A 72,089-nucleotide genomic window follows, 5' to 3' on the forward strand; every position below is an offset into this window, starting at 1 on the left:
TCACAAATGCTTAACCTATAACGCCTCTGAAAATAAGTCTTGTCTGCTTGCGCCAAGCTACCTAGAGGGGGAGCATGGGTTATTTCTAGAGGGTGATCCCCTTATCCTGACTAGGGAAGAGGGTCCCTGCTTGTCACAAGTCCTTACCTGTGCCAACCAGAGACCCCCAAATCTAACAATAGCGATAACAGAGCGTCGCTTATCCTTGGATCCACAACAAGCTAAAAGATCTTCCCTGGGCATAATTGCTTCAGCTTGTTCTCCTGTCCACTCTGCTGTTAATTGTAACACACCCACCATTATTAATGAGGCGAGCGGCTCTGTGACCTCCCTAACCGGGTCATTGGAGGACACTGTAAAATCACCAGTAGATGTGTATAAGGCTGCTTTTAGTGTGCCCCTGAAAATGTCGGCCAGATCTTTAGCCAAAAATAAAAATACAATTAACCAACCTACTCCTGACCCAGCAGTAAAAAGGAAAAGGGGAGTCGGTCCACAGAGGCCTTCTACTGCGAAGGCGCCAATGACTAATAAAAATGGAGGACGTGTTTCAACAGACGAGGGCAGCACACAAGACCGTACTGCTACTTCCTACTCGGATTTCAATTTTGCTTCCATGGGTGGCCTTAGCTCAAACTCCAATGAGGAAATGTGGAGAAGCCTCTAAAACCTATTAGCAATCTTATTATCTCCAATCACCTATAGGTTGAGTCGGATTGAGGAACGCCTAATAAACTCTGAAACCCAGTTATGACAGGTTTTTCTGTCTTAGAGGGCCTTCATGCACAACCTAAACCTACTGCTGAGAATATATCCAGCATCCTGGGAAATATGGTGCTAGCCTCGGTCACAGCCAAACCCAAGCTTCCGTGTCCACAAGCAACGAGACAAACTGCTCCCAGGGTGATTACAGATGTAGCCACAACAAAAACTAGCTTTTTCGTATAGGAATGAGGCTGACTTAGGGAATTTATCAGGTGAATTTGTCCAATCAATTATGAGCACTCCAGGTGATGGCAGAGGGGCAACAGTAACAGTACCAACTAAGAATATTAATTGTAAAAATTGTCTTTTGGCAAGTCAAGCCACTACATCTACCGGGCCACAAGGAACCAGGGGTTCGGAACATAATGTTGTGCAACTACACCCCACGGCCCTCCACCTTCCTCCAGCAGCCGCTCCACTAGTGGTAGTTTTGAGGAATGTTCCACCCCTGCGGGCAGCACACACCGAAACCACTGACCAACTATTATTTAAAGCTCTGCATTGGTTTCATACTCAACTTAAGGATGTTGGGATTTGGGAGGAGGGTGTTGAAAAGCATATGATCATGGCTAGACGAATATCGTGGACAGGTCCATCCAGGAAAGAAGGGATTGGTGATTGTGTAGTCGTCAATTTTAATAATGTACACATAGCAAGATATCTTTTGGATAATTTGGGAGGGATGCCAGGAAGACACCCTGATAGAGTGTCTATTCTACCATTAGGGTATTTCTACAAACCAGGGCCCTGTCTTTCCAATGCGTTGAAATGTCAAGGGATGGACAGGCAAATACGGGTACCTTTTAGATTAGTACAAAGACCAATAGAGGTCCCTTTGTTTAATAGATTTGCCCCACTATCCGACTTAGATCAATGTGATTGAGTACATTCACCTACCCAGACTTTGGCAAAGTATTCTGATAACTGTCCCATCTCTCTCCAAAGCCCTAAAAAGGGTTTGCACCAAATGGGGGATAAGAGCCAGGCTCCTATAGAGCTTTTATCACTTCCCGCAAACTCTGAGGGCATACACTCCTCCCCAATTTTCCTGTTATCTTGGAATATTGCCGGCTTACTCAGCAAACTTTGTCTTTTGATTGGTCAAATTTTATTGAGGGTTATGATTTAATCGGTATAGAGTCAAAATATCGAGTTTTTATTATTGACTAGACATAATATTGAGTAAAAAATATAGAATAGACGTAATATCGACTAGACAGAATATAGACTACCAAAATATTGACTAGAACATTTTAATATCGAATAGAATGGACATAATATCGAATCAAAAATATAGAATGGACATAATATCGACTAGACAGAATATAGACAACAAAAATATCGAATTTAAGGTAAGTTAATTTAAAAATTTTGTGTAATATAATTCTGTAGCGGGTTGTGGGTTTATAGGGGATTAGGGTGGGAAGTAATTTAATTATAATCAATTAAATATGGTATTTTATTTATTGGTATTTATTTAAAATTAATTGTTAATTAATTATTAATTGGTAATTAATTAAAATATAATTGGTAATTAATTTTAAATGATTAATTGATAAATATGTTAATTTGAGTAATTTATTTTATGTAGCGGGTTGTGGGTTTATAGGGGAATAGGGTGGGAAGTAATTTAATTATAATTAATTAAATATGTTATTTTATTTATTGGTATTTATTTAAAATTAATTGTCAATTAATAATTGGTAATTAATTAAAATATATTTGGTAATTAATTTTAATTGATTAATTGATAAATATGTTAATTTTAGTCATTTATTTTCTGTAGCGGGTTGTGGGTTTATAGGGGAATAGGCTGGGAAGTAATTTAATTATAATTAATTAAATATGTTATTTAATTTATTGGTATTTATTTGGAAATAATTGTGAATTAATTATGACTTTGTAAATAATTAAAATATAATTGGTAATTAATTTTAATTGATTAATTGATAAATATGTTAATTGTAGTAATTTATTTTCCTTAGCGGGTTGTGGGTTTATTGGGGAATAGGGTGGGAAGTAATTTAATTATAATTAATTAAATATGTTATTTATTTATTGTTATTTATTTAGAATTAATTGGTAATTAATTAAAATATAATTTGTAATTTATTGTAATTGATTATTTGATAACTATGTTACTTTTATTACATTATTTTCTGTAGTGGGTTGTGTGTTTATAGGGGAATAGCTTGGGAAGTAATTTAATTGTAAGTAATTACATTTTTTTTTTTTTTAAATTTTTTTTTGTAAAATTTTTATTTTGCAATACACAGAGAAAAAACAGTAAACAAAGGTACCGCATCGGGTGCGTAGATGATCCCACACAGTGGGAAGCAATAAAGCAAGACGAGGCAATAATGCAATGCAAGAGAAGCAAGTAGAGTCCAAGCTCCAGCATCTGCCGGAGGGACGTAGTCTCTTAAGTAACCCCAATGCGGGGAATACTTCTGGTCCAGCCGGTAGAAAGACCAAAGTCCCAAAGCCATGTAACTAAGCCTCGTCCCAGCGGCACAAATGTCCCAACAGCGGAACCTAAACTCAACTTCCCTCCCACCTCCCCCCCCCTTCCCACCCGTGACGGTGCCTCATTCACCCCTCACTCATGCAACACTCATACTTAGAACTGAAACAAATGTAGGGTCCTCAACGATGCCGGGCACACCGCCGAGGGTAAACCAGCAGAAAGGAAGGACACCAGGGGACCCCATATGTGCTTAAAGTTTTTGTAGTTGCCTAGGAAGATGTCCGCCATTCTCTCAAGACTCAGGAGCCTCCACAGCCTAGCGTGCCAAAGTGAGATCGCCGGTGCCTCCTTGCGTTTCCAGGCCGCCGCCAGTGTGAGCTTGGCAGCGCCAAGGCAAAGCCATAGAATCTTCTTGTCCGCGCGAGTCTGATGCTCGAGGCCAGGATCCCTCAGGCCCAGGAGTACGAAAGCCAAAGAATTATCGATGGGATACTGCAAAATATCTTTGATATGGGATAAAATCTCGTCCCAAAAGGGTTTGATGATCGGGCAATCCCACCAAATATGGCGGAAGTCCCCCAGTAGCCCACACCCCCTCCAACATCTATCCGAAACGGCCGGGTAGATACGCCGAAGTCGGGCGGGGACCATATACCATTGCGTGAGCGTCTTCAAATGAGCCTCCCGCAGGAGAATTGAGTGGTTAAATTGCGTCATGTCCTTCCACAACGCCGTCCATTCTCCGTCGGTAATGTCCCTCCCCACCATCTCCTCCCATTGTTCCATGTAGCGCGGTCTAGGGGAAAGGGCTGATCGAAGCAACAAACGGTATAGAAAGGAGATAGCCCCCTTCATGGTAGATGTTTTCAGCAGAAAGGCCTCAAATTCAGAAGGAGGCCTCGTGGCAGCCTCCCGAACTCCCGGCGATGTGGCCCAGTGGAGCAGCTGTAAATGCCTATATTTTTCGGTTGGCAGCACTTGGTAATCTCGCATGCAATTCTCAAATGTCAGGGGTTCAGAGCCGTGGAACAGATGGAGCAGTGCTCGGCACCCCCCCTCCCTCCACGCGTCAAAGGGGCCCTCGGCTAGTGCCGGCGGGAACGCCGGGTTAAGGTGTAACGGAGTGAATGGAGACGGAAAGGTCGTCCATCGCTCGTCCCCCGCCAGGGAGTCCCACACTTTCAGTGTGGTCCCTGTGGGCGTACTAATGTACGCGTTCACCGGGCGATCGCGCCTGGGTTTCCAGGCCAGATCCCAAATGGACCGGCCAGTCACGCTCCGGTCCATATGCAACCAATGTTTGTCGGAAAATTGCTGTGACCATTCTACCATGACTCTCAGTTGGGCAGCTTTATAGTAGAGATGTAGATCGGGGAGGCCGACCCCCCCGTCATCTCGCAGCCGTCGCAAGAGTGTAAACGACAGCCGAGCCCGACCTCCCTGCCAGATAAATTTCAAGATCAATGTCCGGAGCTGTCTAAAAAATGAAGTGCTCAATGGAATCGGTAGGCCCTGAAAAAGATACAAGTATTTGGGGAGAAGGACCATTTTAATGGCATGTACCCTACCGAGCCACGACAGGAATTTGGGCTTCCACTTCTCCAATTCAGCCCGCGTCTTGGCCAGCAGGGGTGGGAAGTTGGCTGCAAATAAGCCCCCCACCGTAGGAGTGAGGTGGATTCCTAAGTAAAGTATCGAGCCCGAGGCCCAGGCCAGTGGCGTCGATGGTTTAACCTGGGCAACGTCGGCTTGTGATAAGGTTAAATTCAGGACGTAAGATTTGCCGTAGTTCACCTTAAAGCCGGCCACTCCCTCGAAGGCCAGCAATATATCCCGTACGCATGGGAGAGAATTAGCGGGGTCAGCCACCGATAGTAGAACATCATCTGCAAAGAGAGAGATCTTGTGCTGCTCCCCAGTGAATGGAATGCCCTTCACCCCCTCATGCTCCCGGACCGCCATCGCCAAAGGTTCAATGCTGAGCGCAAACAATAAGGGAGAGAGGGGGCATCCCTGTCTGGTACCTCGTGAGTGCTGGAAGAACGCCGACAGGTGTCCGTTCACCGCCACCCTCGATCGGGGGCTACAGAAATTAGCCCTCACCATAGTGAGGAATCTGTCGGAGAACCCAAACGCCTGCATCGTGTGAAAGAGAAAGCTCCAGTCGACACGATCGAAGGCCTTCTCCGCATCCAGGCCCACCAATACCGCAGGAATGCGGAACCTGTTCGCCTTCTCGATGAGATGAATCACCCTGCGCGTATTGTCGTGCGTCTGGCGGCCTTTGATAAATCCGGACTGATCCGGATGAACAATCGCCGGTAACAAGTCCTGAAGACGACCTGCTAGGATCGCTGAATACAACTTCGCGTCGATATTAAGTAAGGCTATGGGGCGAAAGGATGAACAGAGCTCAGGATCCTTCCCTGGTTTCGGCAGGACCGTTATCACCGCCTCCGCCAAAGTCGCGGCACTCACTCCGGACGCAGCCATATCGTTGAAGAGGGCCACTAAAAAATCACACACCTCAGTCGCGAAGGTTTTATAGAAGACAGCAGTGTACCCATCCGGGCCGGGGGCTTTATGCAATTTCAGCTTTTGGATGGCTGAGAGGACTTCCTCCCTCGTGATCGGAGCCTCTAACAAATCATTCCACTCCCTGGAGACTTGCGGAAGCGGTAAGCGCTGCAAGAACTCCCGCTGTGCTGTCGCATCCAGCTCCTCGCCCTTATACAGTTCGGCATAAAAGCGGCCAAATATGTCCGCCTTCGCCCCGTCACTATGACAAAGAGCACCTGTGGAGTCTCTGATCCCCCCTATGTATTCTCGTTCCCTCTTGTCCCGCAATTGCCGGGCTAAGTGTCTGCCAACCTTGTTGCCACTAGAGTACGAATGCCGCCCTAGGCGCAAGAGAGTAAGTTCGGCCCTATTCGCATAATGTGCCTTGAGTTTGCCCCTAACCGCCGTAAGTGGACGTAGGGTCACCCTCGAGGGATTGAGCTTATGAGCCCTCTCGAGTTCAAGCACCTCGGCTTCCAGTGCGTCCCGTTCCTTTCTACGCAGGGTATTAAGTTGTGAATTGAGGCCCAAGCATGTTCCCCTGATCGTCGCCTTAAAGGCGTCCCACGTAGTTGTCAGAGAGGTATCCGACGGTGGATTGCAGTCGAAAAATTCGCGGATGGCCAGGCGCAAGGCCTGGTTAGAAACCTCGTCCCTAACCACCGACGCCGGGAAGTACCACTTTCGGTTCGCGGTGTCGGGTGGCGACCAACGAAGAGTGAGCACCAAGAGACCGTGGTCCGACACCGAGATCGGGAGAATGGCGGCATCCAGTATGTTCCCCCGTAGAGACTGGCTAAGAAAAATGTAATCCAAGCGGGAGTAAGAGTGGTGTACGTGTGAAAAGAATGTGTAGTCTTTCATGGAAGGGTGGAAAAAGCGCCATCCGTCAGCTAGACCCAACTCCCCCACCCCCTGCTGCGTGGCCTCCGAAAAGACCCCCGTGTCCGCCCTACGACCCCCTGAGCTATCGAGGTCCCTGTCCCACACCAGATTAAAGTCTCCCAGCACGAATAAGTGTCCCCCCGCAAAGTCCCCAATCTTCACCAGCAATTCTTGCAAATACTTGTTCTGACCCGCATTGGGCATATACACCACTACAAACGTACACAGCCTGCCCTGAATGTGCCCCTTAACCATCAGCCAACGGCCCTCCTTGTCGTGTCGGACCTCTACCGGTTGAAACTGCAACGAAGCTCTGAACAGAAGCGCCACCCCCCGGTGCTTCGTAGCTGCGGAGGACCTGTACACAATGGGGTATGCCCTATGGCGGAGCCTCAACTCATCCTTCCGAGCCAAGTGGGTTTCTTGCAGTCCAACCACATCAAGTTGATGATCCATCACATACTTCAGTACTCTCTGCCGTTTCTGTGGCGAATTCAAGCCCTTAACATTCCACGTCCCTATACTAAGCGGCATGACGGAAATACACCCCAGAAGTCGCTCTCAGTGTGCCAAGTGCCATCCATCCCTCGTTCAGCCCTGCCCTCAGGCAACAGACACCTAGCAGTTTCCCGATCATTCGCAGCACAATAGTTCCAACAGTAGAGTACGCACTTAGCCGCAGACACACCACAAACATCCCCTTCAGCCCCCCGTCACGGGTCCCCCCCCATCGGCCCCAACAACCCCCAGCCCAACCCCACCCCAACAGACAAGTAAACCAAGCATAGCGCAAGTCATGGAGCCTCCCCGCCCCCGAACCCCCATCCTCCCCAACACCAAACCTTACCCATAAGGAAGGGAACAACAAACAACAGGATTGGAAATCATAAAGGAGAAACAGAATACTCATCAAGTCCAGTAGTCCAAGGTTCCGGAGAGGTCTTCCCAACTGGAAGCGGAGCAGGGGTGCCAAAGGATCAACCCCTTCGGCCATGGTCCGGGGTGTCTCCCCAAAAAGTACATCCATACCCCAGACCGGACTCCGAAGTCCCTCCGGCGCCGAACCTGGTCAAGTCAAAACCGTGGTGGATCATGCCGCTCCAGAGCCGAGTTGCGGATCCGCCAGCGTGGCTGAGGCCACCGAAGCCACTGCGTCGACCCTTTCCTGCTGACTAGAAGCGCGGTCCGGCCGCCGCCGGTCTGGGGAGGCTCCCACCCTATGCCAGGAGGACGAGCGATGACGTCTCCGATTCGGCGAAGCAGTCGCTCCCTGTGAAGGAGGGTCATCCTGGAGACCCAAAAGGTCCTTTGCTACCTGCAGAGTGTTAATCTGTGCCAGCCGATTCTGCCATCGGAAGATGATCCTGAAGGGGTGGCCCCACGAATAGGAGATGTTGCGTTCTCTCAAGAAGGAAGTCACCGGGCGGAACTCCCTCCTCTTCCGCAGGGTGGAGGCTGCCAAGTCCTGGTACAGCTGAGGGGCATGGCCCCTGAATTGCAAAGACGAGATGGCCCTGGCCTTGCGGAGAATACGTTCTTTGAGTTGGAAGTCATGAACACAGACGAGGATGTCAGGAGGGGGACCCCCACCGCGCCTAGGCAGACCAACTCTGTGTACTCTGTCCATCTCGATCTCCGTCACCTCCTCCTCATCCAAAATCTGTAAAAACAAGTCCCGGACGTAGCCACGCAGGTCTCCCGCCTCGCCATCCCATGGCACCGCCCGGATGCGGATGTTGTTCCTCCTGGAACGATTTTCCAAGTCCTCCGTATGCAACTGCAGGTCCAGATTCTGTTCAGTGAGGCGGATGATATCTTGTTGCAGCAGGTGCACATCGTTAGCCATGCTCAGATCATGGTCTTCCAGGGTCGCCACTCTCTCGCCAATGCCGTCCACGTCCCTGCGCACTTCCCTCAGGTCAGAAGCCAATTGAGCCCGGAGCTCAGAAATATCCTCCTTTATGGATGTAAACAGTTCGGTCATGAAGGCCTTAGTAGCTGGCGCCTCGTCGTCCGATACCTTCTGCGAGCTACTGGCCCCCGGGGATGCCGGCTGCTGAGAGGACTTGGAGGCACCCTCCTTACCCTGACGACCCCCCTTTCGCGACACGTTGGCCATCTCGGCTGGTGGCACGCAGACCGAGAGGTCAGACCACCCCAATCCGACAGGTAGCAGACGCTATGGGAGCCTGTGGGGCCCGCGAGCCGCAACGCTTCCCTCCAGGCAGCACAAACGGTGCCCCCTCACTGTCCAGGGCTCAACGGAAGGCAGATCCAAGGCAGGCGGCCCACACGTGGGGGGGTTAGGGGTCCCCACAACTAACTGCGCGTGATTAGGAGGTAGGGCTAGGTAGGGCAATGCAGGCACACTCCACTCCGCAATCAGCGCCATCCACGTCGTGGCCTCCAGGAAGGGAACTATAATGGGACCGCGTCAGGCTCTGATGTACCCAGACGTTCCCAAGTGCAAAAGCGCAGCAGTCCGGCCCCAGCAATCCGTCCCCCTGGCGGGGTCCGCGGTCCAGACGGCCCTCCACCACCTACACTGGCCGTGGATCTCGATGCAGGTCGCCGTGGCACCACGCGGCAAATTCAAACGGCCAGCCAGCCCACGCCTATCCGCCAAGAGTAGCGCCGCAGCTGTTGTATGTAGCGCCAGGTCCCGTCGTCCCAGGCAGTATGGCCGCTCCCGCCCTCCCTGGGGAGGCACTCACCCCGCCTACACCGCTGCTGGGCCCCGTCCTCGTCCCTGCACCGCTCGTTCCACCAGCAGTACTGGGCCCCGTGTAGCTCCACTCCTCTCCGCCGGCCCCGCACTGCGCCACCCGCCGGTGGCCTGCCGTGTCCGGATGCTCCGCGGCGCTCTCACCGCTCCTCCTCCGTCCTGCCGCCGGAGTCACCGCTACTTCCCGGCTGTCCTCGCCGTCCTCAGCGACAAGGCTCCAAAGCCCAGGCACGTTTCCCTGCCGGCAGGAGCCCCGCTCCCACCGCTGGCAGGCGCTGGATGTGTTCCGGCGGCGCCTCGCCAAGCACCGCGAGTGCCGCAGTCACCAAGCCGGCTCCCCGATCACGGGAGGCCGGTGCTTCTTAGGCCCCAAAGGCTAGGGATCCCGGTAGGCGTTCCCAGCGTCACACCGCTCCTCTAGCGGCACCGCTGCACTCCGCTGTGCTGGGGGCACTTCCGCCTCCCTTCAGGACCCGGGCAGCTACACCAGGATCGTGCTGTGAGTAGCTTTGTTCGGTTCGGCGCCGGAGAGACCCGAGAAAGCGTCTTACTCGGACGCCATCTTGGCCACGCCCCCAAGTAATTACATTTTTAAAATATTTTTTGTGTCTAATTTTTATTTATTTTTATATTGTAAATTAATTTATTGGTAATTAGTAAATAATTAGTATTAGTAGGTAATTTGTATTACTAGTTACTTTTTATTTGTAATTTTAATTCATTAATTAATATATTTTATAAAATTGTAAAATATTTTAATTACTTTGTAATTGGTATTAATATTGATGTTATTTATATTTATATATGAAATATTTACTTTCCCTACTATTGCACTCACTGGAGTGGGAATAGTAATTTTTAACCCTACGCTATCCAACACTTTCCCTACTGTTGCACTCTCTGGAGTAGGAATAGTAATTTTTACCCCTACGCTATCCAACTCTTTCCCTACTGTTGCACTCACTGGAGTGGGAATAGTAATTTTTACCCCTACGCTATCCAACGCTTTCCCCACTGTTGCACTCTCTGGAGTTGGAATAGAAATTTTTACCCCTACGCTATCCAACGCTTTCCCTACTGTGTCACTCACTGGAGTGGGAATAGTAATTTTTATCCCTTTGCTATCCAACGCTTTCCCTACTGTTGCACTCTCTGGAGTAGGAATAGTAATGTTTATCCCTACGCTATTCAACGCTTTCCCTACTGTTGCACTCACTGGAGTGGGAATAGTCATTTTTACCCCTACGCTATCCAACACTTTCCCTACTGTTGCACTCACTGGAGTGGAAATTGTAATTTTTACCTCTACGCTATCCAACGCTTTCCCTACTGATGTACTCTATGGAGTTGGAATAATAATTTTTACCCCTACACTATCCAACCCTTTCCCTACTGTAGCACTCACTGGAGTGGGAATAGTAATTTTTATCCCTACGCTATCCAATGCTTTCCCTACTGTTGCACTCTCTGGAGTAGGAATAGTAATTTTTATCCCTACGCTATCCAACGCTTTCCCTACTGTTGCACTCACTGGAGTGGGAATAGTAATTTTTACCCCTACGCTATCCAACACTTTCCCTACTGTTGCACTCTCTAGAGTGGGAATACTTATTTTTACCCCTACGCTATCCAATGCTTTCCCTACTGTTGCGCTCTCTGGAGTGGGAATAGTAATTTTTACCACTACGCTATCCAACACTTTACCTACTGTTGCTCTCTCTGGAGTGGGAATAGTAATTTTTACCCTCTAACTATCCAACGCTTGCCCTACTGTTGCACTCTCTGGAGTTGGAATAGTAATTTTTACCCCTACGCTATCCAACGCTTTCCCTACTGTTGCACTCACTGAAGTGGGAATAGTAATTTGTACCCCTACGCTATCCAACGCTTTCCCTACTGTTGCGCTCTCTGGAGTGGGAATAGTAATTTTTACACCTACGCTATCCAACGCTTTCCCTACTGTTGCACTCTCTGGAGTGTGAATAGTAAATTTAACCCTCTCGCTATCCTACGGAAAAAATAATATATATATATATATATATATATATATATATATATATATATATTATATATATATATATATGTTTTAAAAATATAAATATATTTTTTTAAAGTTACATTAATTATTTATTAATTTTAAGTTTATTTAAGTATTTTAAGTATGTTTAAATTAATTCTATTTATTATTATATTAGTTTTAAATTACTTTTAAGATATTTAAAACATTCGATATTTTGACTGTCGATATATTTTCCTATCGATATTTTGGAGTCGATATTTTTGTACTTACCTGTTTGTAGATAGGAGGTCGATATTCTGGCATTCGATATTTTTACCTCGATATTTTGGCAAGTCGATATTTTGACTGTCGATATTCTGTCAGTGATCCGATTTTATTGCCTTCCAGGAGACCTGGTCGGTAGATATGATTTGCCCTCCAGGATACTTGGCTTTTGGCAAAGCGGCAATTGCAAACACCAAGGGGAGACCTAGCGTGGGATTGTTAATATGGGTCAAGCAACAGACATCGCTCCAAATAAAGGAATTATCAATAGATAGCCCTGACATTCTTGCCATCAAGGTCTACTATGAGGGAGAGCCAGATTTCATACTACTTAATGTGTATGCAAGAGGGATTGCGGGTGGGAAAGCCTCGCCGACTATTGCCCTCCTGGACACATTTATAAATGACCCAGATGGTTCAAATGTCCTGGTCATCGCAGGTGACCTAAACTGTACACTTATGGCCCAATGCCTAGATGACTACAGCCTTAGTATGAAGGAAGACCAGAATTGGGGGATACCGTCTCTATCGCTGTCACCAATTAATAAATGGTCCGAGGCGGCGTTGCAGCTAAAAAGATTATTCCTGGGGCGGGGGCTAAGGGCTGCCAACGGGAGATCTCCCTCAGATATGTATGGTATTAATACCATTTTCTAATGGGAATAGATGCAGTAGAATTGACTACATTCTCCTTAGCTTGGAGCTATGGCATAGATTTGTGGACATGTTGATCCACCACAGACTGGAGAGTGACCACGATCCTCTTCTATTAACTTTAGCTAGAAAGGGATTGGATCACCCCAACTCAACTCTGTTCCAGAAACCGCTATAGGAGAAGTAATTATGTCCCAAGATTGCCGTTGGCTGAAATGGGCAGTAGTCTCAGAAGATGAAGGCGCCGTAAAGCAGATTAAGTTAACCATTGAAGAAACTCTAACACTGCTTGGTTCTATAGATCTCCACAATAATTTTTTCTTAGATCTCATGAAGGTTCACAATGATTTATTTGCTAACCTAAAGTCATTTTTTACGAAAAATAGAAGACCACACAGCCATACTAAAAATAAATCGGCTAAATTGTACGATGAGGCATGTGGAGTCGCATTCAAGCATCTTTCAAATGCAATCAAGACAGGAGCACCCCATGAGATCAAAATGGCAAGGACAAACTATAAAAAAGCTCAAATGCAGGCAAAGAAGGTTTTTGATGAGGATAAATGGGTAAGCCTAACCAATGCCAGCACAGGGAAGAACTGGATTACATTTTTGCAACTAGTCAAATGGGGCAGTGGAGTGATTGACTCTCTACTCCAGTTAATAATGTACCTCCTGAACTTTGGGTGGAGCATTACCAAGCTCAATTTGCTTTCTCGGCCAGTAATGTAACAGCCTACCCTGAGGTTAATACTGAGGATGTCTTAACATTTGATAAGGGGGAGATAGAAAGGGTCCTGGATGGGGTTCCAGCAGGGAGGGTCCCCGGCCTGGATTGTATCCCGGCTGATATTTATAAGTTTTTAGGAAGAACTGGACAGAATACATTTTTATTATCATAAATGCTATTGCTAGAGGTGCGCCAATTCCAGACACTTGGCGTGGGGCTGAAATTATTCCCATATATAAAAAGGGTAACCGTGCCAATCCTAGCAGCTACAGGCCGATAAGCCTAATTGATACTTTACAGAAAATAGTGGCTAGACTTGTGCTAGGTATGGTTAAAGAACGGATAGTAGACCAGAATGTATTATCTACCTATCAAGGGGGCTTCAGACCCCACGTCAGCACCACTGATTACGTTTTTAGATTTATGATGATTTATTGGAGTACAGTGTTCCTTGCAGGGGGGACCCTCTGCAGCTTTTGTTGATTTAAAATCAGCATTTGATTTAGTGCCACTCCATAAGCTATGGGACTCATTAAAGGAGGCTGGGATGCCGCTAGAAATCTTAGGTTTCATTATTAAATTGCATGAGGCGAATTACACCCAGGTAAGGTGGGGACAGAACTAACTGATCGGTTCCCAGTTAATAAGGGAGTGTGAGAGGGTGTGTCCTTGCCCCTACCCTATTCTCCCTATTTATAAAGAAGGTAATCACTTATTATACTAATTTTCCAGCTCATAGGTTCCTACTTTAATGTTTGCATACAATACTTTCATTTTATCTAAAACTCAATCTGGTCTGCAACGTGCCCTTGACAGATTTACAGATTTCTGCAATTATCATGATCTTATAGTAAATGTTGACAAAACTAAGTTCATGGTGTTGCACAAACATAAACTCATTAAAGGCAGAGTCGAAATGAAAAAGCACCCTTGGAACAAACAGATACCTTTACATACTTAGGAGTGACTATGGGTAGGAGGATGAACTGGACACCCCAGTTAGATGTCCTAGTTCTTAGGCACAATCAACTAGCAGGAGCCCTACTAAAAGAACATCGACTACTAAACCAGTGGGGCCGGCTATAACGATTTATAATGGGAAAATCAGAGCTTCTTCAATATATGGTGCGGAACTCTGGGGGTTTGAAAATCTATCACCCCTAGTTCTGGCACAAAATAAGTTTCTGACATCATTGACCTCCCTTCCACAATCAACCCCTATTAAGCCCCTGCTATTAGACCTTGTCTGTACTTGCTTTGATGAGGTGGCGGGATTTAGACCCCAAGCTTATTGAAGGAGGCTATGGACCACTCCAGAATTGGCGTCTTACGCCAATGCTCTAATGTATATTAGAAATGCTGATCTGTCCTCAAAAATTAAATGGCTGCAGAAGCTTAAGTGTCATTTGTTTGACATGGGGCTTAGACACCTGTGGGAAGACCCGACAGGTAATCCATTTCCCAATAAAAATGAGTATAAAGCACTGTATTGGGAAATGATTACTAAGAAGACCCTGTCGGTGGTGGGCAGTAACTCGCTTAAAGGTATCTTCCTGGAACACAAGTTTGCAGTGAAAGTAGAAGCGTACTGGAATCTGATTACGAAGCCTGGTGACAGGAAATTATATTATCAATTTAGAGTGGGTACTCTCTCGTTAAGATCCTTCACTGCAAAATGGAACAAGGCTCAAGACACTAACTGCCCTTCGTGTCCATCCCAGGAAGAGTCGATAACCCATGTATTGCTTGTGTGCCCGGCCTACCAGAGTCCCCGACGCAAGTGGCTTAAGCTGCTGTGTTCCAACCTTGGTAACAAATTGGGCATGATAGCTCTGCGCATTTTGGTAACAAACACTCGAGCAGACATTGTCATTGCCTCGACGAAATTTCTTAGCTGGTTCTGCGAAGGAAAAATCTCCCTGCTCTAGGAATTACTACTTGAGTACACCATCAGTAAGCGGGTATCTCCCATGTAGATATTGTTTAATATTGGTTTATATGGAATTCTTTTTAGAGTTATCCAATTTTTATATAATTGCTAGGGTCTTTCGATAATGCTGATATTACATTTTTGTAGATTGTATGTTTTTATGGTGATATCCTTTTAACAACACTTTTATGACTGTATCGTGTCTTTTATGATTGAAACATTATCGAATAAAGACTAACTGAACTTAAACTTGAATACATACTAGAAGTGTGGCTCACCGGTTAGAGGAGGCAGATCCTGATGCAGAGGTCAGACCCGGGACCAGGGTTCAATTCCCGACGCGGCAGGGACTTGAGCTCATAATGTCCACGGACTCGATAATTCTCGCCTCAATGCCTACTCGAATCGTGGGTTCACACTCTGCAACTCTGGGCAATAGCTTGCTTAATTTCCACTACGGCCCCACCGCGATGGGATGCCTGGTCTTCACCTTGGGGATGCCCAGTAGGGGTATTCTCGCAGGGAAAGACCAGGACGGGTTCCCAAAGCAAGCGCCTTGAGACCTTGCAGTGATAAGGCGCTATACAAGAGCGTATGATTACGATTACGATTACATACTATTGCAAATAGGTATTTGGAAGGGATGCCCTAAACATGCCCCATCCAAATACTAATTGACGAACCCAAACTGTGATTCTGCAAAATTGCATTATTGTGTTTGTACATACCAAAAAGCTTTTGTGAGATTGCAAATGGTCCGGTTCTGCAAATAGGCCCGTTTGCGACCTCAAAAAGGCTTCCTACATTCTGGCCCCAAGTTGTTAAAACATTTACCGATCAGGCATAGGCACTTTCATCTGAGTATGTGTTCAGCATTAAAATCCAGTGGATACTGTATTCAGAATTGAAATCCTGACCATATTGCCCCTTGCAAGTTTGATACCAGGATTCTGGGCCACCACTATTTCTTTTTGGGGAGTTGGACTATTTGTAATAGTCCAACCTGACACGACCGAATGCCATTATTTAGTGACCATGGTTGCAACACAGGGATGCCCTCACCCTTGAGGAGCCCCCCGCTCAACATAATGTCAATGAAAATCTCACCTATGACTTTCCGTTATGCCGCTGGTCGCTTGCAGTGCGATTCATGGGCTCTTTTAACTAATAAACCTCTGCACCGCTTTACTGAAGGTATAAACGAGGAAATAAAGTGGCTTTTATATTGCGTGGACTGAAGGCATCTGAAGCCCATTATTCGACAAATGAAAGCTATGTTTGGCATGTGTAGGGTAGTAAACCATTTCAGCTGCAGATGGTATTAAGAGTAGTAAGGTGGGGTGATGTTCTGTATGAGATTGTGCAGCATGTGATTAATGAACTGCCTAGAAAACGTCAGCTGGAAAGAAGTGTGCAACCTATTTGTAAGGTTGCAAATGAGCTATTGGCGGAGGATGAATGCTTTATGCGAATACACAAATGTGTGCCATCTGCTTCTGAGAGACACTGATTTTTGGGTTTGGGCTATAAGGAGCATTTGGTAACGGGAGTGACTAAAAACATTTTACTTACATCATAGTTTGCAATATATACTGTGATGCATTGTGATAAGTTACGTGGAAGCATGTCAGAATTTAGACTTTGTGATAGACATTGTTAAACACACCACACCTTTGTACACCTTTAGGGTATTGGTGAGATCTCTGTGAGGTTTTGTAGACTTTCAAATGTGCAGGTTGATGACGATGAATTTAGGCCCAGATCTCTGTACTGGGGTGAATGTATGACATTGTTCTGCATTCTGTCCATCAATTGTTCTATTTGCATTTGTCACCCTGAGGGGACGGGTATGCTCAGACGTGAGTCCCATGCTCTCCATGCCCCTGGAGTCAAGCTATTCTGGCTGATGAGGGCTGAAAGCCCGAACCTGGTCCCAGGATGCTTGTTTCCAGTCCAGGGACGACCTATCCTGGCAGTTCGGGCTGGACTGTTCCCATTAGGCGCAGGGTCAGAACTGATTTGCATATAGCTGGGTACAAAACTGGAATGGCATGGTGAGCAAGAAAACGATGGATTTAGGCCCAGATCTCTGTACTGGGGTGAATGTATGACATTGTTCTGCATTCTGTCCATCAATTGTTCTATTTGCATTTGTCACCCTGAGGGGACGGGTATGCTCAGACGTGAGTCCCATGCTCTCCATGCCCCTGGAGTCAAGCTATTCTGGCTGATGAGGGCTGAAAGCCCGAACCCGGTCCCAGGATGCTTGTTTCCAGTCCAGGGACGACCTATCCTGGCAGTTCGGGCTGGACTGTTCCCATTAGGCGCAGGGTCAGAACTGATTTGCATATAGCTGGGTACAAAACTGGAATGTCATGGTGAGCAAAAAAACGATGGATTTAGGCCCAGATCTCTGTACTGGGGTGAATGTATGACATTGTTCTGCATTCTGCCCATCAATTGTTCTTTTTGCATTTGAAATACATGGCAGGTTTTGACTGATTACTTTCAAAGAGAAATTATTAGCATTTTTTCTGATGGTTTTTGTGCAAGAACGGCCTGGACATTGATTCACCAAAATCCATTTGGTAGCGGAAGTGACATCATATACCCTTTGAACTTAGTGATGTCACAGGAATTGTTATCATATACCTTTGACCCTGAAACGTCCCAAAAAGTGATGTCACGCAGCCCTAATTCTGATTACGTTACAATGATTAACATTGCTGAAGTTACTTATTTGCGCAATTAATATTCTATATTCTTCTAGGAGAGAACAGCCATAGTCTCTGAAAAAAACTCACTAAATATTCAAGTCCTTTCAAGGTGTGCCTAGCTAATGAAACCTGACAGCCCCCATGAGTTCACCCAATTATGTTTTTAAAATATCCTATGGGTGCCCCCTTATGTCCAAAATTACCTCTATTGCTAGGAACAGCATTTTGCTATGGTGGATCCTTTTGCCCAAACATTACATACAATAAACCAGTGCCAGAATGTTCCTAATACTGCTTCTCTTGCACTGTGGATGTCCCTTATATCAAAGGTTATGACTAATGTATTGTGGACCACATTTTGTCATGGATAGCTTTATGACATTGCCACAGTTGTCTTCCGATAAGTCAAGAATTACCTCCAGTGTGCCATCACCAGCCATTTGCCACAGGTGCCACCTATGCCAAAGAGTTCCCCTAGTAGGCCAGCGCTGGCAATTTTTTATGGGTGCCCCATGCCAAAATGTACATACAGAGTGCGAGCACTAGCATTTTCCAGTGGGTATCCCATATGCAGGTATTGTCTCCAGAATGCCAGTGCCAACATTTTGCCATGGTGCTTCTATACTCCAAGAAGCATGCCAAGTCCAACAATAGATTTGCAAGCATAACAATACAGGCTCACTTACATTAACTTACTCACACTCATTCTCTCATTAGCACTCAGTTGCACTCATTCGTTTTCACCTAGTGTCTTGCACTCACTCTCACCCTGAATCACTCATTTGCAGTCTCTCTGACTGACTTATACTTACACACTCATTTTGGCACATGCACATACACCCACGACCTTGCATGCAAACATACATGCTCACACATATACACGCTCTCTCACAAACTCACCCAAATGCATGCACACAACATACATAAAGCCATTTTATTTTTCTTACCTCAAATGCCACTGAAGGTGCAGATCTTGCTTTTCCACTTTTTATTACACTAATAGTGAATAAAAACTATTATTTATTAATGTAATAAAAATGAGCAGAAAACAAGGTTAGAGCCTGACTCTGATAGTGCGAGGCACCATTGTGTTCTTGGCACTGACTTTGCCACCTCTGAGGCCAAGGGTTGCAAAGGCAAAGGGGTAGCAAGGGGCAGGCTAGGGTCGCAACTGTGACCCCAAAATGACATCCATGTAGTGAATAATACACAATTATTCACTGTTAGCTTAATTAAAAATTAGCTGAAAACAAGTAGGGTGGAGCCATACCTGTCTTCGTTTCCCTGATTTTGCCACCTCTGAGGCCTGGGGTCGCAAAGACAGTTGCAAAAACCACAGGTGATGGACAGAATGCAGAACAATGTCATACATTCACCCCAGTACAGAGATCTGGGCCTAAATCCATCGTTTTTTTTTCACTACACACCACCCCAGTTCAGACATGGCCATATGCAAATCAGTCTGACCCTGTGCCTCATGGGAACAGTCCAGCCCGAACTGCCAAGCCATGCCTTCCCTGGACCGGAAACAAGCTTCCGAGGACCGGTTTCTGGCATTCCAGCCGTCTTCAGCTCGGCTTGCTTGAATCCAGTGGTGTGGAGTGCATGGGACTCACGTCTGAGCATACCCATCCCACTCGGGGTGACAATTGCAAATACCACAGGTGATGGACAGAATGCAGAACAATGTCATACATTCACCCCAGGACAGAGATCTGGGCCTAAATCCATCTTTTTTTGCACTACACACCACCCCAGTTCAGACATGGCCATATGCAAATCAGTCTGACCCTGTGCCTCATAGGAACAGTCCAGCCCGACCTGCCAAGCCATGCCTTCCCTGGACCGGAAACAAGCTTCCGAGTACCGGTTTCTGGCATTCCAGCCGTCTTCAGCCCGGCTTGCTTGAATCCAGTGGTGTGGAGTGCATGGGACTCACGTCTGAGCATACCCATCCCACTCGGGGTGACAATTGCAAAAACCACAGGTGATGGACAGAATGCAGAACAATGTCATACATTCACCCCAGTACAGAGATCTGGGCCCAAATCCATAATTTCTTTGCACTACACACCACCCCAGTTCAGACATGGCCATATGCAAATCAGTCTGACCCTGTGCCTCATGGGAACAGTCCAGCCCGAACTGCCAAGCCATGCCTTCCCTGGACCGGAAACAAGCTTCCGAGGACTGGTTTCTGGCATTGCAGCCGTCTTTAGCCCGGCTTGCTTGAATCCAGTGGTGTGGAGTGCATGGGACTCACGTCTGAGCATACCCATCCCACTCCACTGGATTCAAGCAAGCCGGGCTGAAGACGGCTGGAATGCCAGAAACTGGTCCTCGGAAGCTTGTTTCCGGTCCAGGGAAGGCATGGCTTGGCAGTTCGGGCTGGACTGTTCCCTTGAGGCACAGGGTCAGACTGATTTGCACATGGCCATGACTGAACTGGGGTGGTGTAGAGTGCAAAAAAATGATGGATTTAGGCCCAGATCTCTGTAATGGGGTGAATGTATGACATTGTTCTGCATTCTGTCCATCAACTGTGGTTTTTGCATTTGTTACCCCGAGTGGGATGGGTATGCTCAGACGTGAGTCCCATGCACTCCACACCACTGGATTCAAGCAAGCCGGGCTGAAGACGGCTAGAATGCCAGAAACCGGTCCTCTGAAGCTTGTTTCCGGTCCAGGGAAGGCATGGCTTGGCAGTTCGGGCTGGACTGTTTCCTTGAGGCACAGGGTCAGACTGATTTGCATATGGCCATGTCTGAACTGGGGTGGTGTGGAGTGCAAAAAAACGATGGATTTAGGCCCAGATCTCTGTACTGGGGTGAATGTATGACATTGTTCTGCATTCTGTCCATCAACTGTGGTTTTTGCATTTGTCACCCCGAGTGGGATGGGTATGCTCAGACGTGAGTCCCATGCACTCCACACCACTGGATTCAAGCAAGCCGGGCTGAAGATGGCTGAAATGCCAGAAACCGGTCCTCGGAAGCTTATTTCCGGTCCAGGGAAGGCATGGCTTGGCAGTTCGGGCTGGACTGTTCCCTTAAAGCACAGGGTCAGACTGATTTGCATATGGCCATGTCTGAACTGGGGTGGTGTGGAGTGCAAAGAAACGATGGATTTAGGCCCAGATCTCTGTACTGGGGTGAATGTATGACATTGTTCTGCATTCCGTCCATCAACTGTGGTTTTTGCATTTGTCACCCCGAGTGGTATGGGTATGCTCAGACGTGAGTCCCATGCACTCCACACCACTGGATTCAAGCAAGCCGGGCTGAAGACGGCTAGAATGTCAGAAACCGGTCCTCGGAAGCTTGTTTCCGGTCCAGGGAAGGCATGGCTTGGCAGTTCGGGCTGGACTGTTCCCTTGAGGCACACGGTCAGACTGATTTGCATATGGCCATGTCTGAACTGGGGTGGTGTGCAGTTCAAAAAAACGATGGATTTAGGCCCAGATCTCTGTACTTGGGTGAATGTATGACAATGTGCTGCCTTCTGTCCATCAACTGTGGTTTTTGCATTTGTTGCAAAGACAGTGCCAGGGGATGCAGGGAGCTAGCCAGGGGTCACAGTTGCAACCCCTCACAACCACTTATAAACGTCCATGCCTCCGAGCCTCCAAGCCCAAACAACTTGGGACCTGATTGCGATTTTGGATGGACTGGAGTCCGTCCGACATTGCTCTGAAAATGGAAACGAACGACTTCCTGTCATCAGTTTCAGCCCAGCTATTAGGATGCAACCGAAATGCTATACTTTGCTATGGGAGCATGAAGTTTTGCGCGCAGGGATCAACAGGCCCTAGGCCGCCATTCGGGTCTGCAAAGGGCTGCTGTCTTAACAATGAACCCCACCCTTTTGGTATATGCATTGAAACGTGTATAGTGCAAACCCTGCTGAAGCACCAAGCCTGCTTCACATTATGGAGGGGGAGTTAGTCTATGCAAGAGTGCATCCATCAAGCGAAAATTCACACTCTGAAATTATATAACTAATATATGTCACCTATTTACAAATTCATTAAATAAAAAATAAACTATTTTAGGATCAGGGAGGTAAATGTATCTGTTAACTCACACGATTTCCAGTCAAAGGTCCCCTGCTATTAGTCTCGTCAGCTTAACTGCTGGACCACCACATTCGCTCCAAGATGAAAGTGAAAATCCTCAAAACCAAAAGGCTTCCTTGCCTTGTCTTAACAATGCTGTTCGTACCAGCTTCCCACAGAGGTCACCATGAGGTAACTTTCATGGACAGCATGCAATACCACCAGCCTACACTAGGGGTCCGATGTAGGACACCAAATACCGACCGGTATTTGGTTTTTGATATGTAGGGGCCTTAAATTTTACAGAATCGGTAAATTTACAGATTCGGTAAATCTAGATGTAGGTGGCACTGAAAACAGTGCCACAGGCCCTTAAGAATTTGTTATTTACCACGAAATAATATTTTGTGGTAAATAACGAATTCCAGTGTACATGTGCATGTACACCTGTGCCATGTGGCACACATACATGCCACAAGCCAGAATCCGGGGTGCAACAGGGTGTCAAAGTGACACCCTGTCCCCCTTGACAATTCGGTAATTTTACCTAATCTGTATTTACCGATTCGGTAATTGACATTGATTCCTGAATCAATGGCAATTACCGAATCGGTAAATACCGATTCGGTAATTACCGAATCATACCGATTCGGTAAAAATTACCGAATTATTTCCTACATCTCATTTACCGAATCTAGAATACTGAATCGGTAAAATTCGATATTCTAGAGTCGGTAAATGAGATTTACCTACATCGGGCCCTGAGTCCTTCCCCTCGCGCCGCCCTTACCACATTTCACCCTGGAAATGACTGCCCCTGCCCCAATGGGAAGGCGGGTCTCGCCCCTCACGGCTGGCAGGAGTCACAACAGGTGACCTAGGGTTCGCAGTTGCGATCCCTGGCGACCCCTAATTGACATCCAGGGAGAACGGTTACACTTACAGTATCTTTGTATTATGCATTGTCATATTACATGCCTTGTACTATTTATTACTGTGTAATATTTATATAGTTCTCCAATGACCCTGTATGACAAGACAACTGTTGTACTTCAGTACTCAGGGTTCTACAGTTCTGCAATCTAGATGTCCAATTTACAGAATTTGGAGCGGGTGCGTCGGTCTGCCAGGGGAGAGATTTACTCTACTGCCCTTTCTAAAGACCTACCACCATATTTAAAGGTCTCTGCCAGACAGATAGAGATGTGCTAAGGCAGCTCCTCTGAAGGCACTACAGTGACTTTCATGTTTAATGCAGCTGCTCAGAATTTTTTTTTATTTTTTAAACACAAACTCCTAAAGGAGGTTTGATTTGAAAAACAAAAATAAATGTTACTAACACGTTGGAAATGATCTCTCAGAGATTTCTTAGGCAGAGTAGAGGGCGGTAATTGTTTTGCTTTCCGGTTCAGGACCACTAGGATTTGCCTGTATCCTGGAACTGGAAAAAGTATGTCGTAAAATACTTAGGGGGATATTCTCAATGAAGTGGCAGTGAGAGGCGTTAGCGTCCTTGGCTTAACGCCTCTCACCATCACTTGGGAAACGCAAGGCTGCACCCTATTCTCAAGAATGTGGTGCAGTCTGCCGTTTCCCCCTGCGATGGCGCTAAGTGTCACAACTTAGCGCCAATGCAGGCACCCTTGCACCAGATTGCAAGGGTGACTGTGTGCAGGGGAGGGTTGTTCATGTTCAGGAGGGAGCCACTTCTTGCACATAAACATGCCTGAAATACCATTTTGCTTTTTCCCTGTGTGCTGCACTAGGCAGCACACATGGAAAAAACAAAAAACGAGGAGAAAGGAAGCATTTCTCCTCGTTTCCCTAACTTAAGACCAGGATTTTTCTGGTCGTAAGTTCAGCGCTGCTACCTATTATTGCGTCACAGCGGCAGCGTCGATCACAATGGGTGTTGCGGTGGAACACCCACCACAACACCCACTGCACACCCCTTTCACGCTAAATTTAGCATGAAAGGGGGCTTATTCTCAAGGCAGCGTTAAGCCACGTAACATGGCTTAAAGCCACGTTAAGTGGGTTAATGCTGCCTTGAGAATAACACGCTGACCCTATCGCCACTGGAACGTCAGAAAAAGTGTCATTCCCGTGGCGATAGGGGCTTGAGAATATGCCACTTAGACCAATGGCCTATTTCGGAGGGCCCATCAGTTTTGAGGCAGAAGCTCTGCTGGCGAAAACATGATGGTTCATCCCACTCTAATATAGCAGGTGAACTGGGAATTTGGCTGACTTTTTTGTGGTGGAGTACCCTGTGCACCAAACTCTAAATAAGCCCCTATATGTTTTCCTACCTCAGTTGGCAATTCAGACTGCAACATTTTCTATATCAGTACTGTTTCTGTTTCCGTGAGTTAAACGTTTGTGTTCACATTGTTTTTATACATTTTTTTCTCAGCGTAGTGAATGTTGTATAGCAGGAAATATTTACAAAATATATACATAAAGTCTCAAATGTTTTCAAATTTTTTATTTATGAATTGCTGTTAGTGAAAGTCAAAGCTGTTGAGCGACAGCACGGAAGAACAGGTAGGTGAGCTAATGTAGAATCAGATGGAAAACTGTTAACACATTATTCCTGGGTTCATAAGTGGAAGCGATAGGCAGGTTGTTGGAAGAAAGAAACATTGTATTAAGCAATTGGGATTTTTCTTTTCTAATACAGTCTGGTTTTCTTTTCTTACAGAATTTTGTAAACTAATCTTGTTTTTTGCAAGCATTCCGTTATTATACATGTGCTTTAAATCACAATATGCTTCAGTATACATAACATATTTCCCATTTCTCAGTATAGAAATATATTTTCTTTAGAAGTACTCTTCAACTTCAGCAGTCACATGCAGTAGTATTGCTTTGATTAAAAGCTATTTTTAGATAATATTTTACCGTAATAGGAAAATACCACCAGCATGGAGTAGTTAGTGGCTTATGCGAGGGCAGGAAACATCGTAACTGGACAGAAATACAGTTGTATTTTATAGTGTAAACCGTTAAAGGATCTCAGAAACCAAATCAAAGATCACAAGAGTTGCATACTGGCTGAATCATCAAAAAGAAATGTGAAAGTAACGACTGGCGGCTCTCTGAAATTGTTCTAACTGGAACATTTCAAGTATGCTGTCAATGCTGGGAAAAGCGTGTAACCTCTATTACTCCACGTAAGCAGAGGTGTGGGGGTGTAGGATAATCTATTATAGCGTATTAGAAGAATGAAACCGAAGTGATTGTGTATAATTTACTGAGTTGAGGGCTGAAGATTGAGCCTCTTTTGGTCCTGTCAGGAGGCAAGGATTGTTTGAGCAGGCCAGAATATGATTTGCTCTAAATCTTTCTGGCTGCTGATGTGGTTGTTTTTGTTACGGTGCTAACACTAGAGACAGAGCTTCCCCCACTTCCAGCACCATATCCATCCCCAGAGTTGTATCTACTTCCAGAGGTGTGTCCACCCCCAGAACCTCCTCGGCTTCCAACCCCACCAGAGGAGTATCCGCTGGTTGAGCTAAACCTGCTTCCGCCAACAATACCACCACTACTCCCACTAAATCCTCCACCATGTTGTAGTCCACTTGAACTGCTATATCCTCCTGTGCCGCCATATCCTCCTCCGGAACTGAATACACCTCCAGTGCTAGAGCTCACCACAGCTGCAAAAACACAATAGGCAAGTTTAGAATGCATCTTGAAAACAATGGGATGTTCTCATGAAATAATCAAGTGGACTGAACACTACTTACAGATGCTCACCGAACCGGCTCCCTCTCCAGACAGCCTAAGGAAAAAAAAGCATGGAAAGGATGAATCTTTAAACCGTTTGTACTTATAACCAACTTAGTCGTGGAGAGGGGACTGTCAATTTACATTTGCATTTCTTGCAAAGGAAAACGGATTCACTCTGTTGTCCTTTTGTCATTAAGATACACATTAATTAGGTAGTCAGCAGTGGCACTTAACTGAAAAACATGTTGGTAAAACCCAGTGTTAAAATGGTGCTTTACTTGAATGACTTCAATCATTTTCAGTTTCTCTTCAGCAAATCCATCAAATCCATAGGAGGGTCTGAATATCGTGTTAGGCCTTTACACAGTGCTTCCTTTTAAACGTATGGCTTTTAACACATGTGCCTTTCAAACACGTACCATAACGATGCTACTTATTATTCGAGCCCAATGCAATGCTTTATTGCATACTTCATGCATATAAAATTTTAGCTACCGAATATTTTACTGCCATTTGTTTGAAAGTTGGTTTATTCTCGGTTGTAACTGAGATCTATTCTCATTTGAAGACGCCTTGCACTAAACTGCTTGTGAAAAATCATTCCATTGCCTATTTCTCACAAAGCATACCACAATAATTAGTATCCTAATAAAGAACACCATATGTCTTTTCCATGTATAATAAAACTGCTGAGCACTCACCTGCCCTCTTCTCCTTCCAGGAGCTTCCTGTAGGTGGCAATCTCAACGTCCAGGGCTAGCTTGGCACTCATCAGATCCCGGTACTCGTGCAGCAGCCTGTTCATGTCCTGCTTGGTCTTTTGCAGAGCATCTTCCAATTCTGCAAGTTTGTTTTTAGCATCCTTTAGAGCGAGCTCCCCACGATCTTCAGCTTCACTTATAGCAGCTTCCAGTTTGGCACGCTGTTTAGAAAACAAATGTGGTTCCATTCTTTTTGCAATTCATTAGTCACAATCAAAGACGAATTATTAATTAATTGCCAGACCCTAGCAAAGATGAAGCTCAAGGACTGTTTTCCAAGCTCCTATAAAGATCCTCTGAGTATTGTGCGCTCCAGTGGATTCCCTCTTTGAGAGAAGTTCACTCCTTGCAGTACAAAGGCCCATACTTTCATAAGAAGCATCGTTATTCCATTGCATGCCCAAGACCCATTAATGTGCCAGAGAGATTAGCGAAGCAGCAAGTTGCAGCTTGGGTTTGTGAAGTACAACCATCATCAAGCGTTCAGACACCATCCCATCAGAAACCTGTTCTGTAGGTTTTTGTCATTACATGTGCCAAGGAAGTACCTAATATTCTTTTTTTATCGATGTAGTTTCAGAAAATATCCTACATGTTCATTTTCTTACACATTCTGTATTTCATTAGCAGGTTATGTGGAAATGCAGATTGACTATCATGTCCGTGAACTCAAGGACACTTGCAAAGCATGTTCAAAGAACAGTTTGTCACCACAATAAATACATTGTATCCTCAATCAAACCAATATAATTTAAACTTCTTATTTAACCCTGCACTGTTGGTACATAATTAACAGATGGTTCGAGGAGCAGTCCTTGTGATCCCTGAATGGGAAACTGTTTTTTCAGTCTATTTTTGTAATCCAGTTTTCTTTGTTTGTTTTAAAGATCTTTTAGCATTTATATTTAAAAAACGCAGTATGCAAAAGCAGGCTTATGGCAACTTTTGTCACCAACCGTTGATAACCATTCTCCCCGCATCTCCCTTTAATCAGCTTGAGCTTCCAAATATATAAATATGTTGTTCAGTTGCTATTTTTCAAAGCTAAATTATCGCTTTGCCGTGTGTGTTTGCAAAGTTATTCAGCTATGGCGTAGATAGGTCTCCTGTTTATTTACTTCGTGCCACCTCATCACCATACTTCTGCCAGCGGGGCATAATAAGTTTGGTCTGCGAGTACCCCCATCTGATTCTAACATGGTGGTTGTTTGCTAGGCCTCTGGCTGAGTAAAAGCAGGATCCAATCATCTAATTGGCAGAATCCACACCTTTGTCTTGCCTTCTAATTGGCATTCAGAAGTTGGGGAGTTGGGAGGTTGTGGTTTTTAAGAGGGAAGTCACCGCATTCCACTGTCAGGATTAAAATAGGTGCCAATGAGTGAAATTGCTCGACATCCACAGGACTCACAACAGTGAATGTGTTGCAAAGAGACTTGGTTAACTAGCAAGATCCTCACAAACCTTACATTCTGAGTGTTGTTTAACTCACTCATATATTTGTGCAATGCGTATCGATTGACGCCCTTTAATAACATAGCAACAAGTATTTTAACGCTAGAGTGAACATTTCAACAGCGACCTCTTTTGGCGAATCTGCTACTGTATCAAGAATTGTCTGGGTCCCATTCGATTATCGGACCGCTGCGAAGCAAGCAATAGAATCTTTGTGACATCAACCTATGTTGCGGTGTCCTGGGGTCTTTTTCTGCAATTGACTATACGTCCTGAAGATGGTCTGACTGACAATCGCCACAACAGACCGAAACATTGACTCCATCATCTATTTCCCAAATATTCATTGTATTTTAGTAACTGTTCCCTGAATTTTCAGATCTGGTACTTTGTTGATTATTTTGGAATAGATGTATACATTCATGATTTGCAGGTTGATTTGTACCTCCTCTTTCATGTTGTTTTACGATATTAACTATCTTTGAATGTACCCTTTTGAAATGTTACATATATTAAAATTTTGTACCTTTTCGAAAAAAAAAATATATTCCTCTATTATTGATATTATTTTCTCATTCATTGAATGCTAATATTTCCAATTATTTGACATATTCTTTGATTTGCTAAGGCCAATCGGGGTTGAACAAACAAATAACTACGTGTACAATACACAAGAGTAAGAGTCTTTAAACAAAATCCCTTGTAGGCACCTCTTACTTACTATTGATAGAGTGAAAAGTGGCATAAGGAACAGATGTCTCTAGGAACTAAGCACAAGTATGTGTGTGCTTTCCGGACACGTACAATAACAATAGTAATTACTGTTATTGGTTTTTCTTGTTGGTGATGATAATAATAATGCGTTTTAGCTTATGAATATCAGACACTGAACAGTCTTTGTTCACCTGAATAATAGATATAATATTAAACAGGTTCTGTGGCCACCCTCTGCCTGATGAGCCGATCGACCTTCTCTGGATTGTTAGCAGTTGCCTATAGGTTAGCCACAGATGTTTACTGCAGGTAAACTAACCTGTGAAGTACTTTGCCAGCTTAAGACTACAGACCCTTCTTGGTCTACGCTTGCCCGTTACAAATTACATATCTTATAGTATGGGTACTGCTTTTGTGGTGCTGGCATATTAAAAAACCTGTCTGTTGATAAACCAGCAGCACCTCTCCCTAAAGTTCATAGTTATTGCAGCTGTGGACATTGCTTTGATGGTGATGTTGTGTCATTAGAATAGTTTTGTGCTAGATAGCCCCTGTTTTATGTTGCAGCCTTTAAGCCTAAACATGATGATATTGCCAGCATTGTGTGCTTTAATGCGCAATCATAGTTACTTTTTGAATATGCAAATTATTTAACATTAGCCTGCACTGTGCCATCCTACCTGAGCTTTTGCACTTTCAATTTCTCCCTTGCATCTTTGAATCATTCGGTTGTGCTCGTTGATCTCGTTCCTTGTGATACGCAGATCATCTCCATGTCGTCCAGCCGTCACTCGCAGCTCCTCATACTAAGAAATACAAAACATCAACAAAAGGCAAAACAATAAGTACAACTACACCAAAAAAGAAAAAAAACAAGGGTTCTAATGTACTATCCTGGGATGTTATTGCAATGGGACATGTGTGCTAATAGGACACATCGTAAGTTGTCCATTTTGCACGACTACAAAACAAATGCCTACTGAATATTCATTAGGTAGTTTGCAAAAAGGTTTTTCTGCAAGGAACAACAGACCACCTTCCTTGCATTTGCTTTCCCAAATGGACAACGTTTATTATTTTTAACAAAATCATGCGTCTTTTTAATGGGATAGGCGCTGCCTAAAAATTAAATGCTTTCTGTTTGGGAATACATCAGATGAAACAGGCAGTGGTCCCCTGGACCACTGTCTACTACCACACATGCTGCCTGATATGAATCCCAAAGGGAAAGCAGCTGCTCAAAGACAATTTCCACTTTGTGAATAAACTGTCATCCCAGCTGGGTGGTCGGTAATTGATCAACCATACACAGAATTGTAGATAGAAGGGGTTGCCTCTTTCATGCCCCCTCCTTTTATGCAATTCGGAAATAGTTGCAAACGTCTTATGAGTGAGAGAGACTTTTCCAACTCGTAAAAAAGAGCTTTAGTCAATTCTAAAAAGCACTTTTGTGGTTGCAGAGCTAGTGAGTCCGCATACTTATGGCTTGTGATCACTAAAGGGCTTTGCACAAGAGTTGCTGCCATGTATTTGGATTATTATCAGCAATTAAAGGACCGCAGGTCTTTCTTTGAAGTTTGAGATTGCAGCATTTATTTTGGAGCAAAAGACCTGCATTGATTTCTTTTGGGATTACTACAGTTTAACTTCCTTGGATACCGTGTTCAGAGTGAGATATACGAAAGTAGATATAATCAACATGCACCACAATTGTATTATGTAAACGTAGACGTGTATGTGTCCCCGAGTACTTAAATAGTACCCACCTTAGTTTGATACCAAGATTCTGCTTCAGTCCGACTCTTGTTAGCAATGTCCTCATATTGAGCCTTCACTTCAGCGATGATTCCATCGAAGTCCAGATTTCGGTTGTTGTCCATGGATACGATGACTGAGGTGTCGGAGATTTGTGACTGCAGTAGAGATATTTCCTGCAAGTTGCAGAAGCCATGTTATTCTGTTGTTCATTTTGAGACCATAAATATTTCTCAATTGCCTTTTCTTGACATTCCATTTAAGGTTGACTGCCTTTCATTTGCACACAAAAAGCATATTATGGAGCAGAATAAATAGATGCAAAAGAGGAAAATATCATTGCAACATCTTGATTTAAGGTAAAGGCAGGTTTAAACCAAGCCCAAAAATGCTAACTTGCGGCCATCTAAATGTTACTATAACTGTGAACCCATATATGAGTTCAGAAGCTTTAATCCCACTCTGTGCAACAATATACAGAAAGAATTTGCTTTAAAATGAGTTATCGTTACCGCATCAAATAACGCGTGAAGGAAGTTAATCTCATCCACCAGACAGTCGACCTTGGCTTGGAGATCTGCCTTATTCAAAAATGCAGCATCAACATCCTGAACAAAAATCAGAGAAAACTTTAGTTAGTGTTTCCTTCAACGGCAGATCCATGGATTTTTAGAAATTATTCTACTGGTCTACTTTTGAGAGAACCTTGAGCACATCATACATATTCTGTCTCGCATTCCATAAAAGTTTGTCCACGTGGTCCTTTTAGAAACGGCTGTTTAGTTTGCTAACACATAGAATCTTTTTTAAGTATGAATATTGGCGTTAAATAATTTTCCGTGGACTCGGCAGTTGTAGCTGCTATATTATTAATGGCGATGTTCTTAGTTTTGCACAAAAAAGACTATGATATTTTAGATGTGCTTTACTTGGGTCGCAAGCCACATTTCTGAAATAAGATTGCAATAACATTGCTATCAACTTGTTCTGAACTCACCTTTTTCAGGACCACAAATTCGTTCTCAGCAGCTGTACGCTTATTGATTTCATCTTCATATCTGTGTGATTAAAACATATTAGTATGTGCAATTTACATATCTTGGAATATTTTAACATTCTTACATTTGTCCATATATGAAATAGCACCACTGTGAAATCTTTTAGAGACAGATTTTCTATTTAGCAACTATCAATTCATTTGGTATCAATATTTTTACATTTTGCACTTGGCGGGCTTTTCTTTTATAGTGACATTATAAGCACCGCTAGAAAACGTTGTGGCTGAAAAACACGTGAGTGAAACATGCGATGCTAACAAACCAATAACGTAACACAAGAATTTTTTGGAAACATACACATATTATTGTTTCCGTTGCAGAACTTAAAGAGTCTCACCAAGAGAAATCGATTAGATGAACTGATACAAGTTGCATTTCTAAGCAAAAAGGTAACGATAACACAAGTTGAACTGTCTTAGTGACACATCGAAGAGGGTCACAAACTTATCATGCCCTATATTTGTATTCATATAGGTACCCAGCCCCGAAGCCCTGAAGACGAGCCTGAACAAGTATATAGACAGGCTCAGAAACGCGTCGGCTTACAGGCTTATGACCCTGCATTCGTCTTAATTCCGAATGCCCTTTCACTGCGCATAAGGCTTTTGTTTTGTTTTTCTCAAATAAATTGAATGTTTGTTATATTAGTCGCCCCATGCGCAATTAGGCCAAAGGAAAAAAGGAAAACAATGATTCTAGTGGCCTGACTTAAAATATGTGGACAGGGTACTTTCAACATTAATGTGCAATTGATGTTTAAATGTTTTTTTGTGTAAAAGCATATGAATGTGTAATTCTTTTCTGTCTTTTCAATGTAAATTTTGAGTTATTGTAAATACATGTGTTCTTGTGCAGGACAGGAAGTAACTCTTCGGACTGTCATTGAATTTGTAAAAATTATTGCAATTTCTTTTCTAAAACTTATAAATTTAATGGTTACACATAAGGATTAAATACCTTAGTGTACGATTCTGCCCAAAATAAAAAAAAGAGCAGAACAAAAAAACGAGTGACCGGGTCCCTTTCTTTCTACAATTATAAGCACTGCAGCGGGAAATGATTAGTAAGATATGTATGGGAACACTATAAATTGGATCAATATTGCGTTACATCACTCATTCATTTGACCAAAAGAGTGGAATATCCCATGTTGCATGTTGTGTAGATTACATGAAGCTTGTATCCCTGTGCTTGTTTCAGATAAATAATTAGACAAAGAAAGTAAAACTACGAAAACACTAACCTTCTCTTGAATTCTTCTACAAGATCTTCCATATTTTTCCTTTCTGATTCCAGACGGATTCTGTCACCACCGCAACTTTCCAGTTGCCTCCTTAAGTTTGAGATGTAGCCCTCGAATAGAGGCTCCATATTGCTTTTGACAGTTTTCTGGTCCTGAAGGAGGTTCCATTTGGTCTCCAGCATCTTGTTCTGTTGCTCTAGGAATCTCACCTTAAACCGAATGAGAAAAAAGCATTTTATCTTATCAATTAATACTTTTTACTCTTTAATTCCTCAAAAATGCTCAAAAAATGAAATAAACATTGGCAACTCTTGTCTTATTGGTCAACACCATAGCTTAAAAAGAGACAGGGAGAGCATTCTGCAATAAGCATTACTCTTGTCCACAGAATCACAAAAATGATTTCATAATGAGAGCCTCTAGAGTAGTATGTCTCAGATGAAATTGACTTGCCTTACAGCAGAGTGTGATATTTGCAAGTGGTCTTTTTAGTACAAAACGTTTCAGACAGTTTTTAAAAAGCAAACGTATTTTAACTTGCAAAATATTCTGATTTTTAAACCTCACCTTGTCAATGAAAGAGGCAAACTTGTTGTTGAGGGTTTTGATCTGATCCTTTTCATCTTTTCTCACCCGCTGGAGGGTTGGATCAATCTCCAGGTCTAGGGGAGTCAGTAAGCTCTGGTTGACAGTGACATTTGTAATTCCCCCAGGGGGGCATGTTGGAAATCCACTTTGAAACCCAAAACCACCACCACCTCCAGCTGCAGCTCCAAGACTGTATATGTTGCCTTGTCCTCCACCAAGTCCGAATCCACTACCATGCCCACTAACACCATATCCACTTCTCAAAGTCCGGGTGCCGCCAACTGAAATCCTGTTGGGACCAGAGCCTACACTGTAGAGACTTCTGCTGCCGAAGCCAGGAGTCCGGCCTAGACCAGAATTACCACCTTGTCTAGTGGACGTCACAGAGCTCACACTGTACCTGCTCCCGCTCTTTGGCAGAATAGCTGAAGAAGAACTGAATCCATGTTTGGAGCCAGAGTGGAATGTTTGGTGAGACATTGCTTCTTCTAAGAGGTCAAATGAAAAAGAAAGAGAAAATAAGCAGAAGCAAAGACTATTGCAGCCCTCAGAAATGCCTCTGAAAGTCTGAGCTAGAACTTGATTCTTTTATATGTCTCCATATCTGGGTTTGGCTCAATAAACTGTAAAAAAGGCCCATGATTTCGGTTTATGAGCTTGGGATGCTTGGCAACACCTCACCTTATTCATCCTGAGTAATAGTGAGCTAATGTGCAACACACCTGTGAAATGACAAAAAAAGATGCAGGTTATGTATTACTGGCAAGCTTTGTCCTCTATAAAACCAAATCTTTCAGTAACTGCAATATGAAAAATTAGGAATAATTACGTTCCTTATTCTTTTGAAGTTTCCATGACATCAGCATCTTTATATTAAAAATGTGGGGTGGGTAAATGTTATGCATTTTAGAACAATGTTTTTATGATGCTAGTATGAACAAATGCATTTGAAATTAGAGGTGGGTGTTTGCTTATAGTATGTAATTTAATAGTATGTAATTTGCACATGCACGCACATTCACTGAGGCATTTACAGACCCAGCTAAACTCTCACAAAAGTGGCAGTAACTGCCACACTCACTCACACCCCCATAAGACCATTCACAAACCCATTTACTCGTGTATGTCTAAGTTTGAGTACTAGTTCTCCCTTAGAGCCTGGGGTGATATCTGCAGAATGCAATCTGCACCACAAGAAGAGTTTGTAGAGGACTACTTCAGCACTCTTGAAAAGGGTGAACCCTGATTGTAGTTGACCTCAGAATCACGGCCCCAAAGGGTGTTGGGTTTCAAAAGGAGGGAAAGATAAGTAGGTAAAGTCTCTAGAGGAGAGAAGGGATCCTCCAGAGGGACTTCTCTATTAGATATGGTGCAGGAAGAATTGTCTTCTCCCGAACCCAGTTCCCTGAGTACCTAAAGGATAGACAGGCTGAGTGGGACCTGAGGTTGCAGCTGGCCCACCTGGGTGCAGAGGAGAAAAAAGGTGAGGCTAAGAGAACCTTGGAGGAGAAAAGGGTCTTGCTGGTTGGAGTGTCAATGAGGTGCCCTCGAAGTCCAAATAGCTGTTAGAGTCTAGTAAAAATGGTGGTAGTACCACTATTGTGTTTAGTGCAGATGAAAGAGTTCATACATTCAGAGACTTTGAGTCTGACTTTAAGGAGGGCGTTGATACAGACAGGTTATTTCTAGCTTAAGAAGTAACTTTAGAAGTGCTGAGGATGTCTGAGGAGGATTGCAGGGGTACTTTTGGAGTCACATCCGTGGTGATGGGATGGGCAATGTACTGGCTGTAGAGCAGTGAAGAGGTTGAGATATCCCTCTATAAAGGAGACACTTGCCAGTAAGTATGAATTAACCTTAGATAAGTGCAGGTTGAAATTCAGGGTTAGTCTGAAACTGTATCACCACTGCTGGTAGGATTGTGTGGGTACTTTTGGAAATGTATGGTAATAGTACTTATGTTTTTTAAGAAGGTGTTTATAACAGTTTTTTACTTTTTCATTTTTTCAAAGAGAACTGGAAGATGCAACTTGCTTCAAACAACAGATGTAATACATCTGGAATATGAAATCTAGGCTCCTCAGAATCTAATCTTGTTGAGTTGTTCTCTGCTGCAGGTATTTTCACAGGGCTGTCATCATACCGTCCCCATAGCCCAGTTCAAATTAGTTGAGGAAACTATTGAGACTCTAAACTTTTCTCCAGACACTCACTTGAGTTCTTTTAGCTTGTTTCATCTGATACGGTTCAATGGCATCCCCAATAACGTATTTTGAAAGTAGTGGATGGATACGGTTATGCCTATATATTTTTTCAGATCTACTTCAATGCAGTTTTTCAAACTGTCCACTTGAAGGCAACATTTCTTCCTCCATGCAACTTCCATGTTAAACAACATCTACATCTTTAAAGTACACATTATTTTCTTTAATATATTTTGTAGGTTTTGTCACCTTATTTACATCCACTAGTTCCTGCCATATTTTTTTGTTTTTTGTGGGCACATCATTCACTAGTGGTTCTTACAAATCTCTCTCTATTGTGTTTGACATCAACAGGAAAATACACAACTCTACCTTTAAGCCCTTTCTGAAGCTGTTAGAGTTTGCTTCTCTCAGAAAGTAATATAAGTGATCTCATGGATATTCTGCATAGCTCAGGGTTAGAAACCAAGTTGGTGTTCCTAAATTTCACAACATGCACTTAATCTCAACATGACAATGATGCCAGTACTCATTTGTCCCAATATGTACAGAGGTAAAGTAAACAGACAGCAGCACTGTAAGTACATGGGTGGTGTCCTACTGTATCAATTTATTCCTGGCAAATACTACAGATACTACTGCACTCCCATTTATACACAGGAGCTTGTCTACGCCTTCCTTGTACCTCTTCATCTATCTCTTCTTCTAAATTTCTAGGAACCATCTCTTCTTTTGCAAAGAGACTACTGTCTTTTACGTCATAACATCGACCAGTTGTTTCAATTACTTACACTAATTAATTCCCTTGCAAGTAGCTTTCTCCATGAAAGAAAGCCTCAGTAGTAGACGCACTTTTCCATTCTACTTTGAACATTTTGCAAAAGTTACTTTTATTCATAAGCATTTTTTCTTTTTTTCTTCATTGACAACACTGTCTGTTTTATCTAGTGTTTTCATTCTGTTTAGTATCAAAATAAATAATTTGTAATTCAGAGGAAACACTTTATCAACTACACTCCACTCTTCTTGTCTTAGTGTCCCTCATTTATTTTGGACAAAATTCTGTATTACTCTCTTCCAAAGATTCTCATTCATATTTCTTGAATTTATTTTCGTCTCCTTGTCAAATTGCGTGGATAATGTGCATAAAACAAAAATGGGAATTATTTTCAATTTATTTACTTCTAATCTGACTTTCTCCTTCTCCATTTTAAATTTGGGGAGGTAAAGTAAATAGACCACAGCAGTGTAAGTATGTGGGTGAGGTCCTACAGTAGTTAATCAAGAGTGCAAGTTTCAGTGTGTTTCTGTATTTGTAAATAGTTCAATATGTTATGTTTGTTTGTTAATTGTTTGATTTAAATTGTATTCTAACATGTTAATAAAATGTACTTGTAAAGTTATAAATATATTTATTATTAATTTAACTTAAGGGTCACAAACACACCTATGCAGGTACTTGTACATGTACTCATACACCTATTAAGTCATTCACACAGGTACTGACACACTCATGCACTGTCACACGCTCACTCAAAAACCTGTACAGTTAATGACAGACCTATTTATACATGCTGCAAATATCTACTTACATAGACACCTGGGCATACATTAATGCTGACACTTGACACGGCCAGGCATACAGGAAAACAGGCAGTGACACACCCAGTAAAACACTAATGCAGCCAATAACACACCCATGCATATACTCATGCATACACTGACACACCCACTCTTACACCGATACAGTCACTGACACATTAAAAACATAGAATTAACTCTTTGACAAGATGGCGGTTCTAACAAGGACCATTTTTCTTTCTAGAGATTTTTAATGTATGAACAGGGTAGTGAAAAGGGTAAGGATGGGGAAATGCACAGAAGCATCTGGCTTCACTCTTCTACAAATATTATGTAGGCACTGGAAGGAAAACAAAAACTAACAACAATGCTTCTTCACTGTATCCAAGAATGCCCCCTCAGAAGACATTTTTACAGTGACACGCATGTGGTATTTCACACAGTGAATAACCATGTCACTCAATTCCTCACAGGCAGCTGGTATTGTAATAACTGTAGCTGATGATGGTTCTCCCAAGGCTGCTGTAGAGTTTGACCATCCTGCTGCACCTGCTTTCTAATGCATCATCTGATTGTAGACTCTTTCATGAATTTTGTACAGGTGCTTCTATAAGGAACTTGTCCCATGTGAATACTTCTTTGCAGTGTCTCTGGATAACTGATTGCCGCAAATATTAACATTTGATATTACCTTCTTTTCCCCAAAGGGTATAGTAAAGTGTTTCCATACTTCACTTTCTTTTCTGCAAGGTGGTATATCTTTCCTTCTCATCCTCAACAGGTTGTGGATGCTCATCTTGGACGGATGATGTAGCTTCAGCTGTTGTGTAACAGCACTGGTTCGCAATCCTCTGGATTCACCAGTGGAGAGGTAACTGCTTTTGGGTATGGCTTTCCATGTGGAAGGGTGGGATCTTAATGTATCCAATCAGAAGACAAGGTATGGGTGTGTCTTCGAGTGAATTTGTGAATCCGGTGCATAAATGTTCAGATTCACAAAACTCGTATAATGGGTAACTTTGTTTAAAAACAGAAATGAGAAGTTGTATATATACTTGTAAATCTGTTCACACTGATATTATTAATGACACTGGAAAGGTTGACATATGCGCAGTAATTTATAAAATTTTTGGTGAATCCACTAATTCAGAGTTGCAGATTAATTTCGATCACATGATCGGAAGTAAAAACCATGGAGTAGTACTCCGTCCAGGTTTGCAGACCCACAAATGTACCACAGTACCTCAAAAATGTTTTACAAAATTAAATTTGTTTAATTACATTAACCACCTGCGCCTCATCCCTGGTGGCCAGTAGTAGGCCGTACGTTTGTTCATCTTCCGCTTTATTGTTTTATTGTATTGCCTGTATTTCATTGTTGTGTCTGTGACTGCTGTTGTTCTGTCTTCCCCCTCTGCCTGTCCGTGGTCCGAGCCCGTTTTCCTCCCTCTGTTCCCCTCGCTGTCCCAATGTCTCTCAGCCCGGTTTTTCCTTCTGTGCCACTTGTTTTTTCCCTGTATTTCTGTGCCCTCTTGCCTTCTGTGTCACTCGTTTTTCCTGTATCTCTGTGCCCTTTTTGCTCTCTGTGCCACTCGTTTTTTCCCTGTATTTCTGTGCACGCTTGCCTTATGTGATACTCATTTTTCCTGTATTTCTGTGCCCTTTTTGCCTTCTGTGCTACTTATTTTTTCCCTGTATTTCTGTGCCATCTTGCCTTCTGTAACACTCATTTTTCCTGTATTTCTGTGCCCTTTTTGCCTTCTGTCACTCATTTTTTCCCTGTATTTCTGTGCCCTCTTGCCTTCTGTGACACTCGTTTTCCTTCTATTTTGTGCCCTTTCTGCTTCTGTGACACTCGTTTTCCCTCTATTTTGTGCCCTTTTGCCTTCTGTTCCCTTCATTGTCCCTCACCGCCCCCGCCGCTGCACTCCTGCGGCCCCGCCCCCCCTGACTGCCCACTGCCCATTCGCTGCCCCTGCCTCCCCCCTCCTCCTCCCTCCCACCTACCCATATAGGCCTGCCGATGTACGTTGAGGAGAGCAACCCTTTACCCCACCAGGTAGGTCGCTCCCCCTCCGCACAGCACCGCTTGAGTCTCCCTGCCCCAGCTGCCGCTGCTGAGGAAGTTCGAGGCACTCCACCACACGCAGGCTACCACCCGCGCCTCATCCCTGGTGACCAGTGGTAGGCCATAGGTTTGTTCATCTTCCGCATTATTTTTTATTGTATTACCTGTATTTCATTGTTGTGTCTGTGACTGCTGTTGTTCTGTCTTCCCCCGCTGCCTGTTCGTGGTCCGTGCCCGTTTTCCTCCCTCTGTTCCCCTCGGTCCCCGTGTCTCTCAGCCCGGTTATTCCTTCTGTACCCCTCGCTGCCCTGTGTCTCTGCCCAGTTTTTCCTTCTGTACCCCCCCGCTGCCCCATGTCTCTCAGCCCGGTTTTCCCTTCTTTTCCCCTCACTGCCCCTGTGCCTCTCTGCCCGTTTTTGCCTTCTGTTTCTCAGCTGCCCCTGTATTCTTGTGCCCTTTTTGCCTTCTGTGCCACTCATTTTTTCCCTGTATTTCTGTGCCCTCTTTGCTTCTGCGACACTCGTTTTTCCTATATTTCTGTGCCCTTTTTGCCTACTGTGCTGCTCATTTTTTCCCTGTATTTCTGTGCCCTCTTGCCTTCTGTGACACTCGTTTTCCCTCGTTTTTTGTGCCCATTTGCCTTCTGTTCCCTTCATCGTCCTTCATCGCCCACGCCTCTGTGTCCCCTTGCAGCCCAGCCCCCCTGACTGCTCACTCGTGACCCCGCCTCCCGCCTACCAGCTGCTCCTCCATCCCACCTCCCCATGTATGCCGGCCACAATGCGCCCGCGCCGCTGACGCTCCTAAGGCAAGCCCGTCTGCGCCCGTCCGCGCCTGAACTGTGCCCAGCGCCAGAACCCCTGGCCCCCGCACCCGCCACGACGATTCCGGACGGACCCGCACCTGCTTCAAGGCCGCCCTGAAACACACACACTGTCCCTTCACCTGCCGGAATGTGGAATTTTAGTTCGTGAACTGAACATCATCTGCGCCATCTTGGCCATCCCTCAGACTCACGTACGAACTAACACGACGGCCATTTTAGGTACCATGGTCTCCCTGTTCACGATCGCCCATCAGCGCACTTCCCTGACCTTGCAAGCCTCCCCCATGCACCCTGGCTGCCCCCGCTCTCACATGCACAAGTCATGAACCCTCCCCTCCCGCATGACTCTGTCCCTGGAAATCACACCCCGCGCCTGACCAACACCTCCTTCCCTTCCATGAATACTCCTCCTTTGATGACCCCGTCCTCTGAGCCTGATTGTCTGCACGGACCGCTGGTCATCCCTCAGCCTGAGAATACAGTTTATTGCCCTCTACTGTATGCACTCGCCCCTCTTCAACGGAGCTACTATTGATCATGATCTCCCCACCCCATGAGATTCGATCAGGCGCACACATTCCAAAGGAATCGGCAGAACACTCAGTTGTGTGATAGCCCCCTCCTATTGTATGAAGGGTAAGGGCCTCTACTGTTGTCATGTGTTGAAATGGGCCGGAACGGGGGGTGGGGGGTGCCGGGGATGTCATCCTCATACTTCACAATGTCTTTGTTGTAATAAAGAGTGTTCACATGTCTTAAACCAGTGTATAAAAGACCAGGTCTCAGAGAGGCTGAGAGAGCACCTCGAGACGATACCTTGTTGTCCGATCTGACGTGTTCTACTCCGTCGGAATAAAACTTGTTTCCTGTCTTCCTGTCTCCAGCGCCTGCCTCTTTATTGGATAACTTTGTATGGTATTAGAGGCGTTTTTACGCCGGGCAAATTTAACTTAGGAAGCATCAACTAAATCGCCTGACCATTTTCAATTGATCTTCATCAATTGGCGTCCCAAACGCGGGGCCCATCAGCGACACGTTGATCCAGTGGGAGAGGTCCCGACGACAGAGTGAACGACTGCAACGATCGGGAGAGCTCCTGTCCGATAGACCCTCGTCTGACAGCCGATCATCTGAACTTCACTGATTCCGAGCAGACCTCTCCCGAGTGATCTACGGTCCTGACTGGGAACCACCAGGAGTGCCGCGATAGCAACAGAGAGTAGAGGACGATCGGGCGCTGGAAGCGGTAGACGAGAAACGGTCCATGCGGTCCGGGTAAGGTCGTGACACACGACAAATTGCGAAATTGATTGATTGTTCTTATTGATTGAAATACTAGTATTTGCTTTGTCGCTCTCTGAGATATTCGCTGCCTGCAAACGGGGAGGAATAGGAATATTCTATCTCCCTTTGCGGATAGTGAAGGGTAGGTAACGCAGACTTTTGTCCCCCATTGTAATCTGCCGTGCCTACTTTTCTCCCCATTGATTGATTGTTTGATCGAGCATTGAATTGTTCGAAGTTGGTTCTCTTAAGGATCTTCTCTGCCTACAAACGGGGAAGAATAGGAATATTCTCTCTCCCTTTGTAGAAAGTGAAGGGTAGGTAACGCAGGCTTTTGCCCCCATTGTAACCCGTCGTGCCTACTTCATTCCTCATTGATTGATTGTTTGTCCAAACATTGACTGTTTGGAATTGGTTCTTTTTTTAGGTATTCTCTGTTTGCAAACAGCGTAGAATAGAATATTCTGTCTAATCTTTGCAAGTAGTGAAAAGATAGGTAGTGCAGGCTTTTGCCCCCATTGTAATCCGTCATGCCTATCTTCTCCCCATTGGTTAGTAGTTGGGTCAACCCGGACCGCTTATTAGAGATGAACCATCCAGCTCCATTGGAAGGCACCCCTAATAAGGACATGTTTACTAAGCAAGGACTAGTCGCTATAGCTTATAGTAAGTTATGGCATAAATATACAAAAAAGAATCCCGAAAGTCAGTGGCCACTGATAGGTTCTTTTGATGAAAATAAAATAAAAAAGTTAGAAGCAGCGGTGAAAATAAATAAGGCAACGCCCACTATGCTCAATAGTATTGGCATGTGGCACAAAGAAGCAGAACAGCGAAGGAAAAGAGAAGAAGCAAAAATAGTGAAAGAGTTACGAAAAGCAGCCCATCTGGCCGCAAAAGAACTAGATGAAGAAATAAGAAGAAAAGAGGAAGTTAAACAAACACAAGAATCAGGACTGGCAGGCCAATGCCCTGTCAGGACCCCCTCTACGCTCTACCCGGAGCTGCCCTCCAAACAGCGGGCAAATGACGAGTTACTGCTCGGTCCTCCAATTATCTACATGCCCCCTCCTTATGCTCCCTGCCAGCCTCTAGCACAACACTCACAAGTTCGAAATGCAGGCGAGGGTGACCCTAGCGCTAGTGCCCCGGCTCTTGCGGCCTTCACACCGGCCGCATTGGTAACAACATCAGATGAACTCGAGACTGACAAGCAGCTAACAGCCAGACCAAATAGGTTGAGCAAAGATGAGCGGGATGGAATCGACAAGATAGCAAAAACATTGGTGGAACGGAAGGAGAGCGAAGAATATACGATGAATATACACAACTCACATGCCGGTAGTCACCGACGGCATTTCATTTTACGGTTCAGCTACCACACCCTGAATGCATATGAGGATAGGTATCAGAATAAGGGTCCTGCTAAACTGACGGCTCTATATAGAAGGGTCGATGTTGGAGATGGGACTGAGAGCGATGTGACGGACCTCTTCATGCAAATGCTTGAGGTCTTCCGCCACCTCGTGGAACAGAAACCAGAGGTCAAGATCCCAGTCCCTGAGAAGGTTGAGCCCCCATTAGAAGCAGCCAACACTATGATGCCTATCAGAGAAGCCGCCCCCTACTGGGTTCCCCCAAGAGGTCAGGGAACAAACGACGATATCAACCACGCAGATGCAAAAGGAAGGGTTGTGTACAATTGGGTTTACCAACCATGGGATCGGCAAGATATTTTAACTTTTAGACAGACCCTGCCCGATTTGAGAAAGAACCCGACAGCATTTTATACCGAACTCGGCACAGCCTTGGGCTCAACCATAATGACTCTATCGGACATTGATTTGTTTTTCGGGTTGTGTCTACCGGCCGATGTGTGGAAGCAAATCCGGAAAGCCGACCACACAGACCTGTTCGGACACACCTGGAAGCAACTCATTGAACTAGATAGACAGCGAGAGTCCGGAAAGAAACCTGTAAAAGACATACTGGAACTCCCCGACAAAATAGTGCAGAAGCTAAAGACGTTGATCCCAGAAAAGAAGGTAGACTGGTCGGTAGTCACGGCTTGCCGTCAGAAACCTCAGGAGGACGTATCAGAATACTTCTCCCGATTTGAGACAGTTTTCTCCGACTACAGTGGCCAAGATATGACCACCGCAACCGGACAACACCTATTCGTGCAAAACTACGTAAAAGGGCTATCGCAAGAAGTCTCCCAAAAATTACAGACGAGTGAGAGTAGTTGGGGAGCCTCCAAACCTGCAGCTATCCTTCAGATGGCTCAGTATTACGAACACCAAAAGAACGAGAACGAGAGGGCGACTGAGAGAAAGAAAAAGGATTTAAAGGAACGAGTGATGATTGCTCAATTGCAGGGAGTGACTACGGGAAGGGAACGGTATAGGGGGAACTATCAGTCGAATGCCCCTAGGAATCCACCCTCTAGAGATCGCACCCCCACATCCGGTGCTCCACGAACCGACCTCGATGAGAACCAGTGTGCATTTTGTAAAGAATTTGGACATTGGAAGTCTCAATGCCTGGCCCTTCGGGAAATGATTAAAAATAAAGAGACAAGGGACATGACAAATGGCCCCAAAACTGGAGGGCAGGGGCGAGGGCAGACCTACGACACCACCAATGACAGACCTGGCAGACCAAACACATTTGACCGCCCCCGACAAAATCAGTGCCAACAGTCTGACTGCAACAATGCTCACGACTCTGCATAGGACTGCCAGGGGCAAGGGAGGGATCCAGTCGAGCTCTGTGTTGACCAGCAAGGTCCTTACGTCACTGCTAAGGTCCTGGGTACAAAGTCTCCATTCTTGGTAGACACTGGAGCGACACGTAGTGTATTATCAAAGCGACTGATTCCAAGGGCACCCTTGTCTGGCTCACACATTACATCGATAGGTTTTGATGGAACGCCCTCCACTAACCCCCTGTCTGTACCTATCTCCTTTGACCTAGGAAACAACCCCACTGACACAACATTTCTGCTCTCCTCCAACTCCCCTGACGCCATTATGGGTATTGATTTACTGAAACATTTCCGAGCTACTATTAGGTGTTCCCCGGATGGAGTCCGAGTCATCCTGTACGACAACCCGAGCATGTCCAGACCCTACCCCGCAAGACATATGTACACCATAACAGATGCTGACCTATCCTTGCTCGATACCCTACCCCTGTACCTATGGGCCAGAAACGACTCGGATGTAGGACGAATGATGATCGATCCTGTACACATAACTGTTCGACCAGATGCAATACTCCCGAAACTCCCACAGTACCGGATATCGCCCGAAGGCGAGAAGGCATTGGTCGCGATTATTCAGTCCTTGGTAGATGCAGGAGTGGTAGAGGAAGTGGTTAGTAATGTTTGCAACAGCCCTATCCTACCCATTGTTAAGAAGCAAGGTGAGGGAGATGAGAAAGCGTACCGCTTCATCATCGACCTGCGAGAAGTCAACAAAGTGGTAGTGCCACAGTACCCCGTAGTCTCAGACATCACCACCATTCTGACCCTCATCCCGTCCACTGCCACCACCTTCACCGTTATCGATCTCAAGAACGCATTTTTCTCTATCCCCATCCATCCAGACAGCCGTTATCTCTTCGGCTTCACTTTAAAAAACCGTTCATACCGATTTTGTAGAGCTCCCCAGGGCTACACTGAAAGTCCCAGCATTTACAGCCAGGCCCTCAAAAGACAGCTGGACGCCGTCCAGCTACCAGATGGAGTGGTGTTGATCCAATATGTCGATGATATCCTTTTGGCGGCCAACACCACTCCACTTGCAATCACGGCCACTATCCAACTCTTGCACTTTCTTGCGGAGAATGGCCACAAAGTCTCCAAAAAGAAACTGCAGTTCTGCCAGCCTCAAGTGACATACCTAGGCCATCTCCTGTCCAAAGAAGGGAGGAAACTTACGCCCGACCGAATCCAAACCATCCTAGACACCCCCATCCCAAAAACACAGAAACAAGTCCGTTCATTGGTGGGCCTTACCTCTTTTTGCCGACAATGGTTACCAAATTTCAGTCTCATTATAAAACCCCTACTTTCCCTGTTGGCCAAAGATGTTCCTTTCCCACTCCCTTGGACCCCCGAATGCCAAGCGTCCTTTAAGGAGTTGCGGGATGCCCTTTGCTCGGCACCCGTCCTAGGAACACCAGATTACTCCAAGTCCTTCTCCCTCTTCACTCACGAAAGGGAGGGATGCGCATTGTCTGTTCTAACTCAGCCCATCGGCACCAAACAACGCCCTTGTGCCTACTTCTCTGCCACTCTTGATCCAGTCGCCAGAGCTCTACCTGCCTGCCTTCGAGCAGTAGCCGCCGCTGCTGTCTCTATCCGTCAGAGTGAGGGAATTGTACTTTCAAACTCTCTCACGGTGTTAGTACCCCACGCAGTTGACACCCTTTTGAACCAGACCAAGACTCAACACCTGACTAGTGCACGACTAACAGGGTACGAATTGACTCTACTTGCACCCCACATCACTCTGAAGAGATGCACGACTTTGAATCCTGCTACACTGTTACCCTTACCTGAAAATGACCCCCATGTGCCCCCTATACACGACTGTGTGTCCCTCACAGACGAACAGACCAGGAGTAGAATTGACCTTCGAGATATTGCCTTTACAGACCCTGATGGAGAATTATGGGTACACGGCTCTTGTATCAAACTCCCAGATGGCACCGCTTCAGCTGCCTATGCGGTGACGACAGCCCGAACAGTAGTTGAAACAGCTCGCATCACACAATGATCCGCACAGGCGGCAGAACTAATTGCCCTCACACGAGCATGTATCATAGCAGCGGGAACCACGGCGAACATTTACACAGACAGCCAGTATGCCTTTGGGGTGGTTCATCATTTTGGGCTCTTGTGGAGGGAAAGGGGATTCCTGACGTCCCACGGCACGCCCATCCTTCACGGAGATCTAGTCTCCGCCCTGATCGAAGCAGTTCTTCTCCCCAAACGATTAGCAGTAATCAAATGCCAGGCACACAAGAAGGTGACAGACTTAGTCGGACAGGGAAACGCACTAGCCGACATCACTGCCCGAACCACAGCTGAGAATAGGACGACGACACGCATGTATGTGACCAGGTCACAAGCAGAAAAATGGACCTACGCTAGGGAAACGATTAGGGACATCCAATCAGCTAGCACACCCCACGAACTGACTGAATGGGCACGGGTGGGTCTAAGGGACGATGAAGGCTGCTGGCGGACAAAAGACACGAACAAATGGTTGCTGCCCGACTCATACTTGATCCCCATACTGACAATGGCACACTCCCCTGCACACATAGGTTCTGCCCCCATGATTGAACTCATTTCCAAAGTCTGGCACAACAACAAGATCCCCGACTCAGCCAAACGCCTAGTCCAGCAGTGCCTTATCTGCCTACAACACAACCCCGGGAAAGGAACTGTGGTACCCAGGGGAGGGTTTGGGATCCCCGACCACCCCTTTGAGGTCCTCCAGATGGATTACATCCAACTGGAGAGGTGCCAAGGCTTGAAGTACGTGTTAGTCATTGTATGTGCCTTCAGCAAATGGGTGGAAGCCTATCCAACCCGTGATAACACTGCCATGACTACTGCCAACGTACTACTGAAAGAGTTTTTCCCTCGCTACGGCCTTTGTCGAATTTTATGGAGCGACAATGGCCCCCACTTCATAGCTGAAGTTATCCAACTAATCCTGAAGGGGTTGGGGGTAAAACAGAGGTTCCATGCAGTCTTCCACCCCCAATCCGCTGGCCTGGTTGAGCGACACAATGCTACATTGAAACTGAAACTGTCAAAGATAGTGGCCACCACAGGACTTAAGTGGCCAGATGCCCTCCCACTGGCATTACTATTGATGCGCTCCACTCCCACTAAGCACCACCTGACCCCCTACGAGGTTGTGTTTGGGCGACCAATGAACCTCTGGACTGCCCCCAAACCGACCTCCATTCACGACGTCCCCGACGTCCTGCTGTCAGATTATTTATACAAATTAACTAAAACGTTGTCTGTCATTCATCAACAGGTGCAGCAGGCCATCCCCGATGCTTCCAGGGGTCCCGGTCACGATATCCAACCGGGAGATTATGTCCTAGTCCGGAATTTTCAACGGGCAAAGAGTCTGGAACCCCGGTGGACGGGCCCCTGGCAAGTACTGATCACCACTCGGACGGCTCTTCGAGTAGAGGGGAAGAAGCACTGGCTGCACGCACACCACTGCAAAAAGGTCTCCTCGACCCTGGCCACGACAGACAACGTCAGCACCCAAGAAGAGCTCCTGAACAAAGACCGACCATCACTGAACTGCTATCCTGATACCGAGGCACTTGAACTTGCAAAACACTCTGATCCCACTGTGCCATCCCGAGAAGGGTATTTCCTGCGTCGAAAGGAGGGAGCTTCAGCTAAGTAGGCCACTGACTAAGTTAAAATCTCAGAACGGTGGCCCAAAGCAACCAAGGGTTACCCGGAGAGAAGCTAAACAAAGTCTGTGGTTCTGCCCACTACCGAGCACCTTGAAGATGATGGAAGCGCCAGATAAGAAGATGATGGAAGCGCCAGATAAGACGTCGGAAGCACCAGGAAATACCCACTACAGGAATCCAAAGACTGATAATTTGCACAAATCAAAGACAATCGCTTTCTTCATTGTCTTCCTCCTTTGCCTCCTCCTCATGACTTCCTTCTGGATCTTGGAGGAAAGCACACCCGCACATCAGATGTTGCCGACCACTGTCCAGCCAACCACCATGAAAGAGCACCACCTGATCACCCTTTCACCTCAGCTCCGAGAAAGGCGTAAGGAGTTCTGGAACAATTCCTTCGTGCAACTGTTGCACCAACACAACCTTGCCGCAAATGCCACGAACTGCTGGATCTGCGGGTTTCTCCCGCATGCCACCGGACACTCCATCCCCTTCATCCCTTCTCCTTTCTCAGTTCGCGGCTCCTGCCTCGCCTGGTTGATCCTCTTGCAGGAAAGCCACAAGGACAACGCCGCTTCTGGTCAAACAGTGTCGCACTTCTACTATGGGTTCTGGCTGAACAAAACAGGAAAGACGTCTGCCCCCTTTTGTCCTGTGATTTCAGGTTCAGCCTTCCTTATGAACATCCCTGCCAAAGAAAGAGTCGAAATGCAAGTGCTTCACAATCCAGCCAGACCCACCTTCTCCCACCTGCGGAAACAAACAGCTGCCACCCTGACCGTGGCCCTGTCTGTCATCAATGTCACAGGACTCGTATGCCTCGAAGGCCAGGGAACGCAGCTGGTGGGTCACAGTTCCTGTCGCATCACCAGAACACTGGTCTCAGCTGACCCCCCCTCCTTTGTTGCTTCCCCGAATATGTACTTTGTTTGTGGCACCAAAGCTTACACTTGGCTCCCGAAAGGCTGGAGGGGTACGTGCTACATCGCCTTCATTCTTCCTCCCACATATGTGGCCCCAGCCTACCATCACCGGCAAAAGCGCGCCGGAGACATTGGACAAGCCGACTCCACCGGAGCACAGTTCCTGGATGCGGCAAAGGGACTTGTTCCTCTGTGGGGCTCAATGGCAAATAGCCGCGCTATCCGACACCTGACTCAGGCAGTGGAAACAACCATTAACATCACGGCTGGCATCCTTGCTAACAACACAGCTGAGCTTCAGGCAGTCCGCCTGGTGGCTCTTCAAAACCGCCTTGTTCTAGATGTGGTTCTGGCCGACCGTGGAGGTGCATGCCGCATCATCGGCTCCAGCTGTTGCACCTATGTGCCAGATAACTCACCTTCAGTCTACAAAGCCATCGAACACCTCCACAGACTGTCCTCAGAGGTTCACCAGGAGCAGGAAGGATGGTCGCTTGGAGGCTGGTTCTGGGACACTTTGAAGGACTGGGGATGGAGATTGTTTACGTTTATATTGATGCCAATCTTGATACTGTGTGGGTGTTGCTTAGGTATTCAATGTTTACCACCTTTGTGTTCACTCATTTCCAACTGTATGTGCCCTAAGACTTTGGACTTTAAAACTGAGCATATGAGTCCCCTCTACGAGATAGAAGTACGTGGTCTTATGGGGATCGATCCGAACTGACAAGCTGGCGAGACATGTTAAAAGGGAGGACTGTGGAATTTTAGTTCGTGAACTGAACATCATCTGCGCCATCTTGCCCATCCCTCAGACTCACGTACGAACTAACACGACGGCCATTTTAGGTACCATGGTCTCCCTGTTCACGATCGCCCGTCAGCGCACTTCCCTGACCTTGCAAGCCTCCCCCATGCACCCTGGCTGCCCCCGCTCTCACATGCACAAGTCATGAACCCTCCCCTCCCGCATGACTCTGTCCCTGGAAATCACACCCCGCGCCTGACCAACACCTCCTTCCCTTCCATGAATACCCCTCCTTTGATGACCCCGTCCTCTGAGCCTGATTGTCTGCACGGACCGCTGGTCATCCCTCAGCCTGAGGATACAGTTTATTGCCCTCTACTGTATGCACTCGCCCCTCTTCAACGGAGCTACTATTGATCATGATCTCCCCACCCCATGAGATTCGATCAGGCGCACACATTCCAAAGGAATCGGCAGAACACTCAGCTGTGTGATAGCCCCCTCCTATTGTATGAAGGGTAAGGGCCTCTACTGTTGTCATGTGTAGAAATGGGCCGGAACTGGGGGGGGGGGGGTGCCGGGGATGTCATCCTCATACTTCACAATGTCTTTGTTGTAATAAAGAGCGTTCACATGTCTTAAACCAGTGTATAAAAGACCAGGTCTCAGAGAGGCTGAGAGAGCACCTCGAGACGATACCTTGTTGTCCGATCTGACGTGTTCTACTCCGTCGGAATAAAACTTGTTTCCTGTCTTCCTGTCTCCAGCGCCTGCCTCTTTATTGGATAACTTTGTATGGTATTAGAGGCGTTTTTACGCCGGGCAAATTGAACTTAGGAAGCATCAACTAAATCGCCTGACCATTTTCAATTGATCTTCATCAGGAACTGCAGCTACACCAGCCTCAGAGCCGACAACCCCCCCGCCTAGAGAGACCCCAACCACCTCCGATGCATACTACTGAAACACCCGCTCCGCACGCAAACACACCGTAGAGCTCTGGGACCTGCTCGACACAACATCCCGGACATCGCCTTCCTAACAGAGACCTGGTTGAACGACTTCTCCGCACTCAATATCGCCATGGCCATCCCAGACGGCTACAAGATCACCCTCAGAGACCGCACCAATGGAGTCGAGGAGGAATCGCCATCGTCCACAAGAACAGCATCAGGGTCTCGACAAGCACCGACGACGCGCTCAGCACTGCCAAACACATGCACTTCCAGATCCACACAGGCCCTAAATCCACCCTCAGAGGCACCCTCGTCTATCGACCCCCCCGGATCCCGTCCCCAGTTCAGCGACTCCATCGCCGACTTCATCAGCACACACCCTCCACCGACTACATCCTCCTCGGAGACCTGAACTTTCACCTTGGGAACAACAACAACAACAACTCCACAACCCTGATCGATAACCTCGCCAACCTCAGACTGAAGCAACTCGTCACAACGCCCAACCACTCCGCCAGCCACACGCTCGACCCCGTCTTCTCCTCAAGCCTGCATATCTCCGTCAGCCACACCACCGAACTCCTCTGGACCGACCACCGCTGCATCCACTTCGCCTTCCAGAAACCCACCACACACCACTGCACCCAACAGTTACCCCGCTGTTGCTGGAGAAAAATCACAGAAGACTAACTTCATGCAAACCATGATCTCAGCCCACCCACCAAACCCTCCAACACCGATGACACTGCCCACAGCCTCAGACTCTGAATCGAGGACTGCGCCAACACCCTTGCCCCATTGAAGAAACCCCCCCACAGAGACACCGGCAAGAGGGCCAGCTGGTTCACCCCAGAACTCCTTGCCTCCAAGCAAGCCTGCCAGAAACTAGAGAAGGAATGGCACAGTGAACAAACTCCGGACAGTCATGCAGCATACAAGGACGCCATCCGCAACCACCACCACCTCAACAGGTCGGCCAAGAGGACCTCCTTTAAAGACCGCCTCGACAACAACGCACACAATAGCAAGGAGCTTTTTAACATCGTGAGGGAACTCTCCAACCCCAGCTCCAACACTAACGACATCCCGCCATCACAAGCCCTGTCCGACGCCCTCGCCACCTTCTTTGACTTCAAGATAACAGACATCCACAATAGCTTCAACACCCAGATAGTCCCAACAGACAGCAACACAAAAGACCCTCTGCACACCATCGACCATGACCCCCTGCTAGCCTGGGCCAGCATGAGCGTCGATGACACTATCAAGACCATGAGCACAATCCACACTGGCTCTCCGTCAGACCCATTCCCGCCCCACGTCTTCAACAAAGCAAGCAGCTCCATCGCACCCCATCTGCACAACGTCATCAATCTCTCGAGACCGCAACCATCCCAGAGAGCTGGAAACATGCCGAGATCAACGTCCTACTCAAAAAACCTAAGGCAGACCCAAGGGACCTCAAGAACTTCCGGGCCATCTCTCTGCTCCCCTTCCCCGCCAAGGTCATCTGGAAAATCGTCAACAGACAGCTAACCCAATACCTCGAAGAAAACAGAATTCTCGACCCTTCCCAGTCAGGGTTCTGCAGCAACCACAGCACTGAGACTGCCCTCATCGCCGCCACCGACGACATCAGGACCCCGCTGGACAACGGTGAGACCCCAGCACTCATCCTCCTAGACCTCTCTGCTGTCTTCGACACCGTCTGCCACTGCACTCTACGCACACGCCTCCACGCCGCAGGGATCCGAGACAAGGCTCTGGAATGGACCACCTCCTTCCTTTCCGGCAGAACCCTGAGCGTCCGCCTCCCTCCATTCCGTTCCAAAGCCTCCGAGATCATCTGCGGCGTACCCCAGGGATCCTCCCTCAGCCCGACACTGTTCAACATTTACATGGCCCCGCTCGCACACGTCGCCCGTCAACACAATCTCAAACATAATCTCCTACGTTGACGACACTCAACTGATCCTCTCCCTCACCAAGGACCCCATCACCGCCAAAGCCAACCTCCACGGAGGAATGAAGGCCGTCGTCAACTGGATGAAGATCAGCCGTCTGAAGCTGAACTTGGACAAGACGGAGGTTCTCATCCTCGGCTCCAACCCTTCAGCCTGGGACGACTCCTGGTGGCCGACGACACTGGGGGCAGCCCCAACACCCACCGACCACGCACGCAACCTGGGAATCATCCTCGACTCAACACTCTCAATGACCAAGCAGGTCAATGCCGTCTCCTCCTCCTGCTTCAACACCCTCCGCATGCTCCGCAAGATCTACAGATGGATCCCGACAGATACAAGAAAGACAGTCACCCAGGCCCTCATCAGCAGCAGACTCGAATACGGAAACGCCCTCTATGCGGGAGCCCCGACCAAGCTCATCAAACGACTACAATGAATCCAAAACGCCTCGGTACGACTGATCCTCTACGTACCACGACACGGCCACATCACCCCCCACTTGAGAAACCTGCACTGACTCCCTGCCAACAAGAGGATATCCTTCAAGCTTCTCATCCACGCACACAAATCACTCCACAAGACTGGCCCAGCCTATCTCAACAGATGGCTCTCCTTCTACATCCCCAACTGCCAGCTACGCTCCGCCGACCTGTCAATCCCCACCGTCCCGCGCATCCAAAGAACAACCACCGGCAGGAGATCCTTCTCCCACCTCACCGCCAAGACATGGAACACCATCCCACTGAGCCTACGACAGACCCAAGACCTGCTGACCTTCAGGAGGATACTCAAGACCTGGCTGTTTGATCAGTAGCGACCCCCCTCCCCAGCGCTTGAGACCCTCGCGGGTATGTAGTGCGCTTTACAAATGATTGATTGATTGATAGTTAGCTCAGGTAAGTATAACTGCTGAATTTCTATTGTTTTGTACGAGTGAAATCTAATCCTAACTATAACGCCCGTGGAACCTTTGTTTTTTTCAGTTTCTATATATATATATTTATTTATTTTAAACCTTCACGTAAACTTACCTTACTAGTGACTATTCTGCTTGAAAAAGAAACATTTGAATTTTTAGAAAACAAAAATATTAAATATTATTTACTTACCGAGCCCCGCAACCTTGACAGACAGCAGGTTGAGCAGGTCCTGCTCCTGGTCATGGACATCTGCCCAGTGGTGCGTCAACCGCTGCTGGGCAATGTTTGATGCCTTTGCTGCGGCGCACACACTGCCGCACTCGCCACTAGAACACCTGATGCTCCCACAGGGCAATGCCTTTTACAGGCCTGCCACCTGCTCCCAGCAGGCGGGGAGGTGGCGCTGAACCCAGAAAATGAGTGGGGCCACCACCCCCTAACTGATTAAGGGGCAGGACTGCACCCCTGCGTCTCTCAAATGGGATGTGAGTAGCGTTTGTGCTTCCTGCTTCTTCCCTTGGCAGGAATGGACTGGATGGAATTGAGTTGGGAGTGGGTAGAAGTCTGAAGAGAGTTGTACTGGGATAGGATTGGAATGGGATGGAAAGAAACAGGAGTAAAAACAGAGCGGACATTAATTACACTTAAATTGGAAAACTGTTATTCAATTCATTTTAGAAAGAGGGAATTCGTAATAGAAATGACACAAGTGATATATATTCATTTTCTGTAGCATACAGACATTTGAAATACAGTCTATAAAATGCAATACAATAATTGTTTTTGGAAGTTAAAATTGCTTTTGCACTTTCGTCACTTATTAGCATTAAACAGTTCACATATATTGATAGGTATGTTGCCTCTCAAGGGATATTCATGGTTCCCTAGTAAGGGATTACCAGGTATAGTCATAAGCGTTGAATAGTCCCACCCATCTACGGGGAGCCCGGAGCACTTTATTCAATATAAGTTCTAAGTGCTGAAGTTCGCCTTTCTTAGGGAAGGCCTTGAAAAGTCATTTAAGAATGTCATATTGCAGCCCAAGGACAAGGCTATATTGGCCAGAATTATGCATCTCGGAGTGGCCAAAGAACAGAGTGTAATGAAATATGCACCTAGTACATGAATAATTTTGTAAGGGCACAGAGAACGAACCTTCACAAATCCTTTTGCTATGAGAGAAACAGAGATAAGGAAGTGCAAGGCAATATAACCCATTGACTGCTATTAGAACTGAAGAAAAAGGAGGCTATGCCTTTAAAAGCAGAGAGACCTCCAATATCCCATCATGCTCAGCCTAAGGCAGTTACCTCAGTTCTTTTTTCCGACTCCATCTGACAGGACCCTTGTAGTTGAACTCGACCTTATTAGTTTTCTTTTTATTCAGTATAGAACTTTAAAGTTCAATGTCTTTTTGCTTCACTCGACGTAGTTTGTCTTACTCTGTTGAGTGAAGTATTTCCTGACAGGAAAAAGGCTTTCTTTCCTAGTTAAAATGGCATCTCTTTTTGACAAATGTCCTTGCTGTGGTAGGAAAAATGGCAAACAGACCCCACGAGGTCTGTATTATTTGTCTACCATCTTCTCACCTTCCTGTCTCCTATGACATCTACAAGACATTCTCCAGACGAACCTTGCAGGACATAGAGAAGACACACCTGCAGGGAACGGAAGAAAGAAGAAGACAGCAAGAAGCCAGTGGGACCTCTGAGAGAGAGGGAGGCAACTCTTCCACCAAAGCTCTTCCTTCAGCCTCCAGTGGTCGTGGGAGGTCTAAGAGGCGGTTTCCAGACAGAATATGCTACCTGTCCCATTGGGTGTCGAGGTAATCAATGTCGAGAAGAGGTATGGCGCCAACATGCTTGCCGTCATTGACTGGCTCGATGTCACACAAATGTTGACGCTCGACGTCAAGAAACACACAAGCAAAGTCGAGAACTACCTCGCACCGAAAACCGACATCGAAACATGCATTGGCGTTGAGGGATTCCGACTCGCAGTCACCGAGCAGTGGGCAGTCGACATTGAGAGCCAAGTGATGACGAGAGTGGCTGACGTTGAGAAGCTGGTTGACCTCTCGAGCGAGCCTACGTCGACAGGGCTTGACATCAAGGAGCAGATCATCTTCAAAAACCAGTCAACGATGACGGAGGTCGACGTCAAGAAGATCCTCGATGTTGAGAAGACAGCGGCAACCCACATAAAGAAGGAGAATCTACTATTGATCTGATTCTCACTCCAAATCTACATATCTGGTAGAAGTACCCTCTTCTCCCATCCCGGTATCTCCTAAACCAGACTCATCGGCTCCAGCAGCGCCGCCACCGCATCTGGCGCTACCTGCTTCTCCTCCTAGGCTGCCATCCTAACTTCAACCTATGCCATCTATACCGACAACCGTCATTCCACCTCCTGTGGTACCTCAGGTTCCTGTAACTACAGTAACTAGGAGATCTTGTTCAAGGACACACCCTTGCTCTCACCATGGCCACTCATGTTCCTCTACTGCATCGCACCAGTCAAGGTCATATCGCCGATCTCTTTGCAGGTCAGGATCCCGTTCCCATCGCCATTGCCAGGGAGATACGTTCTCTTCCACCAGGGGATACCTTGTTGGACTTACTTCAACTTTGGTCCTCACCAATTGATAACATCAACACCTTTCAAGAGGCTCAGGTTCGAGGCGCAGCAAAATTAAACATACCTATGGTGGTCCCCACTCCATCAACTTTGGTGATGTTGGAAATTCTTCACCAACGCACGGCCTCAAGACCCTTGCTCCCGCTAGTGCTGGGTCTTCATGAGCAAATTGGAGTGAGTTGTTTCTTACTCCAGCTGTGTAAAAATCAGCACCCACCAGGCTCCAGAAGGAACATCATCCACCAGAGCAAGATCTGCTGTTTTCACGCGCTGACTCTCCACCTGACTCAATGGTGTTATTAGCTGCAAGAAAAGCCCATGCCACATCACCACCTGCCACCTCTCCCCCTGATAAGGAGGGTAAAAGATTGGACTTGTCTGGACGCGAAGTAGGCAATACGGCGACTAAGTCCATGAAAGCAGCCAGACCACAGCCCTCCTAGGAAGATTAACAATTGTGCCTTGTGGAATTCCATTCTCCACTTCTCGGATCACATCCCAAAAGAACACCAGGAGGATTTTCTGGAAATCGTCCAGGAGGGATCTATGGTCTTCAACCAGGACATCAGTGCGGCAGTGGATTCTTTGATTTTAGCCACTCACAGTTACTGTAACGGGGCCTCCTTACAGAGACATGAATGGCTTTGACTAACATCTTTCAAGCCTGATGCTCAGCGGTGTCTTCAGAATTTACCATGTTCAGGCTCCACTTTCTTCGGCTCGCATGGCGATGATGAAATGGCGAGAATGAAGATGGAGATGGATACCTTGAAAGCTGTTGGTTTAGAGAAACCTAAAGACCAGCAATGTCCATTCTGACCCTACCAACGTTGTTGCCAGTCATAGAGGGCTCAAAGCACTCAATGGCAGCCAAAAAGATCACATCAGTATTAACGGCCCTACCAGTCTCAACACAAGCAACAGCTAACCCGGGAGGCCGACAACCTGCAGCATCAAAACCCTGAATCCTGTCTCCCTCCTTTTCCGTTACCCACTCTGGTAGGGGGAAGCATTCCAAATTACCTGGCAGAGTGGCAAAACATTACAACAGACGCCTGGGTCTTAAATATTGTCAAACGTGACTATCAACTCAGATTCACTGCCCCACCACCATCCATCCCACCACGGTTGTCCACATCTTGAGCTTCTACAAGATGAAGTCAACACGCTATGCCAAAAGAAAGCGGTGGAATCGGTCCCTCAATCAAGGAGACCAAGGTATTTACTCCAGGTAGGTTCTTGTGCCAAAGAAGGGCAGACAAGACTTCAGGCCTATTCTTGACCTCCGAATCGCAAACAAATGGATCCAAAAGGAAAAGTTCAGCTTTAACAGCGGGACTGGCGTTGCTCAACAGACCTTCATGACGCTTATGTTCCACATTCCCATCACAAAGTTACATCGGAAATTCCTCAGATTCATCGTGGGGCAGAACCACTACCAATACGCTGTTCTACATTTGGCCTCAAATCAGCACCTAGGACATTTTCCAAATGCATGGCTGTGGTGGCAGCTCATCTACAAACACACAAAATCTTTGTCTATCCTTATCTGCATGACTGGCTGGTCAAGGCTTTCACTTTCACAGAAGCCCAAGAGCATTTCCAATGGATTTGCGATCTGCTCCATCGCTTGGATCTTCACATCAACTTTCAAAAGTCCACGTCAACACCAGTCCAGATGTTGCATTATTTAGGAGCTACCATTGACACTCTACAGGAAAAGTTGTGTCCTTTAGAGGAACAACGTTTATCCATTCTCCAGAAATGCCTCAAACTCCAGAGGATGGCCTGTCCAACAGTCTGTATAGTCTCCTCTCTCCTTGTCTCAATGGCCTCCTGCATATTTCTGAGTCCTTATGCTCGCCTCCACATGCATTCTTTCCAGGAGTGCTTGGAGGATCAGTAGAACCAGCTCAGGGAACTGGAAAGACAAGTTGTGCTCATGCTGTGGAATAGCTCCGGTGGTGGTCTTCCCTGAAAAATCTCCTGAGGGAAATGCCTTTTCACCAACAGGACCCAACACAGGCCATAGTGACGGATGCCTCTCTGCTGGGGTGGGTAGCCCACATGGATCATCTACAAATACAAAGAATTTGGTCCGTGAAAGAACAGACATACCAAATCAACCTCCTGGAACTCTCTGCAGTTCACCTGGCTCTCAATGTGTTTAATCCCTCATTCACGACCAACACCCTTCTTGTTCTGGCAGACAATACCACCAGCATGTACTACCTGAATAAGCAGGGGGGAACACGGTCCAGAGCCCTGTCATGAGAAGCTCAAATGATTAAGCACAGGCGTCTCACCAGGAACTTGAATCCAATTGTCGTCCACCTCCCAGGTGTGCAGAACATCCAGGCAGATGCGCTCAGCAGGGTTCTCGTAGAAAACCACGAGTGGGTACTGAACAAAGAGGTTGTGCAAGAAATATTCAGCTTGTGGGGTGCACCCTCTACAGACCTTTGCGTCATGGAGGAAAGCAAAAAATGACGCTACGTCGCCACCAGATTTTACCATCCAAGGTCTTTAGGGAATGCCCTATGGATCGACTGGTCCAAAAAATTTGTGTATGCTTTCCTCCACTACCTCTGATACCATCAGTCCTGTGCAAACTGTCCTCTGAGACAGCTTATATGATCCTCATAGCACCAGATTTGCTGAGACACCTGTGGTTCCCAAATCTGCTTCACCAGACTCTCCGTCCACATCTCAGGCTGCCATGCCGGCCGGACCTTCTGACGAAGTTCAGAGGTCAACTACTACAGATGAACCTCTCCTCCTTGAGTTTGGCTCCTGGGATAGTGCAGTATGGTCATCTAAAGCTCGAATTCCTCAAAATAATTGGCAATTATCTCCCACACAAAAGACCCTGTACCCTCCAATCTTGTCCCCACCCTTAAACACATCATTGCCCCATTCTGGACAAAAATTATCAACACCTCTCTCTCCACAGGCTGTGTCCCCACCTCCCTTCAACTTGGTCAAATCTCGCCCATAATAAAAAATCCAAATGCTGACCCAAATGACCTAAACAATCTCCGCCCTATCACCAACCTCCCCTTCTCTCAAAGGTCCTTGAAAAATGTGTCCTACTACAACTTGACAAACACATCGAAAACTTTAACCTACCCGACCCCCTTCAGTATGGCTTCACGAGAGGCTGCAGTACCGAAACAGCAATGCTCAATGTCATTGATGACATCCATCAATCACTCAATAATGGGGAGACCTCCCTTCTTATCCTCCTTGATCTCTCCGCAGCGTTCGATACAGTCAACCATTCAGCCTTACTCAATGTTCTTATGACCTGTTTCGGCCTTAACGACTCTGCCCTCAAATGGTTCAACTCATAGAAAAAGAGGACCTGTTATGGATTGGATTGCGTGAAGCCGCCGTCCATGGGAACTCTAGACAATTCTGGACCCTTATTGGGGAGGGATGTGGTTCTAGAGTGCGCCCATCTCCAATCCCTATCTCCGAACAAACCTGGGTCAACTACATTTTAAGTCTGTATGCAAAAAATGATCGGCAGGTGAAACTTAGGGGAATTGAGGAAAATACCACCCTTATAACTGAATACCCCTCAGAATTATCCATAGAATTAGCTATAAGAGACATGCGTTCTTCAGGTGCCATGGGCCCTGATGAACTCCCGATATCAGTCTTAAAACAAAATCCAGTAGCTTGGAGTAAAATCCTATTTCCTCTCTTTAGGATTTGTTACCTTAAAAAATATATTCCTGCATCCTGGAAGGGGAGCATTTTGGTTCCGTTGTTTAAAAAAGGTGATAAGAACTTGCCTATCAATTATCGCCAAATAGCTCTTCTAGACGCTATCGGGAAAGTGTTTTGTAAATGTCTATTATCGCTGATTAATGATTGGGTGGCGTTAAATCAAATCCTTCCCTTAGAACAAGTAGGTTTTCGTAAGGGCCACGGAACGTTGGACAATCTTTCCGCTCTTCAGTCTATTACTGACAAATATATAGGGGTACGTGGCGGAAGAGTTTACGTGGCCTTTATTGACTTCTCCACAGCATTTGACAAGGTTGACCGTCCACTGCTGTGGAGAAAGCTCTCGGCCTTGGGAATGCCGCCATATCTATTAGATATGATTCAGTTGTTGCACACAGACACCTGGTGCCAGGTGTTGCAAGGAGGTGACAGGGGGCTCTCTAAGATCATTCCTTCATGTAATGGTCTTAAGCAAGGTTGTTTGCTTGCTCCGCTACTCTTTTCGTTATATATTGCTGATTTACCCGCTTCTCTCTCCTCTTGTGACGGGATAGCCCCAATACTGGGCGGAAAACATATCTCATGTATGCTATATGCGGATGACATCATAATAATGGATCTTATGCCCAAAGGTCTTGCTAAACGCCTCCTCGCTTTACATCAGTATGCAGTTGTTCATTTCCTAAAAATTAATGCAAGTAAGAGTAAAATTATGTGCATCACAGGCCGGAAAAAACATAAATTTAAGAATTTCACCTGGTCTGTGGGAAATGACAAACTGGAGGTTGTAAAGAATTATGTTTTTCTTGGAAAAGTAATTTGTGATAATTTAAGTGCCAAACCCCACACCGATAATAGTGTCCGTAAGGCATTAGCCCAAGGAAGAAGTTTAAATTCATTATATTCGGCGCTGGGAAAAAGGCATTTTTCGCATTTACTGGAGGTCTTTAGGGCAAAGGTCCCATCCACCCTTCTATATGGCCTAGAATTAATTGATCTTAAGCACTGGGATTTTTTAAATAAGGTGGAGGGGAAATTGCTAAGAAGTATTACTTCAGTCAGTTCTGCCTGCTCCGTGGCAGCTTGCAGACTTGAGTTCGGTCTGCGCAGCAGCTGGGTGCAGGGCTTGGCAGCTGTGGTGCGCTGGGTCGCAAGTATAGCCAGAGGAGAAGAGGGGACCATGAGGTTCCTTCTAAGGACTGAACTATTGGGAGGTTTAGGGGAACACTCCTTGATAGTTAGCAATTTTAGAAAGGCTGTATCCCTCCTGCAGTTGGATGAGAGTACTCTCTTCTCTTTATCTGCATCCCAGTTAAAGTCTGTCCTGAAGGAAGCCACTTGGGACCTTAGTTACAGATTAGACTTTACTGCTATTTCTGATAAGAAGGGTGTTAATCTACTTACTGATTCATTTGCAAGAAAATCCGCCCAACCTTATGCCACTTGGAACTTACCCCATAGTATTAGGAGATTTTGGTTTTTACTGAGACAAGATTTGTTACCCCTAAACAATCTTTTGTCTAAATGGCACGGAGTATCTGCAACATGCAATTTGTGTCATCAATCTTTTCAAGATCGAATACATGTACTTCTGATATGCCCAGTGCTGCGCCCCTATCGCAGCAAGTGGCTAAGATATATATGTTTGCAAATGGGTATTCTAAATGTGAATTCCTTTATGTGTGCTTTATATAATCCCCCTAATGAGAGATTCTGTTATTATATTTTTAACTTTTTCAAATGTTTTTTAGAAATCTTTTGAAGATCGGCATGCTTATTAATGTGTCACTTTGTGTTCTAGTAATTGTAACTACTATGATTCGTTTATTTTTTGTGAAATGATTCTCTTTATATTGTATTTTTCCTTTATGTGGACCTCTAAGGAGTTCCAAATCATAATAAAATTTGAATTTGAATTCATACCTTCAACGCCGAACTCAGCAAATAAAAATTCAAAATTGTCTCTCTAACCCCTCTCCTGTCTCCCTTGGAGTCCCGAAAGGTTCTATCCTCTCCCCTTCCCTCTTTAACTTCTTTATGGAACCCCTCACTCTCATTCTAAAACAAGCAGGCATCAACTACCGCCTATACGCTGATGACACCCAAATCTATTACAAGATTAAAACTCACGCTGACATCTTACACCTGAACAACTCCCTTCACAAGATTCAATCATGGTTCCAGTCAAATCATCTCAAACTAAACCCAAATAAAACTGAAATCATCCTCTTCGCCACTAAAAAGAACCGCCTCCCTATCCAATCGTGGATCTCAGACCTTAACGAATGAATGAATGAATGAATGAATGAATAAAGTATTTAATAAAGCGCACGGTGGCTGAACGGCTTCCTGGCGCTGGGGACCTGATCAGAGCTCAGCAGAGGGAACCCAAGGAGGTTTTAGGAAGGGAATGCATGAGAGAAAAGAAAAGTTTTAAGAGCTTTGCGGAAGTGAGTGTTGATGGGAATGGAACGGATAGAGAGAGGAAGACTGTTCCAGAACTGGGGGGCCAGGACTGAGAACCGAGTGCCCCCCGTTCTAGATTTACGGAAGCGAGGGATATGAAGAAGAGAAAGAGAAGAAGAGCGGATAGTGCCAACCGGGGCATGAGAAGAAACAAGAGAAGTGATGAACAGGGGCGCAGAACGGAAATGAGCCCGAAAAGCTAAACAGGCCAATTTGAAAAAGGATCTAAAGTGAACTGGAAGCCAATGAAGTGATTTGAGAACCGGGGTGATGTGAGAAGATTTGGGGAGGGAAAGGATAAGACGAGCAGCTTGATTTTGAATGGCCTGTAGGCGGCGGGATTCGTAAGCCGGTATGCCCACGTACAGGCCATTCCCATAGTCAAGGCGGGAGATGACAAGGGCCATGACTATGGATTTAAGTGCATCGGTAGAAAAAAAGCGTGACATTTTCCGGATTAAACGAAGAGAGAGAAAGCAAGAAGACACGACGGAGCTGATCTGACTGTGCATGGATAAGTCATGACTGACTTTAATACCAAGAGTGCGAACAGAGGAGGCGGGCACCGGGGGGGGGCAAAAGAAAGGGGCCAATGTGCAGGGGACCAAGGGTTGGAGGGGCCACCAGTGAGAACAAGTTCCATCTTGTCTGGATTGAGCTTCAGATGGTTAGCGCTCATCCAGTCAGAGATGAAGACTAAAATGGAGCAGAACTTGGGAAGAGAATCAGGGGAAGAGGAAAGATCAAAGACGAGCTGGAGGTCATCTGCGTAGTTGTACACCGAGACCCCCAGCTCAAGGAGAGAGGTGATGAGGGGGTGAATGTAAAGATTGAAAAGGAGGGGGGAGAGAGAGGAACCTTGGGGAACGCCGCAAGTGACAGGGCGGGGGGGAGCAGAAAAACCAGGGAGATGGACTGCCTGGGACCTGTCCCGCAGGAAGGACGCCAGCCAGGAGAAGGCCGCGCCCCGAATGCTCACTCACACTGTCCAACTCCGTCAAATCGCTTGGCATTACTATTGACTACACCCTCACCCTTAACGCTCACATCAAAAACTCTGCCAAATGAGCCCTCTTCACTCTCCGTCACCTCAAAAAAATCAAACCATTCTTACCCATCGATGATTTTAAACTTGCAGTTTAATTACTGGTTCTTTCACGTATTGACTATGGCAACGCCATCCTCAATGGAATCCCCAAGGTCTACCTTGCTCCTATTAAAGCTGTGCTTAACCTTGCAGCTGGGCTCATCACAGACTGCATACGCTTCAATCATATCTCCCCAGCTCTCAAATCGCTTAAATGACTCCCTATCGAAGGGAGATCAACTTACAAAATGGCCTGCATTACTCATAAAGCACTCCATCAAAACACTCCGCAGTACCTATCCAAGAAACTCCATATCGCTGGTACCACTCGTCCTCTAAGAAGCTCCAACGCCCTCCTCCTAATCCCTCCTCTGCACAAAAAGAAAACCACACAATCTCGCTCCTTCTCTGGAAATGCCCCTACTATCTGGAATACCCTCCTGAAAAACCTGCGCTGTAACCCCTCGTACGCCAGCTTAAAAAAAGACCTCAAAACCCACCTCCTTAACTACTACTGGGGATCCTAACCTGTGCCTGACCCCTGATCTCATTTCACTATACCATATTTATCTGTGTTAGATATGGCCATCTTCCTGTAATCCACTCTACCTATATTACCAGTATTATATTGCCTCAGTTCCTGTTTCATCCCTCCTTGATTTTGTAATTTAGTGGTTTTTTACTTTGGTATTATGCTTTTTATACTATGTTTGCCTTATTCTATCCTGATCATGTAAAGCGCTCTGATACCTCTGGGTCTAGCCAGCGCTATATAAAACTTTTAAAATAAAATAAAATAAATAAATAAATAAAAATAAACCTACCTCTGGACTGTCTGGACATTCTAAAGGAAGCAAAGCGACCATCTACACTTTCGACTTGTGCCTTTAAATGGAGAAGATTTTGCATTTGGTGCTCTTTCAGGCAGATCAATGCCACTTGTTGCCAGGAGGTTGTCATTCTCCCGTATTTTTTCCACCTTGCTAAATCTGGCCTCCATTACTCTTCAATCAGTCTACCGGTCTGCACTCATGGCATACTGGACGAGTCCTTCACAAACCTCTTTTTTTAGGATTCTTGTTATTAAAGATTTTCTGGAGGGGTTAAAGAAGGTTTTTCCTCTGATTAGACATACCTCTCCTCCATGGGAACTCAATGTAGTGCTTTCCCGCCTCATGCTTCTACCCTTTGAGCCTATTCAAAAGGCTTCATTTCAGCATCTCGCTTGGAAAACTGCCTTCCTTGTGGCCATAACTTCAGATACAGTCTCTTTGTGCTCATGAGCCATACACAGTCTTCCACTCTCCCAAGGTAGTGATGCGTACCCATCCCAGGTTCCTTCCTAAAGTGGTCACAGGTTTTCATGTAAATCAGACAATCTCTTTACCCACGTTCTTTCAAAATGCTTCTTCTCCAGTGGAGAGAGCTCTCCACTCTCTGGATGTGAAGAGACTATTAAAATTCTCCCTGGATAAAACCAAATCTATTCACAAATCGCAACACCTATTTATCAAGTTTCGCCCAGTTCACACAGGTCTAGCTACGTCTAAACAGTCAGTCTCCAGGTGGATTATCTCTTGCATCCTCTGTTCGTATCAGCTAGCTAATAAATCTCTTATGGGTAGGCCCAAGGCTCACTCCACTAGAGGTAAGGCAGCTACTACGGCCTTGATGATGAATATCCCCTGGCTGATATCTGCAAGTCAGCTACTTGGAGATCAATCAACACATTCACTAGGCACTACAACCTTGACACAGATGCTAGAACACATGCTCAAGTAGGACTATTTGCCTCGCTGTTTACATACATTGGTGGTTCTGTCCTCCACCATTTCAGGGAAATGAGCTTGCTATTTTGTTCAACGCTTATACATGGAAATCTCCAATGAGAAAAGGCATAGTTTCTTACCTATAACCGCCGTTCTCTCAAATGGATATTTCCATGATATGTTAACAAAAGGGAGGGACAAATTAGTGGGTTTTAGTAGTTCCACCGTACATGCCCTAGATGCATTTAAAAAAGAAAGGGTACGGAGTTCCTAGGTGATGTGGTAATCACCATTCAAGTGCCATAGCTAGTGAGTTCTGGCGGTATATTACAGGAGGTCATGGAGGGGAAGTCCTCCTTTCGGAACTAGGGCTCTCACACACCCAGCAAGCTAGGTGTTATGCTTCATCATTTGAGCCTGCTACTCGTGGGGCCGGTGCTGGAATGCCCGATAGGCACCCTTAAAGAGGCTCTTTTTCGGAAATCTTTTGTTCCTTGCCATAAGGGTGCAGTGGGTGTGAGGGGCCTAGTCCAGTGTAGATGTGCATTGTGATGTTAAAACAGGTGAGGTAATCCTCTTAAAGGCTTTATTCTGTGAGGGACCCTGCCTGAATAAAATAATAAGGGAGGGGTGGTGTATTTTGTTCTTAATGTGACAAATTGTACACTCTACGCCCAGATGGTCGACCAGATGGCTCGCCCTAAAATTGTCTTGCAATGTTCAGCGGCAATTCTTCAGGACCGTGAGAAAAAATAAATATTTAAATAAAGAAAACTATCTACATATGTGTGCATAAGGTGTTTTGCTACCTACCACTGGCTCGACCCTAGGGAACTATCCACTAAGGAAGTGAGGCAACCTGTAATTTCAACAAAAGAGCACATAACATTCCATATCAGTTGCACAGTTGGCCAAGAATAAGTGTTCAAAAACATATGCGTAGCTTAAGTTATTAAAAAAGCTGTGTTTCACCTGGTACAACGCAGTATTCGATGATCACATAAAAAACACAGCGTGACTTTCATTTAGACAAGGCAACATAAAAGCACATAAATAAAGACCCTTAGGATCGTAAGTGACAACACCAAATCGGTGAGTGCGATGGGAACTTACCTATAATAATACAAGGTACGGCCTCATCTGGTGCTGCGGAGTTAATGTACACCCAAAAGTGGTGTCTCTGCAAAATCGAGGGTGAGAGACACACAAAAGGTAATCAGGAGTCAAGACCATGAAGGCTCCTATATGGTCTGTGACAACGTTTCGCAGGGAAATGCTGCTGCATTCCTAGTCAGTTTACTTACTGTATCGCGTTGGCCGCAAACATTGAGTTTACGCGCAATTACGTCTCTTTTAAATACAAGCTGGCAGCCAAGGTAGTAGGAACGAGGTTAGTAAACACCACCTGCCCGCTCCTCTTATACCAAGAAGCTGCTGGGCCTGCTGCGGTATCTCCCTGGTCCCAGCCCAGACTCGTGGCTAAGTAGAAGACGCCTCTGGGCGGTAAAATTCAAAGTGGGGTTGCAACTCCCACTCCGGGTACAACAAATGAACTGGGGGCGGCGCCGCAGATTCCCCTCGTGAACGGGAATCAAGCCAAGGCGCCATCATCTTAAAAAAAACGTACCTGTTTCTCGTTGGGAACCCGTCCTTAGACCTACCCCGATCCGCTGCTCACAGGAAGGTACCGCTGCCTCGCAGAGCGTTGCTTTAAATATCCTACTGCGGGTATCGATTCGCGGGCATGTCCGTCACGGGGGTGTGGCCTCGCACTCAAGAAGTGCAAAGGTTGCTACAGGTGCTCACATGGCTAGTGAACAAAGCGACCATTTTAGAGCGGAGTTTGTTAATCCATGTACTTGCCCAGATTTCAGAAAAAGGTAATGAGGCAGTTAACCTCTGGTATAAATTGATGTTTTATAATTGTGTTATGAACCAGGTACTGTATTCAAGTGAAAGGGCTGTGTAGGGGAGATAATGACTCGGGCATTTAGAAAAAAAGTGTTCTTAGTGTGGGCCAATATAACTATCGGCTGTCAAAAGGTTGTCGCAAGGAGTGTAACTACAGGGGCAGACACCAAGACAGTATGGTCAGTTCATATAATTGAAAAACAATTGATGAAAACAAGGAATAATGAACGCCCAGTGTGTTAAATGGTGCGTGGTTTGTGGTTTTGGTCAGAAGATGTTTCAATCAGGTTACAGCAGAACCGTCTTTAATGTTTACGGGTAGACTTTATATTAAGATAACATGGCATACGTTGTTGCCCTGTCTGAAAAGGATGCATACTCATTTTAGTGTGAGCTCATGTATGTAGGGACATGCAGTCATAGAGGCCCAAGGTCGCTGAGGCTGTGTGGTAACAATTAACCCTTTTCCCTTTAACAAGGGGTTAAAGCCAGAATGGGTAAATGTGGTTATCCATTCAGAGAACCCCAGGGAATATCATCATTTAAGTAGGGGTGGGCGTAGTTCGCGAAGCAGCGTTATGCGTTGCTGCGCAAAGTGCACTCCACACTACACGAGCTACACGTAGCACTACGCGAACTGCGTAGTAGCATGTTCGCACTGTGCAAGATGTCTTTTTCAATGATTGCACAGTGTGGACAAGAATCCGGCACTGTGCAATCATTGAAAACAGCATCTTGCACATTGCGAGCTGTACTTTTCTGCCGCTCGAGTAGATTTTTACTTGAGCTGCAGCTTTCTCAACACGGACTGGTAGTTTCTCATTGCGGGCAGTCGCGAGCATGCGTGACCACTCGCAATGAGAAACCTGGCCTCCCCGTATTGACAATCTCGCCAGGAGGTTTATTTTCCATGCTCGCGGTCGGCAACTTGATGTTGCTGATCGCGAACAAGGAAAAAGTCTCGCAAGGATGTCATTTTGCTTGCTCGCGGTCGCCAACTTGACTTTGAGGACCACGAGCAACCAAAAAATGACCGCTGCACTACGCTACGCTTCGCTATGCATGTTTGCACTGTGCTACTTACAGTTCACGTAGTGCGAAGTTGCGCAAACTTCACAAACTACTCGAGCGTAGCGTAGTGCTTTGCCCAGGGTTACATTTAAGCCACCATTTGCTGCATTCAGACGGTGAACCGACCACTGTTCTAACCTAATCAAGGCTGTCTGTGTAATATGTGGGTGTGCTTCTAGTATAAGCCACTTAAGGCTCTCTGGGGGGTGTCTTTTCTCAAAGTAGTGTGTGTACAATTTTGTGTTGGTTTTAAGGCTCTTATGGTTCGTTATTCTGGTTTTTGCTGTTCTCATAGTCATTCCAACGTAGTATTTCTCACATGGGCATGTCCATAAATATATGCATCGACTGGTGTTACAATTAGTGTGCCTCGGCATTATCCATGTGAGGGTTTCAGAGAGTCTGATTTCTTTTATTGGTTTCGTTTGTGGGAAGACAGCACATGACCCGCAGGGGTAGTGTCCGGTGACTGGGGGGAAGTCCCATAAGCATCTTTGTGTGGTGGTAGATTTAACGGCTGGTCTGGTGTGTATTAGCAAATCTTTTGGATTGTTAGTCCTCTTAAAGGCGAATCTTGGTTTTGCTATTTGCAGATCTCCTGTATTGAAAATGCCCCAATGTTTGTTTACTGCTTTTTGTATCATTTGGGACCTCGGTGAAAAGGTGGTCACACAGGTAATGGTGTTGTCAGGAACCTTTTCTTTGATTTCCAAAAGTCCCTTGCGATGATTATTGCGAGCGCGTTTCATACATGTCCTGACGTTGTGTCCTGTCTTTTCACTAGGTTAGTGGCTAACTGGTCAGCCTCTTTCTTGTAATCCTGTTTTAAACTACAATTCCTTCTGATGCAAAAAAACTGGCTGAACGGAAGGTTATCCCTCAAAGATTTGGGGTGATAGCTACTGTAGAGTAATAGACTGATAGTGTCAGTAGGTGTTTTGTAGAGGATTGTGTCTAGTCTCCCGTTTTGTTGTCTGATGGTTAGATCAAGGGAGGGGATTTCTGAATCTGAGATGGTATTGGTGAATTTAAGATAACTGTTCTTTGTGTTAATCTATTCACAAAATTTGATACAGGCTGACAAGTCACCTCTCCAAAAGACGAGAATATTGTCTATATACCTCTTCCACAGTCTCAGGTTATCTGCGTAGGGGTTACTGGCATGTAGAGTCCTCTCCTGTTCGAAGGTAGCCATGTGCAAACATGCCACGCTGGGGGCAAATGTGCTCCCCATTGAAGTACCCTGAGACTGGTGGAAGAGGTTGTTGTTGAATTCAAAGAAATTTTCATTTAATGAAAGAGTGGCACATTGCATGATAAATGGGATGGGTGTTGGTAATGTCCATTCGTTGCTTCTCCGAGCTGTTTCAATTGCCGTGAGTGTATCTCTTTGTGGGATGTTGGTGTAGAGCTGTTCTACATCAAGGGTGACCAGCAGGTCAATTTCAGTGGTTTCATCCCACCCATCAATGATACGAAGACCTTCCGTCGTGTCTTTTACATATGCCGGAGTTTGTTTTACAAGTGGTTGGAGAATTACATCACAAAACTTTGGAAAGAGGTTCCAAAAGTGACCCTATCCCTGAAACTATTGGTCTCCCAGATATTTGGGTGGTCCCCTTGTGTATTTTCAGTAGTGTGTAAAAGTATGGGACTTTGGGCTGCTTTGTGATTAGGAACTCTGCCTCTTTTTTCTTCACCCACCCATTACTCTCGGCCTCGTACACCATAGCAGTGATCTCATTGGTCAGGTGTGTAGTGGGATATATAGTTATAGAAGTATAAAACTTCCTGTCCTGTAGTTGTCAAAGACATTCGATGTTATAATCTTGGGTGGATTGTATCACAGTCGCGCCGCCTTTGTCTGCTTGTTTTATTGTGATCCCTGTATTCTCTGTTAATGTTTTTAAAGCTGCAAGTTCCGCATTGGATAGATTTTAGAATGGAGTGTGGGCGGTCCCTTTTCCAATTCCTTGAGTATAGCTTTCTAGAAAGTTAATACTTCTCCAGTATTGGGGTGTCTTTCATAGATTCACATGCTTGAATATTCCCCGTCGTCGAAGTGGGAGCCCCACGGTAAATAAATTAGCAATAAAACCAAAAATATATGTATATAAAAACATAATTACATACATTCTAAAACCATAAATACTTATAAGTACCAAGGTAAGCATTAACACATAGGAATACATTAGAAGAAGAAAGCACTTTCATAGCATATCATGTCATTATGTTAGTCCAAACTACAGCCAATCAGGCGCAAGCACCCCTCTAGAACCTTCTCCTCACAGACTCAGGCCCTCAGATTTTCTACCACTCGTCGTGTGAAGGGAGTCTCCCTGAGCTCTGCTCAGTTTTCAACTTCCTTGTGGATTTCTACAGTTTTTGGAGATGTCTTCAAGTAAGAAGTCCTTGTTTCGTCCATGTGCTTCATGTGGGAAATTGCGGCTCTTCTCAGAGGACCTTCACAAGAAGTGTATTTACTGCCTCTATCCAGAGCATGAGGTAGGCTAATGTAAAATGTGCAGAACTTTCTGAACCAAAACCCTTAAGGACAGGGAGGGGCGTCTTCTCCTGTGGTTGCAGAGGTTGAAGGATAAGGATTCACCTCTTTCTGATGCAGAAAACCTTGCGTCAGTTGTGCCTAGAGCCACTTCTAAAAGTAGCAGTGTACAGGATTTGCCATCTCCATTCCTAAAGAAGAGGAAACTTCAACTCCAGAAGGCTCTTTCTGCATCTCCACCTCTTCCTACTACGTCTACGCCCTCGGGATCTGACTCTCAGGCGTCCACGGCTCCTTCTGCACATGTTTCCACTAAAAAACGTGCTAAATCGTCAACTGGAGCGTCGACAGTCGTTCCGACGACGAAATCTGCCGTCTCTGGCTCTCTGACGACGACAGTGATGACAACTTGTGCCAGCGTGTTATTCGACGGCGGCTGCGTCGACGTCGTCAGTGTCGACGATGGTGTGTGTGAGCTTTAAATCTGTCTTGTCGACGATTCCGATCTCCTCGTCGACGTCAAAAAAGGCAGGTTCGTCGACATCAAGATCTTCGTCAATGCCTTCTGTGAAGAGATCCCCTTCGTCGGCGGGTGCTCCGTCGACGACGGCTCCGTCGACGACTGTTTCGGCGGCGGCGGCACCCTTGGACTGTTGCCTCATCGACGGCGGCTTCGTCGACGGCGGCTTCGTCATCGACGGCTTCGTCATCGACGGCTGTGGTCTTCCCGTCGATGGTAGTTGTCGACGTCCAACTTCACATCATTGCCTCTGGTGCCAATTTCTTCATCCGGTTCTGGGGCTTCTGCTGTTGACCCTCTGCACCAACGTCGACATGTGCCTTTGGATCAGCTTCCGATTCCACGTCACTCTCAGCCTCCATCACCTCTTTTTGCCACACGTTCGGAGCATGACTCTGGTTCTGATGAGGAGGAAGATGATATATTCCGGGCGGCTCGAAGCCCTTCGGAATTGGTTATTAAATGTTAGGACTATGAGGACGATCAGGAAGATCCTTACTTCCATGAGGCAGAATCTTCTACTCAGGTTCCCACAGCGCAAATATCACTCTCCCTCATTTCTAATCTCCAATACATGCTGGAGGATCATAATAGACGATTTCCACTGTCTCACCAGGGGTCTCCTCAACCTAGGGTGCCTGCAACTACAGCGGCTTCTCCCTCTACTGCACCGCCGGAGCCATCTGCGCCATCTGCACCATCTATAACCTCTATTCAGGTCCATGCAACTGTTTATGAGGATGATGACGTTTACCCAGATCGGGAAGACGGCGAAGTTGATGATGATGGGAACATGGCGGATTGGGACGATTATCAGATCCAGACACCGTCGCCGCCACCTTCGGGTCCAGGGGATTCCCCTCCTGTGGATATAGCTGGATTTCACCAATTTATGGAATGAGCGGCGCTGCGTTTTAAACTCCCTATGGTTCTGAAGGATGAGGACTGTTTTCTTTATGATTTCAAGAGTCAACCTTTTAAACAGGTCCGGTCAGTGCCCATAATTGACTTTTTGGAATAAGATTGTCAAACTGATGCAGACGCCAAATTCTATTCCGGCGTTTCTCCCTCATTTGGAGAAGAAATATAGGGTGCCCCAGGGTTCTCCAGCTTGCATGGTAGCGCAGCCTAAACCCGATTCCGTGATCACCCAGGCCGCACAGCGTCGTTCCTGGAATCCGTCTTCTTCTATTACCGCTCCTCCTGACCGTGAGAGACGTCGTCTTGATGCCAATGGGCGTACATTTTCCACTATGGCTTCTACCACCGTGAGGGCTGTGAATTCTCTGGCCATTCTGGGGCGCTACGACTGCCAGATGTGGTCGGATATGTCCGCTTTTATCAACCTCATTCCTGAGCCCTCCAGAGC

General features: G+C 46.0%; 1 protein-coding gene across 1 annotated transcript; it reads right to left on the reverse strand.

Moving 5' to 3' along the window:
* Positions 1–24,243: 24,243 nt before the first annotated feature.
* LOC144833130 (keratin, type II cytoskeletal cochleal-like) lies at positions 24,244–33,637 on the reverse strand. The gene is made up of 9 exons (XM_078689145.1): positions 33,051–33,637; positions 32,489–32,692; positions 31,185–31,245; positions 30,700–30,795; positions 30,199–30,363; positions 29,113–29,238; positions 26,207–26,427; positions 25,523–25,557; positions 24,244–25,432 (listed from the first exon to the last, which is right to left on the reverse strand). The coding sequence occupies exons 1-9, from the start codon at positions 33,554–33,556 to the stop codon at positions 25,110–25,112; spliced, it is 1,737 nt and encodes a 578-aa protein (XP_078545271.1). The 5' UTR covers positions 33,557–33,637; the 3' UTR covers positions 24,244–25,109.
* Between the last annotated feature and the right edge of the window lie 38,452 nt (positions 33,638–72,089).

Source organism: Lissotriton helveticus, chromosome 1_1, assembly GCF_964261635.1.
Source record: "Lissotriton helveticus chromosome 1_1, aLisHel1.1, whole genome shotgun sequence".
Taxonomy (NCBI): Eukaryota; Metazoa; Chordata; class Amphibia; order Caudata; family Salamandridae; genus Lissotriton; species Lissotriton helveticus.

Excerpts from the sequence above, each read along its gene's own strand:
- LOC144833130 (XM_078689145.1), bottom strand. The coding sequence starts at position 33,556 with ATGTCTCACCAAACATTCCACTCTGGCTCCAAACATGGATTCAGTTCT. Across the intron at positions 31,246-32,488 it reads GTAGAAGAATTCAAGAGAAG|ATATGAAGATGAAATCAATA; the intron begins GTTAGTGTTTTC and ends TTAATCACACAG. Across the intron at positions 30,796-31,184 it reads AATTTGTGGTCCTGAAAAAG|GATGTTGATGCTGCATTTTT; the intron begins GTGAGTTCAGAA and ends ATTTTTGTTCAG.